The sequence below is a fragment of the Rhodamnia argentea genome, chromosome 11, assembly GCF_020921035.1.
Source record: "Rhodamnia argentea isolate NSW1041297 chromosome 11, ASM2092103v1, whole genome shotgun sequence".
Lineage (NCBI taxonomy): Eukaryota > Viridiplantae > Streptophyta > Magnoliopsida > Myrtales > Myrtaceae > Rhodamnia > Rhodamnia argentea.
In genome coordinates, this window is record NC_063160.1 from 3,589,907 (window position 1) to 3,661,774 (window position 71,868).

The window sequence follows — 71,868 nt, forward strand, 5'->3', positions numbered from 1 at the left end:
AAAGCCTCAACGAAGATGTTGAACCATCACCAATGCCGATTGTACATTCTACTTAGAATCAACAGTCCGGATTAAAGAAAAATCCAAAGAACAATGCGTAATTACTGGCTATACATGGAGAAGTGTCTGGGAGAAACTAGACAAGTGTCTATCAATCCTCACAATCAATCCAGTGATCACCAGCAACCGGCAAGGGTGGCCCTCGTCTGTGGTCGGCGAGGGTCGGATGGCTCTTGCCGGTCTAAGGAAAAAAAAAAGGAAAATCATAAAAAAAATCACACTTTTATACTTAAAAAATAAAAATATAGTTTATTAAAAAACATCAGTACTTTTTAAATTCTAAGAACTGTCCGCAATGCTTTTAAAAAATTATAAGAAACAAGTTTTCCTATATTGGATTAATCATGAACGTGTATTAGCAATATGGGTTGGGGTAGGATATGGGTCGGGGTGTGTATGGGTATAGAAATTTGCATTGCGCATCAATGGGTCAATTTAGGTCCGACAATTTAGAACCCGACCCAAACCCGACCCCACCCACATGTTTGATAGGCCTAGCTATGCATAATTTATTGACATAATGCCAAACTAACTTATGTGCAACTTACTATAATCATTTTTGTTTCTTCTTCATTTAGTTGATATAATAAACTCCCAAGTTAAAACTACGTGCCACGGTTAATTCATGCATAATTTAATTTGCTAAGTGGCATGCGTAATGAATGTCATCAATATGCTGCTATATGAATCCGAACTTCCCTCCTAAACTGCTACATGGCTAAAACTAGACTTGCATTTTTATGAAATATGTCATTTAGTAATGGATGTTGCACGTCATGTCCTTGAAATCTAATTTTGACTTTTGTCATTATTGTTGCGCGACGGTCGCGTTTAATTAATTACTGTATAGCACGTAAGATATTGATTTGGATGTTTATGCCAATCTATTATCGCATATTAGATTAAGCCGTCGCATATAGAATTTTGACTTGAATTACTAAATGACGAATATCATAAATCTCATAATACGAGAGTTTCACATGAGAAAATTGGATTTGGCCGACTTTATGGAGACAATTGCTAGGATTCAAAGGGCAACAGCAACTTTTCTTTAACAACTTGCATAGGAAAGAATAAACGAAAACGATAAACCGGTAAGTAGAGAGTTAAGCCGGCCCATCAGCAGAAGAAAAACTATGACCTAACATAGCCGCGAGAGTGTTAAAAAATGTCATCCGGCCTGTTCAAGGCACACAGCTCAAACGAGCAATGAGAAATTCAATGGTTTCAGCAGGAAACAAAGAAGAAGGAAAGGGGTGGGGGGATGTGCTATGCGTGCACAATTCCATCCATGAGCGATCTTCGCTGAACCGGAGGTAGACCAAGAAGAAATGGATCAATGCATATAAAATGACGTGGATGACATCGCATGAGCCGTAGGGATTGATTCTCTTGTTCAGTTTCCCGGCATTGTTCTTCACCGCTTGCTCGAGCTTTGATCAGAGTCGAATGCTGTCAAGACATCAAACAACTCTGGCGAGGAAACTACGAGCCTGTTTAAAATCTCCTACCAAGTAACTATCAATCGTACATGTCTAATAAGGATGGCTACTCCATGTGATCACATCAATGATTGATAACAGATGGCAATGGCATAATAGTGAGGCCCCTGCTTGTATGCTCTACAAATATCATTTGGATAGCCTCTTAGTTTATGCACGCTTAGTGTTTTCTCAAATTGAGACATCCGATTGGATTCTGATTCTGGTTCTGTTTTGCGGGTTTGATAGCCGGGGGCTTATGCTGGGGAGCGGTTGATCCCTGCGATGAATTCCGCTTGCGGATCGATCCGGTGGACCGTTACTTGGATCATGAGGTCGATGGTCTCCTCCGTGGGCAAGTCCACCTTTTAAGAAACGTAAGTTTTGATCAATCATCTCGTTTTCTCCCCCTTTAAAATCAAGGAATGTGCCTCTTTCGTTGGTAACTATTGGACTGCTAAATTGCCGCATGCGTTGAGATTAAAGTGCATGTCTTAGTACTATGATTGAATTTGCGATTTTTGACTACGGCCTTCACGGTTGTTTTGGAAAAACATGGTTCTGCGTAGGGGTGAGCATGGGCTGGGTGGGTCAGTCCGAGACTTAGACCCTAAAATCGACCATGTTATAACCGGTCCCAGTTTTTAGAACCGAGAACCGACCCTGTTTGTCTTGGAACTTATTTTGGAACCGACCTTTGTTTTTGGTCCGGTTCCAGGATCTACCTAAAAACCTGTTTTGTTTTTAATCAAAATAATATGAGTATCGATGAAATATGCAATAAAAATTACAATTCACCAAAAGCAACATTCCAAAATATAATAGATAATACGATAAGATGGGAAGAAACAAGAGGCTGAGAGGAGGTGAGGCAACCAAAGGGTAAGCGATGATGAACTAGACACTAGGGTCTCTTAAAAAAAAAAAAAAGTAAAAATCGGTTCTAAAATTGGTCCGAGTGGATCTTCACCTAGAACTAGAAATCGGACCGCTTTCAACCGGTTCCCAAGAATTGGAACCGATTCTCGGACCGGTTTAACCAAGAACCGATTCCCAACCCTATTTTTTGGGTGGGCCAATCCGGGTTTTGGGTAAACCCGGTTCGGATGCACACCCCTAGTTCTGCGATCTTCTTGTCTAAAAAACATATATTCCCTCCATTTAGGTTGACAACAACTTTGCTTCCATTTAGAAAATTAGAGACATTTTTGCTTGAGAAGAACATGTCTGGATCGGACAACATCTTAGCCAAGATCGCTAACTTTAGTGAGCCGATTCCTCCTCATGGACCGCCTAGAATTGGACCGGATCGTCCTAGAATCGATGGTCCCGAGGGAACCGGTCCGGTTCTCGGTTCCAAGTGTGGAATCATCCACCCCGTTCGAACCGGTAATATGTATATAATTTTTAAGAAAAATTAAAAACCCTAGATCCCTAATCTTGATTGTCAGTTGTCTTGTCTCGGTCTCTCTCTCTCTCTCTCACCTCTCTCAAGCTATTCCCTTAGTCTCTCACTCGCTTGACCCTCAACTCCTATCGAATCACGGTCTCACTTCCCTCTTTTTCTCTCGGTCACCTAATATTGTTTGTAAGTTTGAAATCCCAATTGCTACCATTTGCCCAGTTTTAGTTTCTTTAATCTACTCACTGTTCTAAGTACTAAGAAGAAAGTAAAGCATTCTTTGCGTGTCTTTGAAGGGCTTTTACAAACAATCGTGCAATTAAAGAACATGGCATTCTTTTTTGCTGGAACCAAAAAAAAAAAAAAGAAGCTTGACGGGACCGTTCATAGCTTGCTGCAAAACAAGCCACTAATCATGTGAAGCTTGGTGGGACCTGTTTCATGGACCCACTCGGGAATCGAGCCAATGATCCAGTCCGATTCTCGGGTGGGTCCATGAAATCAATTGACGGTTCCCAATTTCAACTTTTCAGAACCAATCCTTAGTGAGTGGTTTCCAATTATATGATGGGTACTTTCCACCCTAGAATCAATCACCTCTAATCGCCATCCTCGAATTCGCTGAATACCCACTTGATCCAAAGCCAAGAGAAGACTTCTATGCAGCTATGCTCATACACATGCAGTTGCTCTTGGTCTCCGAGCAACATCGGCGCTCCACCTCATCCATGGCACTAGACACAGCGGTGCCCACATCTCTAGGTGTCCTTATCGAGCTTCTCGTCTATCTTGAGTGTCCTGAAACTATTCTCAAACCATTCACGAATATTAAAAGGATAGTAAATACTCGATTCAGTATTTTATGCAACAAAAATGACATTTAATAACTCATACTATAATTTATCCATTTCACTTTCGAAATATGAGCTTACAAACTCGAAGAAGATGCATCATCACTCACTTGGAAAAGCCTAAATAAAAATACGAAAGTTAGTCAAACTGTCGAATTCATAATCCTATCAAATAAGCGATAAGCAACGTCAAAATCGAATAAAACGCTACCTCAACTATAAATCAGCTAAATTAAGCTAACTCGCCAATAAAACGATTCCCATGCGTCAACAAATTGCTCGTCCAAACGGGTTATTCGAAGCTATCCGTAACAAGGAGCTTAAGAGAGAATCTTTAAAATTTAGCTCAGACTAAACCGTTTCTCCAAATCAATTTTCGTGAAACCCCACGGCTTACCAACATCCTAATTTATCATTTTCATGAAATCTCTCAGCTTAACAACTCAAATATCGGGCCACGCACTTTAAATTTTACATACATCGAATTTGTTCCATAATTCCGGAAAACTACTCTGATTAGACGAGTAAATGGCTTAAATCCTTATTGGACATTGCGACTCTAAATAAATATGTTAGATAATGTCCATGATAGGGTGCAATTGAGAGAGAGCCCACGAAAAGATGCATTTCGAACTGGTGCCCCCTTATCTATAAAATAAAAAAGATAACTTACAGGGGCTATATGATGCGATGAATGTAGTTTATTTCTCCTCTTTCTCTCAAACTCATACAGAAAGGCACAAAGGCAAATCATCGATGCTTTGAGTAACGGTCGGCATCTATGTTATGCAGCAAGAATGCTTTTCACTCGTGATTGTATTCAGACTATTGTGGGTTTGAAGATACGTGGACGCGTCGGTGATTCAACGACATTCTTGGGCAATTCCACAAATCGAATGTCGATAGAGGCTAGCCGTACATCTCGATATTAAGATCTAGCATTCGTATCGGAGCCAAGTTAAGATCACTGCCATGTTTTTTGATCGAGTTTTGACTTGTTGTTTTGGGATTTCTGCATAGATGTTTAAAATCGAACCGGGTGCGAAAGTCTCGTCTAAAGGTCAAAGGCAACTGTACTGTTTGATTATTTTCTCAGATGTTTAGATCGGTGAAAATTACTTTTGATCGCACCGTGAGATAGATCTTGTTGAGGCTTGAAAAACGACTGGGCCTCCGGGGGATGCCGTACCAACTTTGGAGAATTTTGTCTACTGGATCGGCGAACAGTGGAGAAATAAAAAAAAAAAAAAGGAAGGCGAACGTAAATTTCAGTTTTGCCCTTGCACGCACTTGAACTTTTTTTTCTTGTATGAAATTAAATGTCAAATGATATATATGTTGAATAATTTCAGTTCAAAGCGAACTCGTACAATGGCATGAGATCATTTTCATTTTTTTTTGTCTTGTATTTTGCTTTTGATTATAATTCAAGTTGTATACTAGTTCACATCATGCTATGCATTTGTGATTACACATGAGCGTGATTATTTTTTCTAGTGGGAGTTCATAGGTTGATAAAGTTTGATGGAATTCTCACCTAAAACTTAAATTTTGCACGAATTAAACTAAATTCATAATAGAGAGACAATCGTAATATGAAAGTTGATTGGGAACATATTGAACTTTTGTTTAAGTGCTTTTTTTGGGTCAAATTATCATTTATTTATGTTGCTTTTTGCTGCAAAATAAATATATGTATTAACGTGAAATATGTGCTAGTATTAATTATGCGCTTATTCTGTCAATAGAGAGAATTGTCTTTGACTATGACTTCTGCATCTAAGATCATTGTGTCTGACCTCAATAAGGGTGAAAAAATGAACGGTAACAATTATGATATTTGGCATCGAGGAAGAAGTAACCCCAAAATTCCTTAACGAAATTGTCCCACGTGTTGATGGGATCGGTACATTGTTTGGTCTCGTCGCACCAATTGCACCACCAAAGCATTGCATTATTTGTTAGGAACATAGCAGCACATCTTACCTTGGCCATCTCGTATTCGATGTCCACGACACTAGAATATTGCTCCATGCTCCAAAAGAAGTTGTCCGCCACTTTATCGGACCGGTTGCCCATGAACTCCATAGACTACGGCACCTCCGGCTTTGGCGCCATCTGAACGTGGGCGACACCGTTGACGATACTAGTCCTGCACAAGACAAGCCCGGTCTTGACGTCTTGGACCTCCATGCTCAAGGCTTCTACCTTGGCTTTGCGGGGATTGTCCTCTTCGAGCTCTTGGAGTTTCATCTTCAAAGCTTCTTATCGAGGCTTCGAGGGCTTCGACCGTCATGTGCTAGGGGGCTGGGGTTCGATTCACGGCGGCATTAAACTCACGGCGGAGCATTTCTTCAACATCAGTGATTCACCCTTTCAACTCATCGAGTGTTCCTCATTCTAGTGAGCTTTTCATCGAGAGGGGACATTGCGTCCAACGAAACTTCACTCTTCTTGAATCTCCCTCGGGTCTTCTCTTGGACGACCTTTTCTTGAGGAGTCTTACCATCCATGACAACTGGAGCAGTTTCTTGGTTCGACATTCTCTCGCCCGGTTGATGTGCTCCTCGATCTTTTTGAACAACTCTCCTCGACTTGCTTTGATACCACTGATCACAAGTCGATTATTTGGGATCGAACCGTGCGGCGACTTAGGCTTCCTTAGATTGTTAGAGCACCTGAGTTAAACCTTTTCCTAGGATTGAATGCTCATTTACCCGGATCGTAGAAGCAGAAAGTGTTTAGAGTGGGAAGCCTAGGAGAAAATATTTTGTAGTACTTAAGTTTTTTTTTTTTTTTTTGTTCGAAGTATTGTTGAAGTTTTTTCCTTTTTTCTTTTTTTTGGGTCCAAAGAAGTATTGCTTAAGTTTGGATGGTTACAAATGAGGGAGAGAGCTCCCCTATTTATACAATAGGGCTTTTTATTATAACCATTGATTCGATCTAAATCTAATCGTTGAGATTACATCTCTCAATCTATCAACTACCGATATTTAAGACGAGAATTCTTTAAAACATGACACATTTATTGTGTTGCTCGTCCCTAAGAATATAAACCCCAAGGTCAAGACACTTGAAGTCTTGTGATTCATCCAAGCTATGTCGTTAATCGGTTGGCTCATACGATCTACGGTATGTGACACATGTCTATCAAAAGTGAGACGGTTGATCCTAATACCATGTTTGGGATAAAAAAAAAATTGAGGATAGAAAGAATACAAGGTGATCGAAATAGAACATTGAAAATTGGGAATATTCAAGAATAAGATTTGTCAATTTCAAATTGATTAGATTTGGAGCTGAAGAGACGTGATTAGAAAAGTCATACAAGTTCAATTGATTAGAGCAAAATAATGCTCAAATTTAGGGACCAAAAGCAGTTTTATCCAAATATATTATTGGGATAATTTCAATTAAGGGTTCGTAGTGCTTGCCGAGGCGCCGACGACCCCATTGGCAATGCCCAACACCCCATCAGCAGTGGGGCGACCCCTATGTGTTCTTTTTCTTCCTTCTTCCTATGCCCGTCTTCTTCTTCTCTTCTTCTTCTTCTTCTTCTTTTTTTTTTTTTTTTAACTTTTTCTGTTTAAGTTCAGTTGTTTAAAGTAAATGATGAAAATGCCAAAAAAAATAAGTAAATAACAAAATGCCCTTAATCGGTTGGTGAGTCAGGCCCTTTTTTGAGATTGATATAAACACTTCAAGTTCTTATTTGAAACGATATCCACTTTAGGTTCTTCTTTAAAATAAAGTCAATATTTCATGCTCTTATTTAAAATAAAATTTATTTTAATTTTTTATTTGAGAAAATGATGACACTTTATATTTTCATTTGAAAATTTTCCATTATTATTGGCTCGTTGAATAAAATTTAATTTGACTTATAAACTTGGAGCCTCGCCGTGCGCGGGAGAAGGAGAGAGAGAGAGAGAGAGAGAGAGAGAGAATGGAAGTAGGCAGGCTGCCAATATCCGCAGCGCTCAAGGGAAAGCTGGTGTCCGCTGGCTACACGTCGCTCTCTCTCCTCTCTTCCCTCTCCCCGTCTCATCTCGCTCGTGGTACGCTTTCCCATCGATTAATCGTTTCAATTCGCGTTAATTGCAATAGTGCATTACTACTGTGTAGAGGTTGTCTGCTTTATTGTGGGAATCTGCGATTTTCTGTTTCTTGGGAAGGTCTGGTGACTGCTACTTGTGTTGCTTTCTTTACGAGAGAGAGAGAGAGAGAGAGAGACTTCGTGATCTCTCCGATGCCTCTAAGCTTTTGGGTATTCCTGCAATTAGTGTTCTGCCTCCGGTGCAGTCTTGTTCAATCTTATTCTCTGTTGAAATGTCCGAATTCTGTTGCCCACTGCAGAAACATGATGGCATATTGTGCATGATGACTGAAGAGAAGTTGCTGCAGAATCTTAAATGTGTGTGGAGGTTGTGCTTGAGAAACTGAGCCTTTTTTCTTCTTTTAAAAGGGTTTCTTCTTGTGCCTCCAAATTCGACATTTGAACTTGTGAAAAATTTTGCTGCTGCTCCATCACTTGAATTGGGTGACTTAGTTTAACTATGAAAAGCGCCTGCCGTCACTGATAGAGCAATATTCGCCCTTTCCATTGAAATAGCATTGAAATTGGGCAGGGTATTCTAGATAAAATTTACCTTGATGTTCTGAGGTAGTGTCATGTTCTATTCTCCTATAAACTGTTTGAAGCCGGTAGCTTTTTAGCGTTAACTGGTAAAGGTTCTGATGATGCTGCATTCCGTCTTTTGACAGATCTAAATATATCAGAAAATGAAGCCCTTGACATTCTTAAACATGCCCCACATGATGGTCAGGTTGATACTTCCAGTGTACATCATATCATCAATGGTATGTATACTTGATTCGTAGCTTTTGCTGTAAAATATATTCATTCAAATGCTCCATGTACAAGAATCATGGATAGCATCATGATAAAGGACTCTAGTTTTCTTGGGCTGTTTCTTTTTCAATCTTCATAGTGTTTTGATATCATAAAATGAATCTTAGTAACCCACAGAATGCAATGTCATTTCAAAGGGAAACATTCTCTGCTAATTTCCGTGAAAAGCTGGGAAGCTGCATTGGGGGAAAAGTCCTCATCTTGGTAGTTTTCAGAGTAGGAAATAGCTATGTATCGATCTGAGAGGATGCATACTGACCTTACTAGCTATTCTGATTAAATTCCGACTCTATTGGCTGTTTGAACCATTTAGTGGCTCCGTGCTGTCCCTCTTTCTGGAGAAGGGGTTAATTGTGGGAACTGCTACATGACTGACATAGAATGCTTTGGATCACTTTGCTAGTCGAACACGAGAATCTGTTGGTTGGGGCTTGGGAGGTTTGGAGGGAAGTTTCAGTAGACCTACAATTGAGGATTCCTTTATTTCGTTTCTCTCCTTGTCTGGCATTGCAATCCCTCTTTCTGTTATCTCGGTGTATTTAGACAGTGGAGGATGGAGTCTTCTCTGGTTCTTGTCATAGCCGGATGCTTGTCTACGGTAAAATTTTGCAAGAGGGAATATTTTACTTTTCATGTTCAGTATTATCTGGACTTCCAGAAGCTTTTCATAGTTGGAAGTTGTAGAGGGGTTAGAACCAGATCTTTGTCTTTCAAATTCAAATATAATTTCCTTTCTGTTTGTGTTTGGTGATCCAAAATATTTAATTAAAACTTTTGCAACTTTTTGAAGTCTAATTACATTGACTTGGAGATCTTTTGTATTTGGTCCTTTGAGTTTTCAATCAGTCTGCTCATTCCATTGGCTTCCCTTCTTCCTTTCCAAAATGCTTCATTGATGACTGATATGGGACACTTGTAAAAATGCAATTGATTGAAGAGGAGCTGCACCCTATTTGCAGACTGTGAAAAAACTTTGGCTTTCCGTTGATAGAGTTCTGATTACATTCAATTGCATAGCTTGTGGGCTTCTTTTTGTCCTGCTTTTCTCAGAAGAGAATCATGTCATGCCATTTGACTGTATAGGTGCTCAGACTGCCTGGGATATGCTCCACGAGGAAGAATTGTTAACAAGAATCACTACATCGAGTGTGGACATTGATAACATCCTGGGAGGAGGGATAAGTTGCAGGGATGTCACTGAAATAGGTGAGTGGATTTTTCTATGTTAAGTTCAACGAATGCAATTTTTTTTCTCAGCTTTTCAGTGAGCAAAGATATGTTGAAGATTCTTTTTTAATAAATTTTATCTTTGTAGGTGGAGTGCCAGGAATTGGTAAGACGCAGCTGGGGTAAGTGTGATTTGTTGCAAATCTACTTTTCTTCTGTGTTTTTTTTTTCCCAATGTGCTTCCTTCGGCAGGATTCAGCTTGCAGTAAATGTCCAGCTTCCTATCCATTGTGGTGGCCTCGGGGGAAAAGCTATCTACATCGGTTAGTATCGATCCAGCCTGGTTTGGTTTTAGTGTTTGACCTGATCAGTGTTGTGATATTTCTACTGCTTCTAATGTCCAGATACAGAGGGTAGCTTTATGGTGGAACGTGTGCTGCAAATAGCTGAAGCATGCAGCAATGATATGTCAGCAACTAATACCGTATCCCAAGATGTTCATGCCGGGAAAGTAGGAATGCAGCCTAGGGATTTCCTGGAAAACATTCTCTACTTCCGTGTCTGCAGTTATACTGAGCAGATTGCATTGATCAATTACTTGGACAAATTCATCTCCGAGCATAGAGATGTAGGTATATGTTTGCCGGTTCGCCAATTATGTTTGTCCTTTTCCTCTTGATTCCTTTCTGTCTGCATATTTGGATGTTGTGCCCTTCTAAGAGATTGTTGACATTTCCAAGTGCAAAGAGTATGGACATGTGGAATTTATCATGGTTGGGATATTGTGGCATATGGCCAGAGGTTTTTTTTTTTTGGTTGGAATCATGAGGCCCGAGGTTATACGTGTCGCTTTCCTTCTAGTTATTGTGGTTTAGTCAGGCTCTTCATGTCCTTTTCTTACGAAGGAGCACACGATGAACGTATCTTCTGCTTCTCGGGTGTGCATTTTATAGCTTGACATGTGATGCTTGTCAAAGGTTTGTACAGGTTAAAATTGTCATCATAGATAGTATCACTTTCCACTTCCGGCAAGATTTTGACATGGCCCTCCGGACCCGACTGCTTGGTGGAATGGCCTTGAAGTTGATGAAACTTGCCAAGAAGTTCTGCCTGGCTGTAAGACACATTATTTGTACAAACTCTTTAGTTGAGATCGTGTAGAATTTCTGCTGAAGTCCGACTTTTAGCCCATGAAAAAGCTCATTTATTGTGTACAGTGAACTGAAAACCAATCAGCTGATATTGAAGATTTTAGACTTGTGAAATTGGCAGGCTGACGAACTGGGATGGTTGATAAGCAAGTCGTGATGAGACGTGATGTTTACTTTCAATGTTTACAATGTTGGATCACTTTGATATGCATGCTTGTGCGTGGAATATGTGCACAAGTGTGTGCATGTGTGTACACACTTCTTGTGCCAGCAATCAAATTTTTGGTTTATCGTAGTGCATTCTTTGTTACATTTGTGGTAGTAATTTCCGGTAGCTTTCTCCCGTGACTTATAATGAGTATTTCACTGTTTTTCACTGTCTTTAACTTGTATATTTCTGCCTTTTCAGGTCGTTCTTCTGAATCAAGTGACAACCAAGTATGCAGAAGGCTCTTTCCAATTGACTCTGGCATTAGGTAATTGTCATTCATAAGGCTGATCTCTATCAAATTCCTTCTTGTTCCCATAGCAGTCAACTCAAGCTTCTGCTAATTCGGTGTCTTTGGGTGCATGACTGTTCTGAGCAGGGGATAGCTGGTCTCATGCTTGCACGAACCGGATCATCTTGTACTGGAACGGCAATGAGCGATACGCATACATTGACAAGTCACCTTCTCTTCGATCTGCTTCAGCTCCATATGCTGTTACCGCTAAAGGGATCAGGAACTCTGTTTCAAACTGCAAGAGAATCAAGTTGATGTAGATGCAGGATTTTAGTCTCCTTCTCACCTTTCATAGATTGAACTTTCTGGAGTGATGGCAATCATCTCAAGTTTGTGTCGACCCATGCTTTTGAAATCCGTCCTTAAATATTTCTCCGTCCCGTAGAATAATGGATTCTACGTGAGACATCCATGTCATGTACACATGCATTTTAAAGGAGGGTAGATTTGGGTAAGAGATATCAGTTTGTAATTTTTTTGATATATGCGGAAATTAGTTTGACATAAATATGTTATGGGATACCAAATTTTGCATTTTTATTTTTTGCGAGAAGAAAATTAGTTTGAAGTAAACATGTCATAGGGGCATCGATTTGATACTTTTTTATGAGACGAAAATTAGTTTAAGATAAATTTATAACGATGTACTACCTTGGAGCCTTTTTGTCGACACCACAAGAATTTCAATTTTGAAGATCTCACTCATCAATGATGGCCCTGATAATGTGAAAGAAACTAGGGAGGAGATTGAGAGACACATGCCGAGGTTGCAAATCGGAATTTCATGATCGGCACGAACTAATTCGCGAACGCTTTTCAGCTTCGCGGAAAGAGTCAAATCGGGACCAATGTCATCTGATGTGCGAGTGATTTCATGTAAAGTCCCCAGAAATGAAGTTGAACAAGTTTAAGATTACTATACGTTGAGGGCGCGACGAATTGCCGAGATGCGGGATTGAGCCATGTTAAAACGTTTTGCGTGTTGGTTCGGTATTCCCAAATGACTTCGGCCTTCAAAGGACTTTGGTTCAACAATTTAAGAGGGCTCTGAGCCAAATTTGGTCATAGAACGATGCTGTACTTCGTAAAATAGTTCTAGACTTTTTACTCTACTTTTTCGAGCTAATTACTTAAAAATCGTAACTTTAAGTCCGATCTCAATTTTTCCGGGAATTTTTTTTTTGTTTAAAAAACATCTCATCTTTCACTCAAGTCCCAAATTTGCTCATGTATCCGAATATCGCAACTGGTTTCTTCAAGATTATCAACATCAAGAGATTGATGTTGTTCCATGTCAAGGTAAAGGTAATAATGAAGACACAGGTTTTGATCATGAACCTCTAACTGACCTTGATGTTGATAATTTGAAAAAACTTGTGGCGATTTTTTGGTCATGTGGGCAAATATGAGATTGGAGTGAAAGTTGGGGAATTTTTTTTAAGCAAATAAAAAAAGTTCAAGCAAAATTGAGAGGCTCCGTTTGTTTCTTGGAAAATATTTTCCTCGTTTATTGCCATTTAGATTCCTTAAGAAAATGAGTTAAAGGAAATTGTTTTCCTAATCAACATAAAATATATACTTATATTCAGGAAAATAATTTCCTCTTCAAAAATAGAAAATTATTTTCCAAAATATAACTAGATGTCAGAGGTTGAATAAGAAACTCTACATCTAAGCACAAGAACCCCAACTCTTGCTCCTGGGCTATGCCGGGTCCGCCAAGGTCCATTAGGGCCAAGACCTCAATCCAAAGAGGCCAAGCCTGGACACCGAGTCCATAGAGGTTAGTCTTGGGACATCAGTCCTAGGACTTTGTACCATTGCTCGACTCCCTGGCGCCCTCAGCTTTAGTCCACAGAGGTTGGGCTCGAGACCCTAGTGCTCATACCTAGATCCAACACTCGAGCCCCGTTCCATTGAGGCCAGGCTCGAGTCCACAACGTTCGAGCTCCAAACCCCATGCTCGAGATCGGGGCCATCAAGGCCAAGATAATGACCTCAATGTGTGTGGGGCACCTGTCGCCCAAGACTAGGTCTATGGAGGCTAGGCCTTGGCACCGGTGCTCGTGTCCTTCTACGGGCCCAAAGACCTCGGTGCCCTTGCCCACTACTTGGGCCCGAGATGACATTCCTATCCAGCACTCGGGTCCATTGAGACGAGGTTTGGGACGCCGGTGCCTGCCTAGGTCAATTAGGACCGAAGCACGACCCCGAAGCTCGTGCTTCGATCCCCAATGCCTGGGTCCATCGAGGCCGGATCGGGGTCATCGGCGCTTGGGTTGAGGTCCATTAGGTCGAAACCCTAGTGCCCATACTTCGTTACCCGACTGTCTATGCACAAGATACTATAACACCCGATAATATATCTCTTTTTGGGAAAGTTTTCTTCTCAAACAACGATAAATTTTTTTTTTATTTTTATGTTTCATCCAAAATCGGAATATATCGTTCTTTTCTTGAAGAATAATTTTATTAGAAACATCTTTTATAAATAGCTTATTTTCGCGAAATAAGTAGAGGATATAATTTGAGGTTTTTTTTTTGGTAGGGATCCAGCCCTACTTTTTCGGTATAAAATCAATGGCTTTTCCTCGTTTGTGAAGATGCTCGTACATATATAATGAGATGCCCACGTACAGCCAAGAAATAAGGCATATGTGTCGAAACAAAATAGCGGATTGTTTGCGTTTGTTCATGTGCCGCTTTTCCATTTCCTAACGTTTTCCAAAACGAAAACCTTGTCGCTTCGTGGCGACACCAGCGAACTCGATGGAAGCAATGAAGATGCATCGCCGAAAGCTATATCTCTCGGGAAGCTCGATCGTGCTCGGCATCCGATGCGTTCTTCTGTCCCGTCACACCTTCACATCAGCTTCGCAACAACCACAACACCAACTTACATTGCCAAAGTCTCCATTTTTATTCCGTTGTTCCATTCCTCAATCTCTTCCTCTTGACGCTCTCCTCTTCTTTAAATACCCATCGAAGGACTCCTGTCTGATGATCCCAAAGCTTCGATTTTCTCGCGACCCACCAAGCCAAGAACGCACCCGTATCCCTCCACTTCGCATTCTGCAATGCACGATCAATATTTCTGCTTCAAGAGCTTGATCAAGTCTGAACGCTCGATCTCTTTCGTCCCTGGCGGCTTGTTTCTTGATGACGCCCTCCCTCCATGTTTCCTTGCTCTTGTTCCCCGGAAAAGCGACCCCTTTGAGAATTTGGCGGTGAGTCATAGTAGGAGAGCGAATTACTGTGGAGTAAACGCCAGAGTAGGATTTCGTAATGGTGTGTTTCTCTCTGTGAGCCTGTCGGTGAAGGAAAATGATGGGTATGCGTTGGACTCTGCAAAGCTTTTGGGGAACAATAATGGAGAGAAAGTTGAAGGAAGCGAAGTGGAGGAGAAGGAGAAGGGGAAGGTGAAGGAATCAGGTGCTTTCAATACCACGAAGCATCTCTGGGCTGGAGCTGTTGCTGCAATGGTTTCAAGGTCTCTTTATTTCTCTCTTTTGGTTTTCATTGTCTTGTTCTGTTTTATTTTGGGGTTGACCAACTATTGCCTTCATTTGACATATAAGATAATGCTTCTAAGGTTCTTGGTTCTTTTGCTGGTTGCATTGCTTGTGTAGAATTGTGTGAATGAAAGAGGCTAGTTTCATGTTTTATGGATTGTGCCGCAAGCAAGGGGAAAAGAAGGTGAAGCGTAAGTGGCCTTGAGATTAGAGAAGTAGGGAAGGAAGAGGTTAGGCACTTGAACCCAAAACCTTTTGCTACTTGCAAAAGGATGGTCACCAGTGGACCAAGCTGTTGCCTTTCAGGCTTACTGCTTTTTGCAATTCGAGATGATGTAGCTTTTAATTTTACCGTAGCTAGATGTGGCTTGATTACTGGATTACTGCAGAGTATAGTGGGTCTAATACTAACAACATTAACTTGCATATTAGGTTATTCCAGATAAAACCTAGGTCATCCTATACACTAAATGGAGATAGTATACTGGAAGACCAATTTGTCCACCTTGATTTTGCTATGGAAGAGAGGAAGGAAGGAGAAGGAGGAGGGGGGGAGGGGGGGTGTTGGGTTATGTGTAAATACAGTTTAGCTGAAGAGTGTACTATTAGCATTCTTGTATTTTAAGTTGTTATATTCTTTTCTATGTTTCTAGTAGTTAGATTAGGATGGTCAGTTTTGATTATTGCAATCAGGATCTGTCAGCAGTTTCTCTGCCTGTGCTTGCAATGTCAAGCTAAAAACACCATCTGAACAGCCACCCTTTAATTTGTTCTGATAACTTGACTGGCCATTTTTTGTTGATCTGATCTTCCATGGTATTTAGCTAACTAGATTTATCGATTTCTTGCCACTTAGTTGTACTTACTATAAGGTTTCTTTTGTCATATTTGGTATGATCACATCTTGGATTTTATTCTTGTAGTTCATCATCTTAGTTGTTAATGTCTATCATGCTTCAATGTCTGTTCTGCTTTGCACTTTCCTTGCAATTAATACAGATCAAGTGTCACTTCTGTACATTGTAACCTTGGAAGTGGCTCGAGAGAAAAGCAAAATGTGGCTAAGAGACTTTAACTTCTAAACCGACGCTTGTCTAAACTGCATTCGAATGGAATCCAACATTGTTTTGAGTTGTGTGGTCAGTGTTTAAAATTCACTGTGTTTTCTTTTAGTGTTAGGAGTTTACTGTAATCTACATACCTGTTTGGATCAACTTTTAAGGGAATTTTACTGTGGAAGATTGTGGGATTGGGCATTACACAGAATGTGTCCGGTCTGTCTAGAAGTGATTATGGATTAAAAGATAAACATGTATTAATTTAATTGGTTTAGTGTACGTTCGAATTTGTGCTATGGGAGTACTTAGAACCACTTCGTGCTTAGCTTGTTTTTCAAACTGTTTCCCTATAACTACTGAGAAAAAACCTGCTTCATTTGCATATAAAATGCTATTCTTTTCACCAGAACTGTTGTTGCCCCTCTTGAGAGACTGAAGCTGGAGTATGTAGTACGTGGTGAGCAGAAGAATCTTTTTGATCTTATCAAGACAATTTCAGCTGCCCAAGGTCTGAAAGGTTTTTGGAAAGGAAATTTTGTCAATATACTTCGTACGGCTCCATTTAAGGCCATCAACTTCTATGCCTATGATACATACAGAAATAAATTGCTGAAATGGTCTGGAAATGAGGAAGCTACGAATTTTGATAGATTTGTCGCTGGTGCTGCTGCTGGGATTACTGCTACTTTGCTGTGCTTGCCGATGGACACAGTATGTGCAATTTAGTCCTGTTTTCTCTTATCATGCCACCTAAGGAGCTTTACCTCCGTGGTGTATATTATCATATAACCCACATTTTGTTGTACAGCTGTATCATTAGCTGCAAAACTACATAACTGCATAGACAGAATATGTCAGCATAATGTGTACGGCAATGAGACTCTAGCAAAGTTGCTATTGTAGTCACTTGATTGTTTAACTTCTGAAAGCAAATTAAGAGCCTTAAAAGGACATGATCTGCAATTAAATCACGGTCCAAATTTTCGGACTCCACATAAATCAAGATTGTGAATATAACATTCGCTATATGTAAAAGTAAAAGAATAGTCTCCATAGCTCATGAGCCTAAGCATGGTCTTCATCTAGTGTTTGTCGTGTTAACTGTCCCCATCCACAGAATTGAAGCCTTGCATGTTCTTTTGGTGTTCTGCTTATATTCGTTTCTGGACTTGAAATACATCAAACTGGTTCACATCATCCCTGGATAATGGACCAAATAGTGAGATTTTCCTCTTTTTTCCTGTCAGATAAGGACAAAGATGGTGGCACCAGGAGGGGAGGCCTTGGGTGGTATAATTGGTGCTTTCAGACACATGGTTCAAACTGAAGGAGTCTTCTCTCTCTACAAGGGTCTGGTGCCCGCAATCGTAGCCATGGCACCTTCAGGCGCTGTTTTCTATGGTGTTTACGATATACTGAAATCAGCCTATTTGCATACACCTGAGGGGAGGAAGAGACTCGAACATATGAAGCAGGAAGGCCGGGAACTGAATGCCATGGAACAACTGGAACTTGGTCCCATTAGGACCTTGCTTTATGGAGCAATAGCTGGTGCATGCTCCGAAGCATCTACTTACCCATTTGAAGTAGTGCGGAGACAACTTCAAATGCAACTACGGACAACAAGATTAAGTCCACTTGCGACTTGTGTCAAGATCGTTGAGCAAGGTGGTGTTCCTGCCCTTTATGCTGGCTTAATTCCCAGTTTACTGCAGGTATGAATAGACTCTTAATACATCAAATTCATTGACAACGTGCTTGTGCGGAAATTCCTTATGCATATTGTGTCTAATATAGCCAAAACGACTAAAAAATGAATAGGCAAAAGAAAGCAGAGAGAGTGAGGTCTGCAATAGGCATTGAACCTCTACATGCGTCTGTCATCTACTGAAGTCTATGCGAGATAATGGGGATTGTGAGAGAGGAGAGTGACGTCCATTTTCATTGCCTTCAAAGAAGCATCTGAGTCTGACATCACCAATTTCTTTGCAACTTTTAAACTCTGTTGCTGTTTGAGGTTCTTGCTTCGTCTTAGACCGGTATTTTAGTCTTTACCAGCAATTAAAGAAGAGAATCGCAGTATAATGCCATCTTTCTGCATAGTTTCAGTTACTTTCGTGTCAATATGTAAATTATATTGGAACTTTTGTGGAAATTAGTGGTCCTTCTTCTATTACCCTTGTCCAACTTTGGTCCTCGTATTTTATCTCGTGACAAAATTGATCCTAAACTAATCTTTAGTCACAATTTTCGGACATATTTTATATATTCCGTCCAAAAATCATTGGAAAATACTGACTAAGTACTGGAGATGCACACGTGACGCAGATGTAGAATAAAAAAATTATTAGTGGAGAGGAATTACAATAATGGTCCATGTACTAACCCTGTTGAATTTTTGGTACCTATATCTTTTTTTTTTTTTCACAGAGTTAGTCGATCTTCGATCCCGATTTTTTGGACAAATGCCATATTATTCCTTGCAAATGTAAAGAAAATATGCTGATTAAATGCTAAAGACTACATGCTGGGTCAAACATGTTATAACTAGTACAAAATTGGTGACCTTGTAGCAGTTTTCCATGAATGATCAACACTTGAGCATTGCTTTTGAGGAGTTTGGCCCATCAGGAATGGACGAGATCATTATAACTCCAGGGTAAGGTTGTTTTGTAATTTTTTCATAGTTTTTTCCACCTTCGACACCACAGTGTGTTTTGACACTTAATTAACTAGTTTTTTTTTTTTTTTGCATTCATGGAAATAGAAATTTACCTTGCAATCAAGCTAAAAAATTATTAGGAGCCAAATATATCACTAAATAAAGTACTAGGACCAAAATGGCACATGGACCCGTCTTTGCAATTTCTCATCCAACTTTTTTATTTCTTTTCATCCCACGTCAGCTCCATGTGTTCGTCCAATGCTTATTTAGCATTTTCTGTCAACGTCTTGATGGAAACATGAACTTTGTCTTGCAATCATGATCAGTTTAGGGATCAAATCTGCTGCGAGATAAAGTACGAGGACCAATTTTTGTATAGAGGCAATAATATAGTGACCAAGAAAATGTTGACTTGGTGTGCTGGTATTCAGTTTGTTAATGTGGGGCTTTTTTTTATTTTTTTATTTTTGGCATTCTTCGCCTTTTCAGGTTTTGCCATCGGCTGCTATAAGTTACTTTGTTTATGAGTTCATGAAGATAGTTCTCAAAGTGGAGTCAACATAAAGAGTTAATGAGCTTATCATTGAGGACATCCTGGGAAAGTGTTGAGGATGACATTTAGACCCGTTTCATTGAAAGGTGCTTTCTAATGTTTCCCCTTTTTAGAAATTTTCAGTATCTTCAGAAAGGAAACTGTTTCTTCTTTTGCACTGTTAAAATTCGTCGAGATTTCTGTGATTGTCCTCAATTGCTTCTGTTTTCAAATGGTAAAATGACTGCAATGAACTTGAAGCTAAGCGAGGAAAATGTTAATATCATGCATCTGTCCTTCCTTATCCTATCCTACCTTAATTTCTAACATTAGGTGAAACACAAAAGCAATTTCCGATTGAACCGTTAGTCAATCTAGTGTTTGTTGATGTGTTGACGTTTATGATGATTAAGACGCGCCTTTCCTATTGCATTAGATCGTTCATGGCTTTTACATTAGCAAAGCAAGATCTATCAGATTGGACATATTTTAATAGTTGCGTTTCTGCGCATTTAGCCGGAAATTATAACTTAGAAGTTTATCAAAATGTCTTGAACATGGAAGTGTGCTACTCCGTTCGTTATGTGCCTGACCGCTACGGAATTTATTTACCTCAGCTCATTAAGTTTTTTACTCCTAGCGCAAAAACTCTTTCACCTGCTGTTGACATGGTAAAAATCCATTTGACAGCTGATTATTCACCTAAAAAGGAAAAGTTAATTTAGGAGGAAGTGTCTCGGTTAATTCAATTTGCTTCTCTACTCATAATGCATCTAGTTAGTGAGCTTGATTCAATTTGACATTGTCCATTCTGGAAAGTCGACTTTAAGGGTCCGTTTGGTTCCCAGAATTGTTTTCAGTTTTCACTTTCAGTGAAATTGAAAATAAAAACTATCCTCTGTTTTCTCGAGAATGCGTTTGGTTCTTGCAAATAAATCTCAGCATGAACAAGTGTCTTTAAAACATACCAGTTTGTATTGATTATAATGTTAAGAAGTGTCTTACCATCTTATAAGTAAACTGCATGATCATGTTCCGGTCCAAATCACAAATTCGAAAACTACTTTTTAAGCTTTCAATTTTGTAGTTATAAGACTGAAAATAGTTTCCCTTGTTGTCATTCGGAACCGGTTTTCTGTTTGTAACCATACGTATCTTCAGTATAATGCAGAAAACTGGACCATTTCTCTTAAACCAAGCATGCCCTAAAGCAAACTGATAATCGAACCGCTCCAATCTCAAGAGCTTCACCGTCATGGAATTCACGGTTCATACCTGCCATGCACATTTGATGCACATGAATTTTAATTTCAGTTAGGCTCTTGAACTATGAAACCATAGCTTAGGTAACCAAAGATACAGGATATGGTGACAACCTCAAAAATTTCCCTCAGCACAAAATTTGAACATCATTCCAACCACAAATTAGGGTCCAAAGAGTTGACTGTACTTAGACATTTACTCATTGTTGCCAACCGTATTGTTGATTTCTATTGTTACCCAATTGGTTTAAGCTTCTGTTGGACGTAGAACCTCCATACTGGTTACTTTGAGGGTAATTCACGGGGCCAACGCCAAAGCCCCCAGTGGCTCCTGGACCCCCAGCGGGACCAGGAGGCATACTGCCTCCACCATAAGTCGGATGCCGTCCTTGGGTCGGATACGGTCCACCAGCATAACCCCGGACTTGGTTGGCCCCACCCCCACGGTTGGGATTATGGCTTGTGCCCTGGGTCCCAGCAGGGGGATACCTGTTTGGGCCACCTGGCGGACCCCGAGGCTTTCCATAGTGGTGATGGCCCGGTCCAGAAGACAAAGTGGGCTGATGGTGGTTCACCGGATGGTTGGGCGCAGACCACTGCGAAGGATGTGATTGGTCTGGGTTCTGGATTGGCGGTAGGCGAGAATGCGGCAGAGGATGTGCCAGTTTCTGTCTCTTCACTGCCTCTTCATTTTGCCGCTGTTGCTGCCTCTTCTTCTTGGTCTGGAACTCATGTGATGATTCATATTTCGGCAAGCTGTGATTAGAACACGTGCCACATATTATTGGATCCCGGGTTATGCAAATCATAACATCAGTCGAATCTCTCATTCTTATAGGAAATATCCAAGCATTACTTAAACATACCCACCTTCTAGGATCACATGGTAGGGGATCTGTCCAGAAATACTCTGCGTCGAGTGCATCCTTGGCAGTTATTCTCTAAAATCGAATAGAAAAGAAAGTGAGGACTATTAATGGTATAGTGGAAGTGTCTACTCATGCCGCAGCCAGTCAGCCTACTCTATTAAATCAAAGCTTACGGAACAATCACCAATTTTACATCAGGTATTAAGAGGCATAAACAGGAAAAGAGAAGTCACTGACACCCACAAAAGTGAAGAGACCCACAAATCTGCCAATTATTGACTACTACTCCGAGGCAGAAATTCCAAGAAACCATTGCATTGCCAACAAAACTTCCCAAAACTTATTGGTAAAAAAATGTAAGTTTCAATTCATCGCACTATTCGACCAAAAAAAAAAAAAAAATTGTTGCACAGCTCGCAGTTCCTGAGATGTTCTCGGATAGACAAATCAACAATTTTCAAAATACATCATAGTAGTCTGCAATTGCTCTAGTTAACCTAAGCTGATGGACAAAAATGATTAACAAACAAAATTACTGAAACTTGAGAATAAACCATCTAAATCATGGAGTAGTGAACAACACTTTCCACTGATAAGAGTCACCTCCAAGATGTAAACGTTGGTTACAGATTAACATCCAAAGAGCGAGTATTCAAAGATATCTTTAAAGCTAGTCACAGCTGACATATTACAATCAGATGAACAATTCATGCTGTAAATAAGAGAGCAACCAGTCAATGTGAGCATCTCATGAGCTGATAATTGTAGATAAAAAGAAAAGGTTACCAGATACAAGCACTACCTGAGCTGGATCAAGAGTCAGCATTCTATCCAACAAATCTAAGGCATGCCAGTCAAATCTGTAAATATGGAGGGAGAAAACAAAGATTAGAAATTAATTATGTTCGCAACAGCAACAACTAAATAATAGTAGATCCTGTTTACATACTGTCTGAAAACCTCCCTAACGCGTCTTTTCATGGGCCTTGTTGGCTTGAAATTGTTATACCAGGGTATCTTGGAAACCCCAGGCCAGTTGGCTTCATCAGGTGATCCACAAAGCTCAAAGATCTTGTTTAGTTGCTCAGGCTGCAGCACATTCAGGAAAATATCTGAATTACTGTCAACTTGTTGCTATTCATATTTCCCCAATGGAATGCTTTCAGGCATGTGGCAAGTCACCTTAGCTAGCTAGTTCTTAATGCTATGCCCAGTTTCCTACAATTGTTTTCCATCTTTCTTCAGCATTACTTACAAGGACAAAGGGGCAAAATAGGATTACCTATTCATAGAAGGTTTATACCTTAGCAAAACTAGAGAAAGCATGGCCTGTATTCACATACCTAAAGCCAGTTGAAGAACTGAAGGAGCAGGGTTTCTCATAGGAAAATTCTCTTCCTATAAAACAACGTCATTACTAAAGCCAGTTAAAGAACTGAAGGAGCAGGGTTTCTCCTTGGAACTCTGCTTTACCTGTAATTTTGAACACCAAGTGCCATTTTCAAATGGAACTCAGTGCTCTTTTCACTATCTCTCATCTCTCATAACGCTGCCCCAAGTGAAATTCAGGATTTATAAATGTGTAATCATGCAGTCTTCGCATATAGTTTTCTACAGGACATCAAATACTTAGTTCTGCCAGGCTGACAATTCATTTATTAGATTAAAATACCTACAAAAGGATATAACCATTTCTGCTCTTTCTTAAGTGTTATGCTAGTTGACCAGAACAATCTGTAGTGGCAACAACTTTTAAAGTAAATTATACACATAATCTATATTGACATTTGAGCAAGTAGTGCCAAATTACTCATTGTCCCTGAAATATCTAATGTCATGGAACTAATTTACTTGTTCTCGATGTCATGGAAGCTAGCATTAAGCTAAACTTCAACCTTTGGTCCTCTCTCATGATATCTTTCGTCAACCAAAAAATGAAAATTCAAAATTATTAAAAAGGAAATACAATGGGCATGATCAATTTAGGGAAGAGATTAATCCTGAATCTTATGAGAATTGGCGTGCAGAGGGTTCTGAAATGACGGACAGAGTATAAAATTTGAGGAGAGACAAATGTATTTTAAGGAGGGTTGTATATTTATCGAATGCCACAGAAAGGATCTCGGATGGTTGTCACATGCCACGTGATTGACAGAGGTGGTGAATGTGTACAACAACCAGCAAAAACAGGACAGGTGAAGGAGTAACTACTGACCGAAATAAAAAAAAGTAAAAACCAGTGACTTTCTCTGCTTTGAACTCTTGTAGGTCCATATTCACAGACGTGAGGCTTTCGGTGATTATTGCACACCATGCCAATCATGTTATTAAACCCAATACTAAAACACTGACATCATCCATAATGTACGAATAATTTGTCTTTTATATAATAAAGATTTGTCTTTCACACAATTTATCCAAGTTTCATTCAACCAGAATTGGGTTTCAACCCCCGCATATACACCGCACTTTTAACTTCTCTAACAATCAACTTCCAATGACAGTGAGATTTCTCGAAGGAAAATTTTACGATTAATGTGAAAATATCCCTCCAAGAAAAAGAAAATCTGCTCCAAGGATCATATGCTTATTCTGGCAAGAATACAAACAAGGACATGGGAGTCCATCCAACTACTTCCTCATTCTCTATCCCATTTACCAACTGCCCTTACATTAGTAGCTCCTCTCACCCACCATAAGGTCAACTATCCTAAATATATTTTTTCATCAATATTAAGATGACATTTACTAACAAAATTCTCTTCTCAGGACCATTTTCCCAACTTCTAGCAAGTTTCACACTCTTTATGCTCAAAAGATTAAATGATTTATCTTGTCATAATTCACCTAAAGTCCAGATGAACACCAGTGGTAGAAGAACAAGCACATAATTCACATCATCAAAGACAAGATTCAGGTAGCATGCCTTACCTCGTTTTTTCCAGGCAAAATGGGTTTCCCATATAGAAGTTCCCCAAAGATGCAACCCACTGACCACATGTCAACAGCTGGGCCATATTTTGTGGCTCCAAGGAGCAACTCTGGAGGCCTGTAGTCAATATCAGATAAAAATTAAAGCAGAAAAGAATCCCTACTCCGTCCAAAGTCATCCCTTTGTTTTTCAAAATCAAAATCCAATTACCCAGTACATTCCGGACAAGTTCCACACAAAAGAATTCATGTTATCTAGCCCCTTCTAAAGAAGACTTTATAACTGAAAGATATATCAATTAGAGATAAACCATTCAAGGATAAAAAATAATTTTCATCAATCATCCAATTAACATTGCCTAGAAGCATGAACCTAATCATCCTTCGCCTGCGTCCATGTATAGCAAGGTTTTCCATAGATTCCAACCAGGCATTTCCTTGTGATTTTGGACAGACAAAGAAGCATCCGGTGTCACCACTGAAATTATAAAACTAACCTATTTTCCCTCCATAAGATAAATAATGTTGTAGTGCAAAAGAGAGGAACTATGATAGACTGGTGCAGATGGAAAGGGAATTCGACTCACAGGTCATGCAGCGAAGCAGACCACATTTATTACTTAAGATGATGTATGAATGAACAAAATGATGAGCAACCTATAGATTGTGTTCTACTGAGAGATCTAGCTCAGTTGGCAGAGCTCAAGGGTCTTAGCCTTGTGGTCATGGGTTTGAACCACTAAATACTACTCGAAGTTCATGCAGCAAAGTGCGCTGTTTCTTGACTTTAATTATGTTCATCAGAAAAACAAGAAGGATTATTGTCCCGGTTGTTCAGCAAGATGAACCAGCATAATAACAGTGACAACAGGAATGATCCTGTTACTGAGCCCTATGAGACTGTAATGCCCAGATTTTATTACAGACAGTTCACTGCAATTTTCATGTAATTTTTGCCTGAATGCAATTCGTGGAGATTGACAGATGATAAAGGTGCCACAAACATGGTTCATAAGCAAACCTCCTAGAAAGTTTATGAAGAATGGAGATATGTAAAAAGTGGGATATGCACATGAAGAAAGCTCATTGAACAAATGATATCACATATTGCTATGGCGTTACTTGCAAAAAAGTGCTCAGAATTTTCAGGTTCAGTGTAATTTCCTCTTTCTCATCATGAAGATAATCATTTGTGCCTTTGATGAATGAATAACATATTTAACAGTAGGGCTCAAAAGGGCAACAACAGAGGTATGATCAGCCTGAAGGAACATAGAAGATGGATACCAGAAAGAAGTGAAAGTTCAATAATTGATGTGGAGACATCTCAAATATTCATGAATCAAGTATAAAACTCTTCTAGATATCATATTTACTCTTTCTGAGATATGAAACTTCGGCTAAAAGTCTTGTTAAGTTGATAGGGACCTACGGTGCATGCGTAACCATCAGCCAGTCAAATTTACCACTCAACATAAACTGAAAATGTTACCTGTACCACAAAGTGATAACACGATTAGTAAGATTTCCAACGTGGTCATTGGAAAAAGATCGTGCAAGTCCAAAATCTGCTAGCTTTAACTTTCCCTCATTATCTATTAGAAGATTGGAACCTGCAAGAAGAGATGTGACTCACAATCCAGCCACAAAAGAATTTTCAACCATAAGAGAAAATGCAATTAGAAACTCATGATGACCTTTTATATCCCGATGAAGCACTTGGTTGACATGACAATAGTGTAAGCCAGTTAGCAACTGCTTCATATAACACTGAAATAAAAAATTAATCAGAAACTTGGGATATTATTTAACTAGTAATTTTCCTTCAATCAAAAGTCATGACACCTTAATCTGTGGAATTGTAAATCTGAGTCCAGGACGATCAGCAAGGCCTGTCAAGTCATGGTCCATGTACTCAAAAACCATGTAGATGCTGCCTTTATACTTGTTGCCCTCTACATTCCCAAAAGCAGTAGTTAGATATCAAAATATTCTCTTTGTCTTGTGATAATCCAGCTAGCCAAGATACTCAGGAACAAAATAGCATCAAGTTTAAAACAAGTTAGCACAAAATGTCTTAAAGTAGGAAAGCATAGCATGTAGCTCTACCAACCTGCCTTTCTCGGTTCAACGGTCTCAGGACCTGGAAAGAAGTAAGGTCAACTCAATCCTGTCACAATCGACTATGGAATAGAAAAGATCAATGACTTTGGAAGCTGGTCATACCAGGAGATGTTACAATTTCTTTAAGCTTGATAACATTCTCATGTTGAAGCTTCTTCAATATTTTAATTTCTCGAATTGCTGTTATAGGAAACTGCAAAGAAATGACAGAATAAATCTGACAAGTTACTGGTAGATACTCGACATACAGTCAATAGACTAACACCTAACAACAGATAATCTTCCTTTTCTATTTAACAATAAGTTATTGAAGAAGGGGAAAAGGCGGAAGCATACACATACCCCTTCTTTTTCACTATCCATACGTATCTTCTTCAGAGCAACAATTTCACTGGATTTTATTTCTCTGGCCATGAACACTTGGCTGCAGATAATATGTGTGGACTAATGTGAATGATAAAAGAAATAAACGAATCCAGCAAGCAAGTAGGATAGGCTGTCAGCCCAATTTTCCCACTTTGGAATTCAAAGCAGAAGAATTATAAAAGGAAAAAAAAAAAGAGAGAATTTTTGCTGCAAAGCAATGTCAACATAACAGCATAGGCAATAACTTGTCAGATAACTAATTGCTTTACATCAGGCCACTAAATAGTAAGATAAGGATACACTCCTTGCTGTGGTCCTTTCAATGAAAGATGCACAAACTTGAAAGTGCATTTTTCTTCTTACACAGAACAAAAACTTCCAAAGAAGAAATCCTCTTGTATATGGGAAGCATACACAGAGTGAAGATCCAAGAATATATTAATTAGTTTCATGCAAGCTGGTTGTTAATCAAACTTCCCATTCTACCACCATTCATGGGTATATGAATGCGTGGTTGGCTTCATTCTTCTTTATTTTTTATTCACCAGATGTATTAGGATTCCATTACTTTCACGAATGAAATTATTGATGTTACCAATGTACTTTCTGTTCATTGCTCCACGAAAATATCACCTAACACTTTTGCAATTTTTCTGGTGAGACCTGCATCAAATAAGAGACCAAACAAACTGTGAAACAAGAGACATGTTATTTACTTTCTCTTTTCCTCCCTTTTTGCCTATTGATGGTGGAATGCTGCGGGACACAGTACCTCTAGTTCAACCAACATAGCCTATAAGCATGGAGACCACCTAGTTCCCACAGAATTAAATATTCTAACCATGTTTCTACTCCAACTAAGAAAGTTGCGTGACCATGAGCAGGCAACCTAGCTTCCCAATCATAGGAAATTGAGCAACAAGGTCAACATTAAACCCCCTTTATCCTCACATCATCACTCTAAAACCAACAAATTGGTCAAAACACGGCCAATCAAATAACGAGTTTCATATAATATCAGAATTTTACAATTTAGATTCATGTCAGGTCCTATCCTCTGCTATTGGTCGAGACCCATCTGCAATTATGCATCATATCAGTTTCCAAAGAAACTGCACACATGCATAACGCAACCAAAAGGGTCAAAAGAAAAGAAGATATCAACACGACTACAACTTACTCTCAGGGCCAAAAAGAAATCATGGGTCGTCGCATATTCTCCAACTCAGCGCATATATACCAGTTCTTAAGCAATATATCCCTAGAAAAAAAAACACAACAAGGAAGCAATCGGTAGAGAAAAGGAGAGTGGGCATGGGTTTCACGAACAAACCCGTAAGTTCCTTCGCCAATCTGTTCCAATTTCTCGAAGCAGTCGACGCTCCGAGAGCCCCACGAAGGCGGCGACTCCTCTATATTCAGCTGGCCCGGCGCTGCCACCGCCATAGCGCCTCTCTCTTTCTCTCTGTCTCTCTCTCGAACAAGAAGAGTGTTTCGAAAGGAGGGAGCGCCGTCGCTCGCCGAGTTACGTTCAGAGCAGGGTGTTGGCGTGAGAGCTTTCTGGGATCAGCCGAGGCGAGTCCTACTCCGAGTCCTGTTCGTCCTTCGGAGGACGGGAACGGATCGAGGTCAATCGGGTCCAGGACCCGCCCGAATCCCTATTCCCTGGAGCAGTCCGACCGCATGGGCCCGAAATCCAAAACGAGGCCGTCGGAACAAATGCCGATGACAGAGTCACGACTCTCTCTAGTCCGAATCGGCATTCCGAACGACGTGGACTTGCCAGCCACGTCCTTGCCGTTTCGCGTCCCGGTTGGTGAGATGAAAAATTTTAGACTATTCCGCGTAAAAACAAATTCATAATGGCTCAATCACTATAATTTGTCGTGGCCTAGTGGATGACGTTGCTACAAAAAAAAAAAAAAAAAAAGCGATGGAACAAGTAAATCGACAAAACAATGAAATAAATGGAATACCAGATTTATAGGGAAAAGTACACTAGAAGTGTTATAACTTTCAAAACGTTCGATTAAGTGGCATAATTTTCAAAAATCGTTCAATTGAGTGTTACGAGAACTTTTCCGACGTGTCATGTCATATTTCCCGCGAGCCACGTCGGCTTTTCCGGCGTCCACGTCAATATAACACTCAAGTGAACGATTTTTGAAAATTATGGCATTTAAATGAACGTTTTGAAACTTATGGCATTCAAGTGAACGCCGTACAAAAGTTATGACACTTCTAGTATACTTTTTCCCAGATTTATATAATTCGGTTGGTGTAGCCCACAAGCAATATAATATTCTATTATGGATCAAGCAATACAACGAAAATTACAAGTACATTCGAGTCATTCAAATGGTAGATTAATGTGACCTGCATCCGATCGGTGGATCTGGATAACTGTCTGACTCGTTAAATCGGTCCAACCAATGGTTGGTCTAATCGGTCAACGATTAACTGTTTGAATAGGTCGGGTTGAAATCCAGGTTGCGAATTGTTGATGTCGGCACGGTTACAAACGCTAGAGACGGGTCGCGTGCGGCGTGCATGGCCGTCACGCGCAAACACCATCCCGATGGCAGCATGTGAGGCTACATCCGGCGTCATACGAAGGCATGCGACCCCTTGCGTGAAGGTGCATTCGGCGTCCGTCAGAGGCGAATGACCACTTGAAATTCTTGTCTCGACGAAACGAGTTCGTCTATGTGGTCAAAATCAATTTTCATCAAACAAAAAAGAAAATATTATTACCAAACAGTGTGCTCATCTCAACCTATAGGCGAGTCTTTCGCACTCGGTTCGATTCCAAACAACCATATGATTGGGAAACAAGTATAATATGCTCTGATATCATTGTTGAAAATGGATTCCAAAATCAACACATGAGAAACAGGAAAAACATAACTTCTCGAATCACTCATCAGAAATGGGTATATTACGGTGGGGAGCATACTTTGATTTCCATAGATTAAATGCTTTCCTTTGTAGCCTTGAGAGAGTTCTACTTTCTTCTTCTTGGTTTTACGTTATGGGAGAGAAGAGGAAGTGACGTTTGTTTTTTCTCGTTCTGTTCTTCTCAGAAAGAACAACGTAAAAACGTGATGATAACCACTCATCCTTTATCACGTTCAAATAAGTAAGAACTACTTTGGCAGTTTACTCTTGTCGGTTCTGGGCTTAGTTAGCCCAACATGAGCGGCCCACCCATAAACCCCATCAAAGCTTATCGTAAAATGATTCTCGATTGGGCCATGCTATGTTGACCGTCCATTGTTATTTTGACGGTGGTGGACAGTCAAATGCCAACTACAAATTCTATTGTGGCTAGCTCATAACACTAAAAAAAAGAATGTTGAAATTTTTTGAGGATTGCATAACACGGTCACACTGTCATGCACAGTGTGACCGTCATGCAACCCTTTTCCTTCTCAATTACTTGATTCATAAAATGATTATCGATTACCCTTTTGTATAGAGGTAGAGTCATTGACCTTTTGCCCTGGAGGGCATCTTTCACAAGTTGTTGTCTCCATGCCATTTGGATCATGTACGCAAGAAAAGAAAAGAAAGAAGTGAATGATAAGAGGATTGATGGTCTGTTTGCCAAGAATTCTCTCACTAAAAGAAGATAGCTTAAAATAGCATTCAACTCTAGTTTAGAATCCAATTTTGGAACAAGAATTTGTTGTATTAGATATTTTGCTGCTTTTGATGGAGAAAGGTCAGAAACGTTCCACATGGAGGTATTGTGAGGGTCAGGAACAGGGAGACACCCACAAACCCTATCTTGAGGATAAGAGTTGCGGGTATAGAGAATCAAACTATCTCTGAATTCAAGCTAAAAGCTGCATGGCTAGCTTTGCTTTTTTTTTTTTTTGGAAAATGTCAATTTTATTTTTCAGTCGCTCATATCTGTTGTTTGGCTAGACCTAACACCTAGAGGGGGTGAATAGGTGTTTGTGATCAAATTTTAAAAAATAATGCGGAAATAAAATAATCAAGTTTGATAGGAGCAAAAGTAGTTAATAGAACCATGTAATGCTTATACTACGCAGTTAATAAAGACAAGTAAAGAGTAGAAAACAATGCACAAGAGATTATAGTGATTCGCCTTTTGGTAAGCCTATGTCCACTCTCCTACACTAATGGCCTACCGGCTAGATTCCACTAAGTAATCAAATGAGAGATTACAGAAAGACGTGATTGCCACAAGCACTTCTCGCGAGGCGAATGTTGCTTCTACTAAGGCTGTCTCACTATACACACTTGACTCTATATATCCCTCTCATAAGATTCACAAGTAAACGCTCGGGTAGACAATTCTGAATAAGTAAAGCTCTATTGAATAAGGATGAGGAACTCTTGATCTCTCTCACCATTCTTTGAACTTGGTGCTCTTTATACACTCCTCGTCTTCCAAGTTTCTCGTTGGACGGAACCACTCCGAGGATCAATTTCCAGAATTGGCCGTTGGTTGATTGTCGAATAAAGATCATGAGCCGTTGAGATGAGAAGGACCAGAAGTTTGAGAGGATTTGTTCTCCCATACAATCAAATCCTAACATCCTTAAATCAAGCTACTACCAAAGGAAATTATCTACGAATGATTGCCAATCAAGAATTTTCATAAGGAAAATTACGAGAATGTCTTTTTGATTGTCAATCAACCAATTCAACTTAGAAACGCAATCCTAACTAGATAATTGACCGTAAGTGAGGACAATTAACCTGCTAAACAAATAAGAATAAGATTGAATAAACAGTGCAGATTAATATTAAAAACGAAATGTATCTCCCATAGAATTTCGTATGAGACTGCCTCTACCAAGAATCCCGCTTCTATCGGAATAAAAGTGTATGGATATAGATATAAACAGATCATGACTCCACTGATGTTTCTCATTGCCAAATCAATTAGAGGCATTCCTCACGATGTGCTTGTTACATATTATTACTCAAAATTAAAAGAAAAGCTTAGTGTGTGCTTATTTACACACAAAAAGGCGTAGAGATATATTTATAGTAAATTCTCAAAATATAAATCAAAGTCTTTTTAACAAAGTATGAAGTTTTGTTTCCTTCAAAATCAAATATAAATTTCCAACAATATCTAGCGTTGGCACATTCAAGCAGTTCTTGCAAAGAAAAAAAAATACTTAGTACAAACTCTGCAACATAAAAGGACCTCATTTAATCATTTTATTCAGGATAATATGGCAAAAAAATCATCTGATATAGTTCATTGCCAAGCTGGGTTTCGGTCCATGAAATGCAATGCAATAAAGAATTTCACGAAGCACACTTATTACTTGAAATGCTAACTAAAGCCCAGGTACATTGACTTCAACCCAAGTTGCCGCAAGGAAAATGATACCAATGAGAGTGACAACTATTATTGCATGCTTTTCAAAAATAAAAGGGACAGTTTATAAAGAGAAGATTTGCATGAGGCAAATTGAGTCCAAGAGGTTCTACACCAATTGACATTCGAAATACCCCACTAAGAAAAGTCTGAATTGGCTTGGATCTGATCTTATATTCGGTTCCATTCCCTATAAATAGAGAAGCAACATTGGATTTGAGTAGGAGAAGAAGAAGAGAGGGTAACATGAAGAGAAGAGTCTCATTTGGTAGCCAAGAATGACTTGCCTGCTCCGAACTCGCTCCATTCGAGCTGAACCGAGTGTTCGAGTAGTTCGTGCCGGTATCGGGCAGTCTCCTTGGCTAGTCAGAAAGTCTCTTATCTTTCAAGTCAGGCTTCTTCTTCCTTCTAAAAAGCAACTACTCCTTGAAGACACAAATATTGTCTGTTATTTTTTCTTGGTCGCATCACACAACCGAGAGGTATCGGAATGTATTTGCGAGGAAGAGAGGCCTCACATGACATGACAAGTCGGGTTTGTTAGCCAAGGATGACTTGCCTACTGCGTGCAAGAGAGCTTCGATTATGATCGCCGTTCTCGTCCATCGATGCGCACAATTGCATGGTCGGCAGGCAGGTCATCCGGGCTTATCTAACGTGCTCTTCCCATTCATGTCAGGCCTTCTCTTCTTCTTTGAAAGCGCGGACCTTCCTTGAGCCGCAGCTGCATCGGAAGTCGGCACAAGAAGGTCTGCGAAAGTTGCGAACGACTCATTAGCTCACCTGTGAAGTATATGCTTTTGGTATTTTCCTTAGAAAGTTTGAAGAAAGAAAAAAAAAATGGCAAAGTGCGAGCGCGCGATTGTGTGTGCTCAAGAGTTTGTATCTTCATCGATCCTAATCTCATCGCTTTATTCTCTCGGGCGAACGGCACTTGGATGGACTCATTGTCATAGTTCACCGGATCATCCGGGCGATCCATGCCCAATTGACTTAACATTCCACATGAATATGATCTATTGATAGTGTAAACAAGAATTTTTCTATGAGAAATCAGTCGATAATTTTCATGGAAACACATCTGCAGTGAATTTGGAACTCTAAAAGTAACAAAAAAATTGGGTAACGCTAATGTCGCCATGTCCATGCATGGAATAGATGCTAAATTCGCTTTAAGAGCAAGTGTGTTAACACACTAAAAAAATATTGACTTTTCGATTATCTACAAGTGGTAAGTTATTTGATGAAAGTTTCCACCAAAAAAATAGTATAGATAAAAAATGGAGGACAATAATGAATGAAGCGAATAATAATTTGAAGGAAATTGATAACTCGCTTATAAAGCCATTGACAATTGACATCACATAAGTCATGGACTGAGGTCCTTCATTAGTCAACGAGGATCATCGACGGCCAACTATTTAGATTTCGCTAAGTGTTGGAGCTCGGACAAAAAAAAAAAAAAATGATGAATCGATGCAAGCGCATCATTGTTTGTTGGTTATTCCCATCATCTGTATAAATGTCCGCTCAATCAATCTTGTAGTAAGACTCAGATCTACAACTTTCATAAGCAGTGACACAGTTAGATCTTTTTACATTTTTCACGAAAATTCATGGAACTGGCCCTAACTCTCGGACCTAGAAAACGGAACCCAGTCAGTTCAAATAACGGTCTTAACCTCAATTTAGAGTGTCCCAAAAATTCTTAATTTAATATATATTTTAGCTTAGGATGTTAGCTCAATTTTTTTTTTTTTTTTTTGTCTTGGAATTGTACAAGCCCACAAGAAGAGATACAAAAATAATTTGCCTAGGGGGTTAGATCAGACTCAAAACAGAACATGCAGACCCAAGAGAGAGTAAAATAAAAAGTTAGGTCTCGTGTACTCCAAAAATTCTCGATTTAATGGATGTCATAGTTTAGGATGTTAGGAATGACTTTCATGTTTGGTATCAAGTCATTTAAAATTCAAAAAGGTTAGTACAAAAATAGTAAAATCGGAAGGTCAATGTGGTCTCAGTTCAGGCATAGTTTAAAATCATGGAAAGATGAGGGCTTTTGGCGGACTATATGAACCCCAAAAATTCTCAAAATAATATATGTTATAGTTTAATATGTTGAATTCAACTTTTGTGTTAAGTCTCAAAACATTTGGAGTCCACAAAAATTCGTATAAAAATAAAAAAAACCAGTAGTTCAGAATAGTTCCAAAACAGGACAGCTTGCAAATATTCAACCTTTTCATCAATTTCTCCCATGTGAGCACGAAATATACCATGCGCACACACATATAGGCATATTATACTTTACATAAATTAGGCCTAGCAATTTTAAATCACAAAATATAACAAGTAGATGTTAAACTTGCCTTGATCTTCAAGAACACGTCAAGAACAATCCTTTCTCCTTGCAACTTCTTGAGAGTGTTTTTGTGTGAGATTGTAAGTGAAATTTTTTTTTGAGAGAAAAATTGAGTGAGAGAGAGAAAAAGAGTGTAATTTTCGGCCAAAGGTGGTAGATGAGAGAGAAGAAGGAATCGTGGTTGAGTGCAAGTCATTTTTTGTCATAAAATCTCATTAGTTTAGATGGGTGGCATGAATAGTGTTCATGAATAGTATTATAAGGTGAATAGTGTTCATGAATAGTGAAAATTGGGCACAATTTTTATGAAATTTTTGGCCATAAGTGGGGTGAAATGTCTATTTTTCCCTCATAAGTTTAATTATGTACATTAAATTTTAGTTTAGACTATAGTTTTTATTAGCAATTTAATTAGCATAATATTAGTAACTTTATTGTCATATAATTAGTCACGTGACATGTTCAAATTATTAGAATACTCAATTGGCTCTAATGTCCTATATTAAGCTCTTGTTAATTTTCTTAGAGACTAATGTACAATGACAGCTTGCGAACTTATTCAATGATTTCTAACCAAGATAGGACTGAATATGATAGGACAAGATATAGAATTTAGGGATTTTGCTATATCATATTCATTGTTGGTGAATCGAAGTGGGGTGAAGTGTCTATTTTTCCCTCATAAGCTTAATTATGTACATTAAACTTTAGTTTAGACTATAGTTTTTATTAACAATGTAATTAGCATAATATTAGTAACTTTATTATCATATAATTAGTCACGTGACATGTTCAAATTATTAGAATACTCAATTGGCTCTAATGTCATATATTAAGCTCTTGTTAATTTTCTTAGAGACTAATGTACAATGATAGCTTGCAAACTTATTCAATGATTTCTAACCAAGATAGGACTGAATATGATAGGACAAGATATAGAATTTAAGGATTTTGCTATATCTTATTCATTGTTTGGTGAATCGTAGTAATAAAGCCAATATTTTTACATCCCATCTTGTTCATTGTTTGGTGTGAATGGCATATCAATGTAAATGATCATAAATTGTACAAATGGAGATGGTAAGAATCTCTCATGACACTCTTGCCTACTTCATTATTTTTTTATTTCTTTTTTCCACTTCCATTATTCTCTAATAAAAATTTATTGAATAGTAAATTATATTAATATTACTAAAATACTAAAATGCCTAAAACATGTAATAAATATAAGTAGAAATACTAAATATATATGTATTGAATTTACATTATAATATAGAAAGAAATGCGAATATATAAATAAAAATAGATTAAATAAAATGAAATTGTTAATTTTTTTTATTTTGAACTTTTTATATTACTAATATATATTATTTTAGTTTAAGTAATATATTATTAGAGAAAAATAACTTTTCTTTATGGATATTAGAAATCCTATCCACTTTTATCTCATCTCTCTCATGGGATAATTTATTCAGGCTATGACTCTCTTTTATCCTACTTTATCATGTCCTAGGCAGGCACCATATACAAGATATGATAAATTTTATATTATCTTGAATTTTTTCAAGATTACCAAACATAGCCTGAGAGGTTCTAAAAAAGGATGATACTTTTGCTAGGGTTTTGCCATTAAAACTAGGTTTAAATTGAGGATAAAACTTTCTCTTGCTCTACCTTAGTATGTGGTTAGGGCGTACATGATGACCACTTTGTTCTTAGTTTTTCTATTTTTCTGTTGCTAAGAACAGATTTGAAATAGAAATCGGTTTGGTAACACAAATTCACATTTCCATTTCTGCGCTAAATTTTTAGCCAAAAAATAGGTTTGGAGTAGAAATGAGAAATATGCATTTTCTACTTCTCTATTTACGGAACATAAATAGAAATGAGAATTTTTTTCATCGCTCACTCCCTCTCTCTCGCGTCCCTTTCGTCGTATGTCATCGCCAATCGCCTATCATCGACCACAGATTGCCGACCTAGGCTCGTTGGCCTGCCGAGAAAAAAGGAAATTCATTGACCATAAAAAGAAGAAAAGAAATAATAAAAAAGAAATAAATAAGTATAAGATACAGTTCTTTTTAAGAAAAAAATGTAGAAGTGGTTTAGCAATATGAGTCGAGTAGAGTATATGTCGTTAGATTTACATTGGCTTAAAATGGGTTAAATTGGTCAATATTGATTGGACTATTTTCTACCCCACCCGCCCGTTTGACACCTCTACTTGCCACCACTGTCGAACGTTTGTCGCCACAACCTAACTCCATCTCAACCCTAGCCTCCATCATAACCGTAGAAATTTCATGTTGTTATCAAATGAATTTCTGTTTCGAAAATAAAAATTTTGTGTCGTTATCAAACACGTTTCTCTGCTTAGAAACTTGCCTAGGGATTTCTAGCCAGAATTATTTTTGGGGAACAAAATAGTTATCATTCGCATCTTAGTAACTAAGAAGGGATTTTGTATAATGATTTAGTGAAATTTCGAGAGGGAAAAAGCATGTTGGGCCACATGGGAGAAAAAATTGATCAAAATGATTTAAGCAATTAAAGATTAATAGCCTAAGGACACAATTGGTTAAGATTATGCATGACATTATAACGTTTAATTCATGTACAATGCAATGTTGCCGGGGGAAATGTAGATAAGTTCTTTGAATGACAAGTGGTTGGTCAAGGTGAGCCTGAGGGTAAAATAGTATTTTTCAAAATATATTTTAAGTTTTGGTAAAAAATTAGAGAAATCAGTGTCTTTTCGAAGTACTGATAAACCAAGAAAAGAATATATTTATTGATAAATATTATATCGATAATGTTTTTTCCCTTGATCATCGAAAATGCTTTTTGATTTATCAACGAAAGTTAAGCGTAGTGAAACCATTTTGCTAATTGATTTTCCTTACTTACATCGTACTTGGACATTGCAATTCTAATAGGATAAATGCTCTATGGATATTCAATACTTATAAACAGCTGAAGCTTTTCATGATTTTAAACTTTGCATAGCCCTACTTGACACATTTATAACTTATAACCCTTTATGAAGTCAGGTTTAGGGCTTTATTTGCCTGAATTTTCCGAACTTCTCAAATTCATTGGTGGATTTGTAACTTCATTGAAGCTATCCAAACCCATGCAGACTGTTCATTATCTTAATATCCTTAGTAACATCAAGAAATGAAGAAATATTAGGATGTCACAGCTCTTCCCTACCAAAACAAATGTTATCCTCAAAATTGTTCAACACCTTGCTCCTCAAAAATTGGAAACACTACTTTTGTAGCCTTGAAACTTACTTTCATCCCATCCAAAGCATAGGCTTTACCAGTTCTGCATTCCTATACTCAAATAAATTCTCAAAGGTTCGATCGTTATAATTTGTCATGCCCTGAAATGGAAGTACTATAGCAATCAATCATTCATGAAAAAAATTATCAAAAAAGTCCTAAACCTATTGCAATTATACTAATTCAATCATAAACATTTTGAATTTGTACCAATTCAATCTATTTGATCAGTTTTGGTGTTGATGCACAGTCTCAAAACACATCCCTGAACTAACCTACTTCAAGCATTTATCTTTCTCTCCCTGTTTAGAAGCTATCTACATATCTACGGCAACCCAATTCAAAATCTTTCCAGAAACGAAAGTTTCGAGAGTCACAACTGGAGAAAGCATCTGATTCTTTTCCATTTGTTGATATTCTCACTCTGATTGATGATGTCATTATCAGTCCACAACTTGTAGTTTAATCGGTCCTTATCAGGGTATTTTTTGGAGGGATTGCAGCAAATGGAATATCAATTCCAAGGAAAAGATGCAAGACGTAAGCCAAGTGAAAAAAGTCAATCACCAAACATTTTTAAAAAAAGTCAATGTTTGGTGGCAGAGTCATTGACTTTTCCTCTGGAGGGCGTCTTTCACAAGTTGATGTCTCCATGCGTTCTAGATCTGTACGTACCCACAACAAGAACTGAAGTATAAGAGGATTGATCAGTCTGCTTGCCAAGAATTCTCTCAGTAAAAGAAGGAAGCATAAAATAAAATTCAACTCTGGTCAAGAATCCAAATTAAAAACAACCTTTTGGTATCAGATACTGTGCTGCTTCTGACAGAGAAAGGTCAGAAACATTCCAAGTGGAGGTATTTTAAAGGTCCGGAACAAAGACACCCATTCCCATTCTTAAGGATGAGATTTGTGGGTATGGAGAATCAAATTATCTCTGAATTCAAGCTAAAACCTGCATGGCTAGTTTGACCTTTTGGACACAAATAGTACCATTAATTTGCGAGATTTGTCAATAGTACGTTTTATCAACACTCATATTTAGCATCGGCACATTCAAGGGGCTTTTTTTCAAATTGCATACAAAAAAAAATTTATTTACCATTTTAGGGGAGAGAAAAGATATATGCCGTTTAGGGGTCCGCTCGGTAGTCTTCTTGCCGAGCGGAACCCGCTCGGCGGTCATAACGCCGAGCGGGCATCCGCTCGGCAGTTTAATTGCCGAGCCGAGTGGCCGCTCGGCACTATGAGTGCCGAGCAAGACAGCAAACAGAGAGAGCAAAACTGCTCTCTCTGCACCGTGTCTTATTTTTTTTTTTTTTTCTGCACGCTTTAGTGCAGAGCAGAAATTCAACTCTGCACTAAAGCGTGCGGTGCAGAGCAAAATTCTGCTCTGCATTAGTGCATAGCAGAATTCTGCTTTCTGCTCTCTCTCTCTCCACTAAAGCGTGCAGAGCACTTGGAGAGAGAGAGAGAGAGCAGAGTGCGGAGGATCGTGGAGAGAGAGAGAGCAGAATTTCTGCTCTCTCTCTCCACGATGGGTCTTGCTCGGCACTCACGGTGCCGAGCAAGAAAAAAGCATGCAGAGAGAGCAGAATCTGTTCTCTGCGCATGCCGGACCCTACCCGCTCGGCACTAATACTGCCGAGCGGGTAGAGGCCCCTACGGCACCAGCGCCTTTAATCGGGCGCTGGCGGATGACGTGACCTTTCACGAGTGCTACTGAGCCTTCGGCTCTGCTTTAAGCAAAGCCGAAGGCTCTCCGTTGATAAGCTCATCTACACGAAGCTCATCCACACGAAGCTTCATTCTCTCGCATTTCGCTCCTCCAAGGAAGTTCATCGCTCCTTTGCATTTTTGCGTTTCGCCTCTCAGAAACTCATCTCTTTCTACAAATCGCCTCCTCTCAGAAGCTCATCTCTCCTCTGCATTTCGCCTCTCCATAGAAGCTCAACTTTGCACCGCATTTCACCTCTCCACAAAACCTCATCCCTCTTTTTGTGAAGCCTCCTTCACTGGAATCTCGATTTTAAGTGATCCGGATATTAAGTGAACAGAGTGTGGAGTCCCGGGAGCCCTTCCTCGCTTTGATTAACTTCGGCGAGATTTGTTCTTAATATCCCGACCAAGTTTTAATCGATTCTCTAAGACGTCATTTCTTGTTTTCTTCTATATAGCTCACGAAGATTTTCTCATATCCCCTCTCCTCGGGTGCCTTTATTGATATTAGGGTTTTATTTTATTGCAAATATTTTTGTCATGTTTAAATTAAATTGGGACTTTTTTATTTTTGTTTTGGAAGGCGAGAGAAAAGCAAAGCCGACCTTCTTACTAGTTTGAGGTAAACCTTGTTATAGTTATTTTTTGCGGTTTCGTAAGTATTGTTTTATTTATTTAATTATTATTTGTAGACTCGAATAGTTGTAATGTTTACGATTTGTGGTAAATAAAAAACATGACCATAATCTCATAAGAACAAATTTTGAGGACTCATTTTTGCAACTACGTCCACATATTTATTTTGACGATTTTCAAATTTTAAAAAAGAAAATTAGGAGTGTGAAATGATTTTTTGGACAGATTACATAGTTAGAGATTGGCTTCTTTTTGGGGCTTTTTCAAGATTGCATAAAAAAATATTTTATTTACCAAATAAAGGGAAAAAAAACTTAATTACCTTTTAGGGGTATGCTCGGTAGTCTAGGTGCCGATCCGAAAATTTTTTTTTCGAACCGAGAAGCGGGGGCGGGATTTGACCCGGTCCCAAAAATATTTTTTTAATAATTTCAAAATTCGGATAATAGAAAATTACAAAATACAAAATGGATTAAAAATAAAGAAAAATCATAAAGACTTTAAAAAAAATGAAGGAAAAAAATATTAAGAAATTTGAGAAAATGGGAAAATAGCCACAATGAAGTGGCCATAGATTATTTTGGCCGGTGATTTAAAAAAATGACGATTTTGCCCTTCCGGCAAATTGTCTCCCAAAAAATTTAAAAAAAATCTCAAAAATTAGGAAATGGCCACAATCAATCGGCCATGGACGATTGACGGCATTTTGGCCGACGAATTTTGAAAAATGACGATTTTGCCCTTCCGGCAAATTGTCTCTCAAAAAATTCAAAAAAAATCTCAAAAATTAGGAAATGGCCACAATCAACTGGCCATGGACGATTGACGGCATTTTGGCCGACGAATTTTGAAAAATGATGATTTTGCCCTTCCGGCAAATTGTCTCCCCAAAAAATTCAAAAAAATCTCAAAAATTAGGAAATGGCCACAATCAACTAGCCATGGACGATTGACGGCATTTTGGCCTACGAATTTTGAAAAATGACGATTTTGCCCTTCCGGCAAATTGTCTCCCAAAAAATTCAAAAAAAATCTCAAAAATTAGGAAATGGCCACAATCAACTGGCCATGGACGATTGACGGCATTTTGGCCGACGAATTTTGAAAAATGACGATTTTGCCCTTCCGGCAAATTGTCTCTCAAAAAATTCAAAAAAAATCTCAAAAATTAGGAAATGGCCACAATCAATCGGCCATGGACGATTGACGGCATTTTGGCCTACGAATTTTGAAAAATGACGATTTTGCCCTTCCGGCAAATTGTCTCCCAAAAAATTCAAAAAAAATCTCAAAAATTAGGAAATGGCCACAATCAATCGGCCATGGACGATTGACGGCATTTTGGCCGATGAATTTTGAAAAATGACGATTTTGCCCTTCCGGCAAATTATCTCCCAAAAAATTCAAAAAAAATCTCAAAAATTAGAAAATGGCCACAATCAATCGGCCATGGACGATTGACGGCATTTTGGCCGACGAATTTTTGAAAAATGACGATTTTGCCCTTCTGGCAAATTGTCTCCCAAATTGTCTCCCAAAATGACGATTTCGCCCTTCTAGCAAATGGCCCTTAGGCCTATTCTAAGACATTTATTTCATTTGATATATTGATAGTGGGTATGTTAATTTGATAACGTATATGGGACAATATTTAGGAAATTGTAGTTTAGAAATAATTTCTAATTTATTTAAATCTCGGAATGTCGTCTACATCTTTTGTGATTGTCTATTTGGGAGGCACAATAGTACGAACCGAATATGGAATTGATTACGAAGGCGGACAATCTACCATGTTCGGGATGGCAAATATATCGACATTTGATGAGTTACGTGTGTCGATTGAGAGCGCTTTGAATATAACAGGAAACCGGTATATTCAAACAGTGGTGTATAGATATCCGTATGTAACAGGCAATTGTGTTACATATGACATTACGGAGGTCCATGATGATGCCACATTTACGATGATTCAGCAATTTGCACTTCAGGCTGGTGGTACGGGGTTCTTGCAGTTCTATGCAACCGTAGCAGAACATCAATTGAGAGATGATTTCGCGGAGGAAGCTTCGAATGTTGGTGAAGATGATGATGGTCTACATAATCGATGCGTGCGGGCCGATGATAATGCTGATAATGCTGCTGATGATGATGATGATGATAATGCCGATACTGCTGCTGCCGATTATGATAATAATGCTGATAATGCTGCTGATGATGATAATAATGCTGCTGCTGGTGATGATGATGATGGTGATGAAGAAGATGATCCTTGGATCGACTCCGATGACAATGACGAAGAAGATGTCGGATGTGAGAATATGGAGGCTTACTATAATACGCAGTATAGCAATCCCATTTTGCCGTTGGTACATCCACCGCCTTATTCGGAGATCGACTTTGACATGATGCAAGACGACACAAGAGCCAAGTCGGGCCGTATGCTATTTGATCCATCAAAAGAATTTGATGTTGGCATGTTGTTTCCATCACGGGACGCGGTGCGGTTGGCTGCGAAAGAGTACTCCCTTAGGAGAAATCAAAATTTTCGCAGTTATTTGACAAAGAAAGACGAATATGTGATAAAGTGTGGCAATTCAAATGGACCGTGTGGTTGGAGGCTCCGCGCGATTGCTAAATCGGGTGGCATGTTTTGGAAAATAAGTAAATATAATGGACCACATACATGCGGTTCTCCGCAAATGTCACGGGATCATCGGCACCTTGACCAAAAGTACCTCTGCAGCCAAATAGAAGCAATGGTCGCTGCCCAACCAGATATCAAAATCAAGCCACCGATGGCGGAGATTCAAGATAAGCTGCAATTCGAACCTACTTACCGTAAAACCCGGAAGGCCAAACAAATGGCGATCGCCCGGACAATTTGGAGATTGGGATGAATCATACGGTAGGTTGAGGACGTGGATGATCGAAATGAAGAGTCGGAATCCAGGTTCACATTTTGTGATCGATGATCATATCAACCTAGATCGGGACCGCACGATTTTGAACCGGATGTTTTGGACTTTCAAGCGGACGATTGAAGGCTTCAAAAGTTGTCGTCCTGTGATTTTTGTTGATGGTACATTTTTGTACGGAAAATACGAAGGAACCCTCCTTTGTGCGGCCTCCCTTGATGGAAATAATCATATTTTCCCGCTGGCATTTGCTGTAGTCCATCGGGAAAATGTTGATAATTGGACTTGGTTTATGAATCTGTTGTGGAGATATGTCACTAGGAGAGATGATATTTGTGTAATATCGCACGGACATATCGGTATTCAACGAGCAATGGAGACAGAACGGTGGCGTCCTCCACATGCCCACCATAGATATTGCATTCGGCACATTGCCAGCAACTACAACAAACACTTCAAAAATGCCGAAGGGAAAAAACTTATTCGGACGGCAGGTAAATTCTCGAATTTGTAAATTTTAAGAAAATACGTATGGAAAAATTTGAGTACAAAGTACTAATTAATGTTGTCTTGTACAGCTTACGCGAACCAACGTCGAAAGTTCGACCAATTCATGAGCCAAATTAGAGAGTTTGATCCAGCCACGCCTACATGGTGCGATCGGATTCCAAGAGAAAAATGGACAAAGGCTTATGATGAAGGGAGGAGATATGGATCGATGACGACAAATTTAGTCGAATCGGTCAACGGGATCTTGAAGGGTTTCCGTGGTCTACCAATAGCAGCCATGGTCGACAAGATATTCTATCGGTTGGTGCACTATTTTGATACGAGAAGAACAATGTATAGGATGCAGAAAGACAACCAGTGGAAATATACGGAATTTGCCGGTGTCACGCTCCGGAAGAATAGTCAAAAAGCAAATAGGCATGTCGTCACGTGTTTCGACTACGATAGAGGCGTTTTCGAAGTGACAACCGGACGTGATGCATCCGAGAGGTTCAGGGGGCCACAAACACATAGTGCGCCTACACTTGAGAACGTGCACATGTGGGAAATTTGAAGGATTGAAAATCCCATGTTCACACGTCATGGCAGCATGTCAAGCGTATGGCATTGATTACGAACCATACGTAGATGAATTCTATACTTTAGAGAAAACCCTTCAGTGTTATCGGTATATGTTTAATCCGTTGGGGCATCTTCATTACGAGCTTGAACTTGAAGAACCGCCATTAGTGCCGGACCCGAGTCGTATTCGGAAGAAAGGAAGGCCCCGTACATCACGGATCCGGAATGAGATGGATCGGAGAAGCGCGAGCGATAGCTCTTCGCGAAATCATTGCACACACTGTGGAAAATCAGGGCACAATAGGAAAACTTGTGCACATAGATCGGCCGGAGAGTAGATCATACTTGCTCGATCCTTATGTATTTCATTCCTATGCGTTGTAAGGATGATCGTATTTCTATGTTATAAAATCTCTTTGTCTTCTGAAGTCATCAAATGAATATCTTCATATGGGAAAAAAATTGTATCATGAAATAATTTCTATGTTATAAAATAATTTCTATCGTTGTATCGATCCTGGGAAATCAACGAATAATGGATGTTGGCGCGTAAAAAAGACACGGGGCGTGACAAGTATCATGAATTTTTGTAATGTTATAATATCACAATTGCACGATATTTATTCAGTTTATGTGTTTCATGTTATATATACATATGGGAATTTGTTGTAATGTTATAATATCACAATTGTGTAGATATGGCACAGAGTACTTACATTCAGCCCGGGCCCAAAGGATGATTCCCTACTTATCGGGCGGGCCGGACATAGATCTCGAGGCTATATGGGACGCTAAGGTAATTGAAGATTTTTCGGTTGATCTCGTACTTTGTAACAATATCATCAAAATTGCCACTAACCTGTTCATGTTACATGTCACGGATACCTCCGACAGAAGCCCTTCGATGTCGGCGAGCGATGCTACACGTAGGTGATCTTGATCCGCGGATAGTCCCGTATCTGCAAGCTTCAGGATTTTTTGGCGTTTATATGATGGGATTCGTGCAGCTGGATTGGCACTTAATTACCGCATTGGTCGAGCGGTGGAGGCCCGAGACCCACACCTTCCATATGCCGGAAGGTGAATGCACTATCACGCTGCAGGATATTGCAGTGCTGACGTGCCTTCCTATATATGGACATGCATTCATCGGCCCTAGTGTTTCGCATTGGCCCCTTGTATGTGACGATCTACTCGGTGCTCATCAGCCCGGTTGCGGGGCACACGGATCGGTTTGAGCTGGTTGAGACAGCGCTTTGAAGAGCTTCCGCCGCACGCCGATGACGTCGCTATAGTGCAGCATTCCCGGGCTTTCATTCTCCGTCTGCTAGGAGGATCTATTTTCTCGGACAAATCAGGTGCTCGAGTTAGTTTGCTGTTTCTTCCATTATTGGCGAACCTTAACGTCCCTACGCAGTATAGTTGGGGTTCAGAAGCACTTGCATGGTTGTACCGAGAGTTATGTCGTGCAACCGACCCAGAGACGAAGCAAATGGGCGGTGCCTTACATATCTTGCAGCTTTGGGCGTGGGAGCGCTTCAGATGTGTCTCCCCATCCTTGACGGTTGAGGTTCCTTTAGGACTTGCACCTTTCGGTAGTCGGTATGTGATCTATTATATTTTTAGTTCGTGCGTTATTAATTCCTTCCAGTGCGTATAATATAAGAAAATTTAATGTTTTTTGTTTATGCGGTTGGAGTCACGGTCGAAGTACGACGGAGATCCCCACGCATACGTTGGTACATCTGCGCTACCAACTTGATAGATTGGCATCCGAAGATGTAAGTAATGATAGCAACGAATGAGTTTAATATAATGTTAGCTTTTAAATTAATTCTTCATTTAATTTCATATGTTTTATTATGATAACAGATTATTTGGGAGCCCTATGGTGGCGACATTCTGGAGAATGTACCGGCTAACTGCTTGCGGGGACAGGATATTTGGAGGGCTCGTATGCCACTCATCTGTTTTTGGATAGTTGAGTGGCATTATCCAGATCGGGTACTTCGCCGGTTTGGTATGCAAGAGGCGATACCTACTCCTCCCCGCGATCACACGGGGTTGCATGATATTGGCAATAGGCCACCCGGGAAGGATTGGGCAGCTAAACACGGACAATTGATCGCTATATGGGACGGGCGTACCGAATATGTAGTCCATGCCGATCCCGCCACGGAGGAACTCCACTTTCACTCGGGATATATGGAGTGGTTCCGGAGACATACACGGAAGTGGATTTCTATTACCGGAGCTGCAATGGGTTCAATGGTTAGTGCAAATACTTTCAATTTAATTCATTAACTATATTTTTACTAACATAAGTTATTGTAATTTTATAACATTTGTTGCTTGCCATATTATTACCGGGGTGATGGCGTGGAACAAATCTTACGTATATTAAATTCACGTCCATCTCGTCGGACTTTGGGAGATGTGGGGAGGATAGCTAAGGCAATGCTATACGCCCGGCATGAGGAGAGACGTCTCACGATGATGCCACCACCCCAACCAGCAACTACGGCGGCAACCGTTGGCCCTCACGATGATGATCCGCCCGAGCCTGTTCGGTCGACCCGGAGGACTCCTCGAGGTCATGTAGTTGGCGATGCCGTCCCTTACACTTTCGAGTATCATACGACGGATTTCGCTCCGGGTTTCGCTCCGAGATTAGACCGGACAGGTTTCAATGTTGGATTCACCCCTTTTGCCGCCCCATTTCCCGAGGGATCTACTTTTGCATTTCCCGATCCTGAGACTCCAGCTCCTTCTCCTACTTCGTATGTACCCGATTTCCCTCCTTTTTATTCAAGCTTCTCTACGAAGGATATGTACCGTCCGGGCGGGGGCATATTTTCACAAGATATGCCTTCATCATCTACACATCCTCCTCGGTCGGATCCTCCTCCTCGGCCTCCTCCTCGTCCGTACAATACTAGAGCCGTCGAGCACCGAAGAGAGCCACGTTGCGGAACAGGAGGTCATGTAGGAAGATGACATCGTTAGTACATGTAATTGTGATGATCCGATTATTATCTATTATGAAAATAGCATGTTTTTCATATATCTCAGTACTTTCATTTTATAAATATTCTGAATTAATTACACTAATAAAATAAGCTTCAAAAGAAACAATTTATAAATAAAATAATAATTATTAAAAACTTAACAAAAATAATGATTTCCTTTTTAAAAAACGCCGAGTAGAACAAAACGCCCGAATCGTCCATGGCCGGTTGATTGTGGCAATTTTCTTTTTACAATTTTTTTGGGAGACAATTTTTTGGAAGGGCAAAATCGTCATTTTCTAAAAGTCGTCGGCCAAAATACCCTCAATCGTCCATGGCCGATCGATTATGGTCATTTACTAATTTTTGAGATTTTTTACAATTTTTTTGAAAGACAAATTGCCGGAAGGGCAAAACCGTCATTTTCTAAAAGTCGTCGACCAAAATAACCCGAATCGTCCATGGCCGGTCGATTATGATCATTTACTAATTTTTGAGATTTTTTATAATTTTTTTGAAAGACAAATTGCCAGAAGGGCAAAACCGTCATTTTCTAAAAGTCGTCGGCCAAAATACCCTCAATCGTCCATGGCCCGTTGATTATGGTCATTTACTAATTTTTGAGATTTTTTATAATTTTTTTAAAAGACAAATTGCCGGAAGGGCAAAACCGTCATTTTCTAAAAGTCGTCGGCCAAAATAACCTGAATCGTCCATGACCGATCGATTATGGTCATTTACTAATTTTTGAGATTTTTTATAATTTTTTTAAAAGACAATTTGCCGGAAGGGCAAAATCGTCATTTTCAAAAGTCATCGGCCAAAATACCCCCAATCGTCCATGCCAGTTGATTATGGTCATTTACTAATTTTTGATATTTTTTATAATTTTTTTAAAAGACAATTTGCCAGAAGGGCAAAACCGTCATTTTCTAAAAGTCGTCGGCCAAAATACCCACAATCGTCCATGGTCGGTTGATTATGGTCATTTACTAATTTTCGAGATTTTTTATAATTTTTTTAAAAGACAATTTGCCGGAAGGGCAAAATCGTCATTTTCAAAAGTCGTCTACCAAAATACCCCCAATCGTCCACGGCCAGTTGATTATGGTCATTTAATAATTTTTGAGATTTTTTATAATTTTTTTAAAAGACAATTTGCCAAAAGGGCAAAACCGTCATTTTCAAAAGTCGTCGGCCAAAATACCCCCAATCGTCCATGCCGATCGATTATGGTCATTTACTAATTTTTGAGATTTTTTATTATTTTTTTAAAAGACAATTTGCCAGAAGGGAAAAATCGTCATTTTCAAAAGTCGTCGGCCAAAATACCATAAATCGTCTATGGCCGGTTGATTGTGGCAATTTACTAATTTTTAAGATTTTTTACAATTTTTTTGGAGGACAATTTGCCACAAGGGCAAAATCGTCATTTTCTAAAAGTCATCGGCCAAAATACCCCGCATCATCTATGGCCAGTTGATTGTGGCTATTTATTAATTTTTGAGATTTTTTACAATTTTTTTGTAGACAATTTTCCGGAATGGTAAAACTATTATTTTTTAAAAGTCATTGGTCAAAATACCCCGAATCGTGCATGACATGTTCATTATGGCGATTTTTGACATTTTTTTCAATTTTTTTCGAATACAATTTGCCATAAGGGCAAAATCGTCATTTTCAAAATTCGTCGGCGAAAATACCCCGAATTATCTATGGCTAGTTCAATGTTGCCATTTACTAATTTTTCCGAGCTTTTATAATTTTTTTAGAAAATAATTTCTTACGAGGACGAAATCGCCGGGCTGGGATCGGGGCCGGGGGTGGGGAGGGGCGGCAGGGGGCGGGGAAGGGGGGGGGGGAGGGGCGGCCGGCGGCGGGGCTTGCCCCTCCTCTCTCTTTTTTCTTGCTCGGCACTGTGAGTGCCGAGCAAGAGACCTTGTGGAGAGAGAGAGCAGAAATTCTGCTCTCTCTCTCTCCACGATCCTCTGCACTCTGCTCTCTCTCTCTCTCTCCAAGTGCTCTGCACGCTTTAGTGGAGAGAGAGAGAGAGCAGAAAGCAGAATTCTGCTATGCACTAATGCAAAGCAGAATTCTGCTCTGCACCGCACGCTTTAGTGCAGAGTTGAATTTCTGCTCTGCACTAAAGCGTGCAGAAAAAAAAATAAAAATAAATAAGACACGGTGCGTAGAGAGCAGCTTTGCTCTCTCTGTTTCTTGTGTTGCTCGGCACTATGAGTGCCGAGCAAGACAGGTGCTCGGCACTTGTAGTGCCGAGCGGATGCCCGCTCGGCGTTATGACCGCCGAGCGGGTTCCGCTCGGCAATAACACTACCGAGCGGACCCCTAAACGGCAAATAACTTTTCTCTCCCCTAAAATGGTAAATAAATTTTTTTTTGTATGCAATTTGAAAAAAAGCCCCACATTCAAGTGGTTCTGGCAAAGAAATAATTGCTCAGTGCAAACTCTGGTCATAAATGACCTCATTTAATCATTTTATTCTGATTTTATGCCAAGAAATCGTCTGGCATAGTTCATTGCCAAGCTGGGTTTTGGTCCACGAAATGCATTGCAATTCAAAGGTTGCACCAGGCAGCACACTTTTTTTTCTGAAATGCAACTAAAGCCCAGGAATGTTGACTTCAACCCAAGTTGCCTCAAGGAAAAATGAGGCAGCTGATAAATACCAGATTAAGAGCCATCTATCACCATCTGCTCTATGTTTTCGACAGGTTTTTTTTGCTCAGTTCAGTGAACCCCTTAAGCCCTGCGCCTATAAAAAACATGCAAATTAAAAAGAGAATATTTGTACGAAGCAAATTAACTTAAGGAGGTCCTCCTAAAATGTAGGTCGGCTTTGGAATCTGATGTCATATTCACTTGCGTTCACTATAAAAAGAGACATGAATGCAAGCGAAAAAATTGAAGCATTGGAGGAGAAGAAGAAGAGAGCCTAACATGAAGACAAGAGTCTCATTGGTAGCCAAGGATGACTTGCCTGCTCCAAACTCGGTCTATTGGACCTGAACTGAGTGTTCGAGTAGTTCGTGCTGGTTTCAGGCAGTCTCCTTGGCTAGTCAGAAAGTCTCTTATCCTTCATGTTAGGTTTCTTCTTCCTTCTATAAGCAACTACTCCTAGAAGATGCAAAACTTCTTTCTATTTATCACATCAGACACTGAGAGGGCATCGAAATGTTTTGCGAGGAAGAGAGGCCTTACATGACATGACGAGTTTTGTTTGTTAGCCAAGGATGACTTGCCTGCTTCCTGCAAGAGAGTTTCGATGGGAGTCGCTGATGTTGTAGATTGATACCTACTGTTGCAGGGTGACGAGGCAGGTCATCCTGGCTTGTCTCACGTGCTCTTCATGTTCATGTTAGGCCTTCTCTTCTTTGAGGCACCTACCTCTCTTGGGCCACAGGTGCATTGCAAGTCAGCACAAGAAGGTTTGTCAAAGTTGTGAATGGCTTATATTAACATGAAACTCCGAAAAGGAGGCTGCGGCAGACCGTTTTAGAGGTATTCGCTCAAAAAGAAGATCTGATTCATTCGTGGAGAAGGTGAAGCCAGTTGATTTTGAAGAGATCTATCGTAAACCGATTCAGAACGATTACATAGATGATAGAAGAAAAATAGACGACGCGCGTTTTACCAAAGTTCACCCCAGAATAGGGCTATGTCCTGCAAAGAGATTTCACTATGATTTTTGATTTACAGCTGTACAACTCGTTACATTGATCGGCAAAAAAACAAGCAAATATATATATGCTGTAAACGGATCAAAAACTTAATCTATCTGAAATCTCTTTAATCCTTCAACAAATGGGCTAACTTAAACAAAAGCCCAAACCCGCTGACCGGGCAGCGGGACACCCGTGTTGGGGGTGCTGCCCTCGAACCCCCACATCTCGTGTGTAGGGGTCATATGTCGTCGGATCATACTTCAGTTTTCCTAAGCTTACGTGAGCATGCCCAATGTGAGAAATAAGGGTCCTTGAAGTATTCGCCAACTCCAACAGATTTGGAGGGACAGTTTGGTTGTAGAGAGAATTTAAGTGTTTTGTGTGTGAGCTTCAAACTACGAACGGCTTAAATAATCGCTTTAGGTGTGCATTTTGTTGACACGTAGGAGTTGTATCGTTAGCGTTCAAGCGTTGTTTAGCCGATTTTTTTGTTGTTGTAGTGTGTGTGTATATATATATATTATAATGAGTTATTGTAGTATTTTACTTGGTTTTGATGTCGATTCTAGTTTAAATGTTAGGACTTCAAGATCATTGGCTCGTTTAGCTGCGTGTTATTTTGTTCTGGGCATTTCCAAGTATGTGGTGCCGATCCTTTTTCAAGACGTGTTTTACAAAACCCAAAAAAGGATCAGCACCATATATGTCGAACTAAGAAAAGCATCTTTGTCGCTGTTGACACCTAAATTTTAATTTTAATTTATCATTTCACAAAAATGAGAATTAGTAATGGTTCTCACAAAAATAATTTTATCATGCATAGCACATTTATTTTCTGTCGGTCAAAAGCATGTTATGGCATTTAGGGTCGGATGTCGGGTCAATTGAGCTTAATTTGATAGGCGGCTGGACCGGACTAATTTGAAAATTTCGAATGAGGCCCAGAGGGGATGCCGAATTTTTCATCATAATTTTGGACTTAAAACAGCCCATTTGAACCCTTAAAATTGCAAAAAGGCCTAAATTAATTATCCATTTGATTAGTTAAGGTCCAATTGGGTCCGGAATGACAAAATGAGCCCACAAAAGCCTAGGATTTTGGTCCAACTTGTGGGAGTCCTCATTTGGACGAAAATTCTAGCTATTTTTAATAAATAAGATTCCTCAAAAGTCAGAATTTTCAATCCGACGATCGATATCTAATAAGAGCTTCTGAATCGAACGGTCGTCGGTAAACCCTACGCTTGCGTGCGACCCTTTGTTCTATAAGTACACAATTATGCCTAGGGTTAAGTGGGGGGGCAATCTTATTCAGAAAATTTGAGGGAATTCACGTGAAAAAGGGGAGAGCAAGAGAGTGGCTATTTGGTGTTTTTACGGTGGAGGAAAAGGACAAAAGCAGTCCAAGCTTCGCTCGTTTGTGAGTTCGCATCTCCTACCGTGCCCGAAGTCGACCACCGCCGCTGCAGAACCTTCGCGCCTCTGTTCAGCTCCACAATTTAGCTGTTCAGTGCTGTTCGAAGACCAAATCGACCGCTGTTCGTGCTGATTTTCACCACTGTCAGGGTAGTTTATCTAGCTACTGTTTTGTGTCTTTTTCTCTGCTGTTTGGGCAATGTTCAGGGACCGATTTGTCACTGCTTTGTTGCTGGAGTTTGCTGCTATTCTGGGCTTATTTGGCTGCTGTTTTGATACTGAAATTTCTGCTGTTTCGGCGCTCAAATACTCACTGTTTTGCTGCTGACATATACCCGAAACAGCTCTGTTTTGGGCGATTACCTACCTTTTCGGTACAGAATTTTTGCTACAAGTTGCGGGATTAGTGCGCTGCTGTGGAGAGTTCAATTTGCTGCCGTTTGTGACCAAAAACAGCATTGTTTTTGGACAATTTCACTAACTATTCAGTGCAGATTTTGCCTCGTTGTCCGTGATCAATTTCACTGCTGTTTATGCATGGTTTCTTCACTGTTTTGTGCTGATTTTTAGGTGGATTCATTGTCAAAATTACTGCTGCAAATTGAGCCTGGACAATGCAAATACACCACCTTTGATCCGTGCACAAATCCCCTTAGCCCATCGGTTCAGTTTTCAAGCTTGAATCACGAGATTGGTTTGAAGTTCGAATTCGGAAAGTTATCCACGAATTAGGTAACAATTGTAATCTGAATAAATTTTAGATATATTGTTGCCTATTTCAAATTATTCTTATCTAATCATATCTTGGGGATGTCATGCATATCTGAAACATTATACTTGATTCCGTGAGCATATTTTTGAATATTTGATTTGAATCTAAGATAATCAAAATCCCGATCATATCTTTGTGTATATCTTTTGAAATATTCAAGATTATTTTATGGTCCGAATTGAAATCTTCTAAAATTTTGATCATATCTTTTAAAATTTGGATAGCTATCTGAAAATTCTTTTCAAATCTCAAGAGATAATTTTCCAATTTTAAAAGATATGAATATCCTTTGCGGATAGGGCCATATGCCCTTGAAAATTCCGGAATCCCCTAAGGATTTTCGAAAATTCAATAAATATTTGCACATCTTTAAACAAAACTGCCTATAATGTATGCTCCCTAGTGCCCGGTCCCGTCGGAATATTAAATTGCAAGCCTTAACCATGATCTTATGGGATGGGACGGCAATTTAGTATAAGATTTCGTATTCTGCCCTTTGGCGATAGGGGATGATGACATCTTATACCACTATCCGCATACTAGCTCGAATCCCCGAGAATGTAGCGGATAAAATCTCGCTCTAGCCCGGATTCTCGGGAATGAGAAGATTTATCGAAAAAATCGGATTTAAAGGTATATTATGGGCATTTTTGTTTAATTTTGCTCAAATTCATCTGTTTCGATTAAAAAATTCGAAAAAATAAAAAAGGAGGGGAAAATCCGAAAATAAAAAAAGGGAAATCAAAATCACAAATCATCAATCGGGAAAAGGCATTTTCATGAAATTTGGTACCGAAAGGGTGTTAATTAAACATTAACATAATCAAGTCCCCGAACCCTAAACTTCTGGTTAGCAGAAAATAAAGTATTCTCCCGTACTTTATTTAGGTATCTAATCTACCTACCAAAAAAGATTAGTGGCGGCTCCTAAATTAAAAATCAAACATAAGTTGCGAATTGGTAGGGCTTGGGAGAGTCCGTATTAGGTTAGTTAATTCACATAATTAACCTAATAATCCATTAACCTAAAAATTTATTTTTAGGTCGCGACAACTTGGCGACTCCATCGGGGAATTAAAATTTTAATTCTTTTTGAAAATTAAAAGGTGAACTGAACTTCTCATGAATTTTCGAAAATTAACATTAATTTTCGGATTTTTTTTTAAGTCACCTGTAATTTTCAGAAAATTAAAATTTTTGTGGACTTAAGCCGTTAATTTTCATGATCTATGCCTTGATTGATTAAACGTCAATTTTCTCTTGATTCTTCAATTCACGGATTGTGTTTGTCCTTAACTTCCCTTAGGTGTTAAATGTTTTTGCAGGTTATGTAAATGTAATTTTCTAACCTTTTCTTTGCAGGGTCATTAGTTTAATTATTTTTGCAAATTCCATAATTGAGTGGATTAAACTTGTTACGCATGATTCATGACATTGCATTGGACCTAAAATGCTAGATGAACCTAGGATGGTGTCCGGGTAAGAATTTGCCTGGCCTCCGGATGGAGGAATGGACGATCTTACCTTCGACCCCGATTATGTTAAGATTCCCCGTTCAGGCCTGAATCTGCGGGCACGAGGGGTTTTTCTTAACATTCCCTAAGCTTAAAAGGGCGAAAACACGGCTTACATCTTTAAGTCAAGCTCGCTTTTGAAAGCTGTAAAAATCTTGCTAATAAAGCATGCATACGTCATTCTGCTTGTCTTTGAACTCACCTTAGCGTGTCTTTTTCCTATCCATTTTTTGAGTCGGTCCATGGCAAATTAGGTTTATCTTTTTATTCATTTGAGTCGTGTCTTGTTTTCCTAGGCCTCATGTTATGAGTTGTTATCGGGTTTTGAGTTTCATTATACTGTCATTCGACTTTTCAACACTGTTTTAGTCTGACCCGTAAGAGGTGTTCGAATTTTTACACCTGGTTATGAATTGATTTAGACTCCGAGTCTGAAATGAATGATGTTCACAGGATTCTGATCTATCACTTTGGAAAATTTTGTGGCGATCCGATGCATTTCCTATTTAATATCGAATTAATGGTCGGGATGGAGCAGGCTGGAATTTCACATGCTTTCAGACTCCATAACCATTTCGCAATTTACCCTCAATGAACGGTTTCTTCTATTAAACCACCAAACATGAAAGTTGTAGCTTGATGTCTTGACTAATAGCCTGCAAAATTTCGGAATTAAATTCTCATTTTAAGGGACCCCTTCGTTCTTTTAACAGCAGGTGGACAAAACAGTTTTCTGAACATAATTTTTCGTAAAGATGCATTAAACCGATTTGATCCACTCAGATCTAGCTCGATCATCCAACACGAAAGTTGTTCATAATCCTCTTGGCTATAAGCTGGTAAATTTTCACACCTTTTTGACCATTAGATGATTTTTCACGAATTTGTTTCTAAAACCCGACGAGGCTGGAATCTTCAGGTCAGGGTCACGGGTCAAGTGCTCATGTGTCTAGTATAGCCATGGATCAACTCGACGTCTCTTATGCATTATACTCATCATATGACCCTCCCTTGTAGGTAATTTAGTACGGATACCCCACGTGCACCAATTGTTACTCGATCCAGAGCAAGAAAGATGGCTGATGATGCTGAAATCGCGGCTCGTGTCGAAGCACAAGTAAAAATGCAGATCAAAGAAGAGATGAAGGATATGAAAGACCAGATGGCTATGTTGACTCAGATGATGACTAATTTCATGATGGCTCAAAGACAAACCCCAGTGGCATCCATGATTCAACCCCCAGCAATTGTCGATCCTCAAGCGAGCGTACAAAGTGATGGAGCATTGAATGGCATGCCACCTCTTGAAGATGTTTTACTTGGAGCTCAAGGTGACAATCCACCTCTTGCAAATGTTCCTCCATCTAGCGTTCAAGGTGTTACTCAGCCTCCCGGAAATGTCATTTTACCCGCGCCTCAAATCGCCACACCAACTGTACCCAGTGTTACAACCGGCATGTTAAATGATGAGAGTGCCAAACTTTTGGCAAAATTCGATCAACGATTGCGTGAAATAGAAGGAACGCATCATGTTTCCCCAATCGACCTGTCTATGTATGCCAAGGTTCAAGTCCCAGACAAATTCAAGTTGCCGGAATTTGAAAAGTATGACGGCACGTCTAACCCGGTAGAACATGTCCAGATGTACCAGGCCCGGATGACTAAGTATGTCACCAATGATCTTCTTATGGTCCAAACTTTCCAAGCAAGTCCGAAAGGGCCAGCCATGAGATGGTACACCAACCATCATATCAACCGCATTGAGACTTGGGAAAAAACGGCTGCAGCGTTCATCAAACATTTCGGATTTAACCTAGACATCACCATCTCTAGGGAAGATCCGGAACAAGCCGAGATGAAGAAAGGAGAGACCGTCAAACAGTATGCGACTAGGTGGAGGAATTTGTCAGCCCGACTTATGCCGGAGCCATCAGAACGGGAATTGATGAAGTTATTTGTGTCTACGCTTCCACAAAACATGCGCTCTCATATACTAGGTGCATCTGCTCGGTCGTTTAGCCGGTTGATCTCGATGGCTGAAGAAGTAGAGAGCGGATTAAAGAAAGGTTGGTATGGCGATTTCGGTTCTTCGGGGAAGCGATTCTTCGGAAAAAAAGACAAGGAAGCGGCCGCTGAGGTGAATGTGACCTATGCCCAAAAGGTTCCCGTTCAAGCCCCTAAAGCAACAATGGCAACCCAACAAACATTTAACTATGGCCATTAGAATCAACGTCAGCAATTCCGCCCCAAGCGTCAATTTACACCTCTCCCGGGAACTCCTTCGCGGGTCTTGGCTATCTTGCGAAAGAAGAACTTGCTAACTTCGGATCCTCAACGACCTAATTACGCCTCATTCCCTAAATATGATCCGACTAAGAAGTGTGATTATCATTCGGGCGAACCGGGTCATTCAACTGATGATTGTATGGTGCTTAAGAATCGAATTCAAGATTTGCTCGAAACAGGGGCATTTGCATTCCGGTCGGCCGGCCAACCTAATGTGCAGAGTAACCCGCTGCCAAGTCATGTGAGCAATTGAAGGATCTTTTGAGGAAGTGGGTGTAGACCCAAATTAGTATCATTTTTATTTTTATGCAATCCCTCGCGTGGGTATTTCCCGCATTCTAAGTGTCTAGGTCGCATTTTCATTTCCTAGGTTGATTAGAGTCAAAATTCCTCACCGTTGAGGAATTGTTTGCATTTTGAATTTAATAAGATGTAATTGAATTGATTCATGATCAATAAAATTACAGAAGTTTTCATTATTTTGAATCTTGTTGAGGCATACCAAACTAACCCAATGACGATAACCAACGATCGAACAATCTGTTATCAATGGTAAGTACTGAGGGTTGGGCTTCTCAAGAATTATTGTCCCGAGGTTTTCAAAAGCAAAAGGTTTTTCAAGAAAAATCTTCTTAAAATGGCTTACATGATGTTTAACCCTACTTATTCTATTGATCCATCGGCTACATGTTTGAGAACCGGTTCGGGGGCAAGATACATCTTTTGCGAGCTGGGGCACTACGACTTTCAAGGGATCAAGTGTGGAAAAGTAGCTTGCCAAAGCTCATAATTCGGTCCTCGGTGCTGGCCATGTTTGGGGCAATCTCGCATTTTGGTAAAAGCTATACCCATCCCGATTGAAAATGGAGAGAGCAGACCTCAACTTGAAAGAGGGAGTATGTTTCTCTGTCTCACATTACTTTCAAGGTAACACTTACTTTCTTCCAGGAGCATATGACCAACTTGATGGTAATTGTCGTGACACAAGTCGGAGCATCTCTCTACTCGTTCATGCATGCTTTTCTTGCTGCGGGGCAAAGATAGGAATGACCCAATTCTCAACGCGAGGATGTAGACTTCCCGACTTGGTTGATCTACTCACATGATCCGGGGCAACGTAGATTTTCTCGTTCCTGATAATTTTCTCGCATTCTTGCATGGTCATTTTTTTTAGCAAAAGGCATGAGATTTTCATGAAATGTGGCTAATGCTTGAAATTGCCATGTTCATGTCTTGCACGGTTTACTCGTGATTGTTCTTCATGTTTAATTTACCAACTCTGATTAGGGAGTATAAACATATATGATGCGTCGAATGTACAGAATGGGGCATGAAAGAATGATGAAAGGCAATCCATTTCCATATATGTCCCACATTTTAACCCCGAGTGAGCTGAGCGGGAGTTATGTTCCGCATTCACAAGGCAAAGGGTTTTCTCGCGAAAGGTACGATAGCCGAAATGACAGAGGCATTCATTTCCTCTATCCAAATACTATATGTTACCGTTTGCTTAACCCCTTCGAACGGTGGTTTCGTTTCAAACCCCCTGCCAGGAATATCCCTACATTGGGGCAATTTCAGAAATACAAAGAATGAGTGGAATTTTCTTGCTTTCACTTGCATCAATCTATTGAGTGTATTTGTTGCATGAGAATTCTATGTTAGCTCAAGGGCCTTAGACATGACGAAGAGCATTTCATTTCTACATCATATACATTTATCCCTTGCTTAACCCAATTTGAGCGGCGAATTCGTTTCTTGAAACCCAATTGGTGATCATCCCGAAAGGAAATCATTTTAGACCATTTGATAGACGAGCCAAGTGCCTTGGGGCAAGCTGAAACTTGGAAGATCCGACAGCATAATATGCAAAAGATTTAGACGAGACTCTTCTTTTCTCTTTACAAAAGAGCTCAACAAGAAAGATGGGAGTAGGGAGTAAAAAAAGCAAAGCTCGCCATGCAAAAATTCGAAATTCAAGCATTCAAAAAAAAGGAGGGAAAGAGGCGGTCTAAAGAGCGAAAGGGCCCACTCCCATCGGGAAAAAGAAAAAGAGCTATCTCAAAAGAAATTTCCGGAAGGAAGAGAGATCTCACCTGAATTGGTTCATAAAATGTTCCTCAAAGAAAGACAATTTCTGAAGTACATTAATGAAGATTACCGATGGCACTCTTGCTGAAGTATCGAGGATGGATGATCACCAATCTTATCATCATACACCCCTTTGTTCCGAATAGGCCTATCATTTCCAAGCCTACCTTGAACCTACATTACAACCCTTACCAAAAGTCTCTTCGGATTATGGCACTAGGGCTAACGTAGGATTTCAAATGCTCATGAATATCGCTCGAAGAAGTGTGGGCAAGATCATTTTTATCTCATTTCGCAAGGTTCTTGGCTTGTAAACCCGAAACAGATAATGAAGAATTTCATTTCATAAGCTTTGACTCATTGGAGTCCCCTTTGATTAAACCTTTGACCTAGCCCTCCTTACGGTCCAAATCAAGACCTCAAGATCGGCTTCATCGTACCAATTGCGAGATCACTCGGATCCTTGTTGAATGCGGTGATGGTAAGATTGAGTGATTTCTCTTAAATCCTCTGATCGGGATAAATATCTTTTCTCGAGAGTGAGAGAAAGCCCTTTGAGGATCCGAAGTTCCTATTCATATTACATTCGGGGTATTCATGATGTGATAACCTTCCCGAACAAATTTGGTAATGCAAACTTGACAGAATAGTTATGCATAAACCACATTGTGAACAATTATGGCATGTGAGCAAAATGTATATTTTTGTTTTTAATCATGCTTGACAAGAACTAGAGAAATTGATGATCGACAGAGAGTTGTACACGATCGTATTGTTGAATTTTGTCATGTATGCTTGCATGTGTTACCTCGACACTATCGACGGGTAACACATTTTTGATGTTCGAATTTCTTTTTCGAATCTCGAAGTTCATCCAAGGATTGTTCAATGAACAAAGCCATGCTAGCAACTACCTATAAGATAATCCTTCAAATCCTCGGATAAGTATGTCCTTAACTTGCCCGATATTTTCATTCTTATACTTGAATCAGATATGTTTCTTTATCATTGCTCGACACTTGAATTGAGCATGACAATCCCGACATTTGAATTGGGCATGGTGGCACAATGCTTGGTTGAAGTCCACGAGGGTGATTTCCCAATAGCCAACTTGTTTGTCCCTAGTTGAAGTCCATGAGGGTGACTTCCTAGTTTATCGTCTCATGTTGAGATCCACGATGGTGATCTCTTGAGAGACAATTTCATGGTTGAAGTCCATGAGGGTGACTTCCCGATTTATAGTCTCATGTTGAGATCCACGAGGGTGATCTCCTGAGAGACAATTTACTGAACCATGGTGATAGTCCACGAGGGTGACTTCCCACGATAACGGTTTACTAACTCATAGTCGAAGTCCACGAGGGTGACTTCCTAAGAGACAACTTACCGACTCATAGTTGAAGTCCACGAGGGCGACTTCCTAAGAGACAATTTACCGACTCATGGTCAAAGTCCACGAGGGTGACTTCCCAAGAGACAATTTACCGACTCACGGTTGATAGTGCACGAGAGCCACTTCCCGAGAGACAAAAATAGTCAGCTTGAACCGTAACTCAAGCATATTTCTTCACAACACATATCTTGCGCTATCTCGTGTCAGAAGGAAACTACTGGTAACAGATGGGCTTAGTACCTTAGTATTCTGGCATCCACTGGAGGTCTAGAAATTAAGGGAATTATCAGCGTATGAGGTATTTGCTAAAACATGTATTTTCGTATGCGATCCATGTGCAAGTTTCTCTAACACAAAAAAAGGGGAAATCTTTGACACATGTTATTTACAGCATTGTATTTCATGCATCATTTCACCTGCATCGGAAAATGGGATTCAGTCCCACCAAAAATTACTATGATTTGCATTTTCAAAATTTAGGTTTCAATTTTGGTCTTTGAGCGAAACCTCTGCGAGTCTCCACTCAAAGAGGGGCAGCTGTTGACACCTAAATTTTAATTTTAATTTATCATTTCACAAAAATGAGAATTAGTAATGGTTCTCACAAAAATAATTTTATCATGCATAGCACATTTATTTTCTGTCGGTCAAAAGCATGTTATGGCATTTAGGGTCGGATGTCGGGTCAATTGAGCTTAATTTGATAGGCGGCTGGACCGGACTAATTTGAAAATTTCGAATGAGGCCCGGAGGGGATGCCGAATTTTTCATCATAATTTTGGACTTAAAACAGCCCATTTGAACCCTTAAAATTGCAAAAAGGCCTAAATTAATTATCCATTTGATTAGTTAAGGTCCAATTGGGTCCGGAATGACAAAATGAGCCCACAAAAGCCTAGGATTTTGGTCCAACTTGTGGGAGTCCTCATTTGGACGAAAATTCTAGCTATTTTTAATAAATAAGATTCCTCAAAAGTCAGAATTTTCAATCCGACGATCGATATCTAATAAGAGCTTCTGAATCGAACGGTCGTCGGTAAACCCTACGCTTGCGTGCGACCCTTTGTTCTATAAGTACACAATTATGCCTAGGGTTAAGTGGGGGGGCAATCTTATTCAGAAAATTTGAGGGAATTCACGTGAAAAGGGGAGAGCAAGAGAGTGGCTATTTGGTGTTTTTACGGTGGAGGAAAAGGACAAAAGCAGTCCAAGCTTCGCTCGTTTGTGAGTTCGCATCTCCTACCGTGCCCGAAGTCGACCACCGCCGCTGCAGAACCTTCGCGCCTCTGTTCAGCTCCACAATTTAGCTGTTCAGTGCTGTTCGAAGACCAAATCGACCGCTGTTCGTGCTGATTTTCACCACTGTCAGGGTAGTTTATCTAGCTACTGTTTTGTGTCTTTTTCTCTGCTGTTTGGGCAATGTTCAGGGACCGATTTGTCACTGCTTTGTTGCTGGAGTTTGCTGCTATTCTGGGCTTATTTGGCTGCTGTTTTGATACTGAAATTTCTGCTGTTTCGGCGCTCAAATACTCACTGTTTTGCTGCTGACATATACCCGAAACAGCTCTGTTTTGGGCGATTACCTACCTTTTCGGTACAGAATTTTTGCTACAAGTTGCGGGATTAGTGCGCTGCTGTGGAGAGTTCAATTTGCTGCCGTTTGTGACCAAAAACAGCATTGTTTTTGGACAATTTCACTAACTATTCAGTGCAGATTTTGCCTCGTTGTCCGTGATCAATTTCACTGCTGTTTATGCATGGTTTCTTCACTGTTTTGTGCTGATTTTTAGGTGGATTCATTGTCAAAATTACTGCTGCAAATTGAGCCTGGACAATGCAAATACACCACCTTTGATCCGTGCACAAATCCCCTTAGCCCATCGGTTCAGTTTTCAAGCTTGAATCACGAGATTGGTTTGAAGTTCGAATTCGGAAAGTTATCCACGAATTAGGTAACAATTGTAATCTGAATAAATTTTAGATATATTGTTGCCTATTTCAAATTATTCTTATCTAATCATATCTTGGGGATGTCATGCATATCTGAAACATTATACTTGATTCCGTGAGCATATTTTTGAATATTTGATTTGAATCTAAGATAATCAAAATCCCGATCATATCTTTGTGTATATCTTTTGAAATATTCAAGATTATTTTATGGTCCGAATTGAAATCTTCTAAAATTTTGATCATATCTTTTAAAATTTGGATAGCTATCTGAAAATTCTTTTCAAATCTCAAGAGATAATTTTCCAATTTTAAAAGATATGAATATCCTTTGCGGATAGGGCCATATGCCCTTGAAAATTCCGGAATCCCCTAAGGATTTTCGAAAATTCAATAAATATTTGCACATCTTTAAACAAAACTGCCTATAATGTATGCTCCCTGGTGCCCAGTCCCGTCGAATATTAAATTGCAAGCCTTAACCATGATCTTATGGGATGGGACGGCAATTTAGTATAAGATTTCGTATTCTGCCCTTTGGCGATAGGGGATGATGACATCTTATACCACTATCCGCATACTAGCTCGAATCCCCGAGAATGTAGCGGATAAAATCTCGCTCTAGCCCGGATTCTCGGGAATGAGAAGATTTATCGAAAAAATCGGATTTAAAGGTATATTATGGGCATTTTTGTTTAATTTTGCTCAAATTCATCTGTTTCGATTAAAAAATTCGAAAAAAATAAAAAAGGAGGGGAAAATCCGAAAATAAAAAAAGGGAAATCAAAATCACAAATCATCAATCGGGAAAAGACATTTTCATGAAATTTGGTACCGAAAGGGTGTTAATTAAACATTAACATAATCAAGTCCCCGAACCCTAAACTTCTGGTTAGCAGAAAATAAAGTATTCTCCCGTACTTTATTTAGGTATCTAATCTACCTACCAAAAAAGATTAGTGGCGGCTCCTAAATTAAAAATCAAACATAAGTTGCGAATTGGTAGGGCTTGGGAGAGTCCGTATTAGGTTAGTTAATTCACATAATTAACCTAATAATTCATTAACCTAAAAATTTATTTTTAGGTCGCGACGATCGCATAAAGCGGGATCGGGCATTTACTAGTTTTCATTTATTTATGAATTGTTTGAGAAATGTTTTATGAAAGGTGTTTCGAAATATTACTTGTTTATGTAATGAATTCCAAAATGGTGAGAGATATGTTTGGTGGAATATATAGTACGTTTTATGAACGAAGTTGAGAAATATTACATATTTTGGGTTTGCGAAACCATTTTGTAAAAGAATTACGAAAATCTCTTGACTTTGAGTATGGTTTGTGAAAGGTTATATGTATCGATTTGTAGAATGCTTTATGAAATGCATTCTATTTGATAAATTTAGTTGTGGAAGGTGATTTGATTCCATTTGTGAAACTAATTTATGAGATGAGTCCTAAATTGATTTGAGAAATGTTTTACAAAAAGTATTTTTGGCGGATGAGTTGAATTGTGAAAGGCTATATGTTTTGATTTATGAAACCAAATTGTGATACTAACGGGTGAAAAACTAAGTGCTACACGGTGATGCAAGTTTCGTGGGAGCCACATCTAGGGCCTTCTACGACTGATTTGTGTTAGTCAAGGGCTAAGTATTATACTGTGATGCAAGTCTCGTGGGAGCTACCTTTAGAGCATTGTACTAGTGATATGCATATTCAAGGGCTAAGTGCTATATAGAGAGGCGACTCTGGAGGGAGCCACCTCTAGAGCCTTACACTAGTGATATATGTAGTCAAGGGCTAAGTGTTACCATAGACACCAGTCTCGTGGGAGACACCTCTAGAACCTTATACTAGTGGTATGTGTAGTCAAGGGCTAAGTGCTACACGGAGACACAAATCTCATTCGAGTCGCCTCTAGGGCCTTGTACTATTAACATGTAAATCTAAGTTTTGCGGAAGCCATCTCTAGATCCTTGAGTTGGGTATTGATCATGGAATAGAACTTTGACATGTGATTTGATGAGATTGAGTATTGGACTTCACCACTAATAATTGTTTCGATATAATTGATGAAATGAGTATTTCTGCTATGAATATAGTTATGTTGAAGAAAGATATCACTCGTTTTAAATATGTACTGTGGATATTGTGTCTACTTAGAATAGATATGCACTAGTCATTGAGCTGCAGTTGCTCACCCTCCTTTCCTTCCTAGCCTTTTCAGGTTTTTAGGCTAGCGACGAGTGATACGAGAGCGATATCAACGGGGAAGTTTTTATATCTAAATTGTGGATATGAATATAGATAGTTGGCCATGTTTAAAATGATTTTTGTTTTGGGTTTAGTTTCTTAGCTTGGGTATATATATTGCTAATGGATTTTAGAACTCTGATCTTGTAATCAGTTTCCTATTCTTTCAAGTACATAAATGGATATATATTTTTTTGGTCCACCTGTTAAATGCTGATTATGTTTAAGGCTGCGTCCTTTGGGAGAAAGTACGGTCGTGTCATCCCAATTTTTGATGGATTCGGGTGTGATAGGAATTGGGCTTGAAGCTTAAAGATATTGTGATTTAGATCACGTACTTCATTCTCTTCTTTAGGCATTGACGAGGTATGGATATCCAATGTAAATGATAGTTAACACAATCTTTTTGGGTAATTCTCTGCCGGACGGTTCTAGTGTTCAATTTAAAAAACGAATTTTTCCTATACCAGTAGATTTTTCTAATGTGAGATTTTGTAGAACTATTCTCAAAATGCTCATCAAACTAAGGAAGGGCTAGACTAGCGTGGAACAATTTGAGTAGAGTATTCTACTCTGTGATTGTTTACAAAATCCATTATGGTGTAAAATTTGTCAATCAGGCGATGTTTTTGAATACATTGGTCATGAACTTTCCTAGGTGAAAAAATTAAGTCGATCAGACGTCGTGTGAAAAAACAATTGTTTATATTCAAAATTGTGTTAATCTAGCGTCGACTTTAGAAACCTTCATACAAGATAATATGTTTCTGTGGAAACTATCGCATGATATCATCTCCCGCTTGTATTTTCCTGATAGGCGTATGCTGAAAGATAATCAAGAGTGAACGAAAAAACAAAAAAGAACTCCATAGTCAAGCAATTGCTTTGCATGTGTAAAAGGTCAACTAGTTGATAATGCGTACAATGATGCACGCTAGTATAAAAACAAGGAAAATGACATCAATGGTCTCTCAGCTTTGATTTAATGTGTAATTTTGTCCTTGAACTTTTAATTTGTTCAGTGTGGTCACTGAACTTTAGTCCAATGTGCAATATCATCCCTAAATTTTTAATTTGTTCAATGTGGTTTTTAAAATTTTGGTACATATTCAATTTAGTCCTTAAACTATATGAAAATATCCAATGTTGTCTCTGAACTTGAATTAATAGAAGAATAACATTGCATATTTTTATATCGTTTAGGGACTAGATTGAATATTTACCAAAGAATCAAGGAGCACATTGAACAAATTACAGGTTTAAGACCACATTGCACATTGAGTCAAAGACTCAAAGTTCAAGAACAATTTGTGTAATTTTTCCCGAAAACAACTACCATCTCATTCCTAGCCAAGTAAGCTTCAAGATCATTTTATTCAAGCCAAAATACCATTGAAGGACTTGAGCTTGAGACTTCAAACATGATTTTAGGCCTATTCAAGCAACGCCGAGCTATGCCATCAGTCTCTGGAGCTTTGTCTTGATCCAAGGAGCATGCCGAACCCTTCCGTCTTTGTTGACAACCTTTGAAAAGGTAAACGCCATTGTCAACCCCGAGCTCGAGCTTTCGTGGCACATTTTGATCCAGTCGGTCGTTCTTCGTGATTTTTAGCTCATGTTACTTCTAAGCTCTCACCGATCTCGAAACTCTGCTCATTTTGCATTATTGTTGCATATTTACCCCTGAGTCGACTTCTAAATCCCAAACCTGTCACGAGCTCATATGCTTGTTTTCAACGATGAATGGAGCGATCGGGACCTCAGGTGAGTCTCACTGAACTCTATAGATGTTCTCTGATGTGTTCGATTGCTAGTTTAGCGCTAGAAATGGCTAGGCCTATTTCGTCGTCAGAGATAGGTTCGGTCGGCGCTAGGTTAGGAGTTTTTTCGGCTAGTTTCTGGTATGAAACTCATGTATGTTGATGGTGAGAGGGTGAAGAGAGGTTTAGGATAGAAATCGAGGCAGAATGGGCATGGTATGGGTGAGTTTTTGGATTCACCATGTCCAGTCATCTTCTTCGGTAGGTCGGGCGGACTGGTCAACCTTCGTTGACTAGTCGATACTGACGTAGCCATGTCAGCCCAAAGTTGTTATTCCGTTTTTCAAAAAATAAAATATTGATCGGACGGATACGATTTGGCCATGTGTTGCGATCTGGTAATTTTGGAAATAAAAAAATATTTTTTTGAATTATAAAATTGATTTTTAGAATAAAAAATAAAATCCAGATCCAATAGTGGAAATTGTGCCATGTGTCGAGATTTGAAATTTTCGGAGTAAAAATCATTTTTGAAAATAAAATTTGATTCTTTTGAAAAATATAAAATATTTTCTAATCGTGTGGCGTAGGTTTAGCAATGTGTCGGCTTCTTAGGCTTTTAGAATTTAATTTTCTGATAATCCAAAAAAAATAAAATAAAGAGTGATAGAAATTGATCGGAAAGCTGTGGATTAGCCATGTGTGCTAATCTTGGCCATTAAAAAAAAAATAAAAAGCTAGAAAATAGAAAATGGCTTAAAAATTCATAAAATACTCAAAAATACCAAAACCACATTGTTTAGGTTAACTTAGGACCCTCAAGGTCCGAACCAGGCACCCGTGAGGCACTAGCCGGGCTAACCCGGTCCTGATAACCTTTTTTAATAGTAAAAAAAATCAGAAAAAAATAAAAAAAAATCTGAAAATTTTGGAAAATTCATAAAAAAAAAATATATCTGAAATTTTGGGAAAAAAAAATCCCAAAAAAATCCAAAATATTTTGAAGAATCTAAAAAATTAGTAAGTGGGTCCATTCAACTGACTAATCATATTTTTAACGATTTTGCCCTCTCATTATTCCAAAAATGATGATTTTGCCCCTTATAGGCAAATTGTCTTGGAAAATTGCAAACATTCTCAAAAAAAAAATTTTTTTTTACAAGAAATACGAAATGGTCAAACTTGGCTCGCCATGCCTATATTATGTGATTTTAACTTCTAATTCTTCTTAGAATGACAATTTTGCCCCTCATGGGCAAATCGTTCCAAAAAATTTAGAAAAGTCTTGAAAAATCTCAGAAATTACAAAATGGGCACATTCAACTGACCAATCCTATTTTCGACAATTTTTTTTCCAAATATTTTCTAAAATGACAAATTTTCCCTCTAGGCAAATTGTCTCAAAATCTTCCTAAACTATTTCCAAACTCCTAAACACCTCTTCTCCAAACGAATAGGGCTATACTAGGGATGTCATGAATTGATTTCACGTATTTTATTTGCATGTCCTGGATCCCTAGTTGCACTCTAGTTTTATTGGTTGTAATTGATAGGCTAGATACTCCTATCTGCATGAAACTCAAGATTTTAGAACTTTCCTCACTCAAAATTGAGCCTACATGAAATCAAGTTAGGAAAATCAATCAACTTAGATACCGAAAGGGCGACAATGGTAACATTGGCATAACCAAGTCCCCGATCTCCAATCTCTAGTTTCGTTTGAATTGTACGGCTTCTCTCATCGTCCGACGAGGTTTTCGATCTACCTTCTTCGAAAATCGATGGCGATTCCAAAGCATGTACACTTATGCACATGTCACCCGAGCACACTAAGGTCGAAATCGCTTCAAATCCCGCTATCGCGCGAGGTGAGGACTTAGGAGAGTCCAAACCGACCTATGGATCACTGTAGATCCTTAGACACCCCTAAGCACCTCGTTTCGCTCTCGCGAGGGTCGCGACACCTGGTCATTGTCTAGAGATTCTTTTTATTACAATTATGTCTAGAGCGAAATTTGCTATTGAAAAGTTTAACAGGAGCAACAACTTAGGGATATGGAGTGTCAAGATGGAGGCCCTATCAACGACTCAAGGTTTGACTGAAACATTGGAGGGACAAGATAAGCGGCCCAAAACAATGAAAAATGCTGAAAATAATGTGCTACTGAGGAATGCAAGGAGTATAATCCTGTTGAACTTATCGGATGAAGTGTTAATGTGACACCCTAAAACTTAGGGCCGATACAAGCTTAGAACTCGGACTATATACAGATAGTAGCCAAGGGTTGAGGTAGCCACCAAAGAAAGAAATCACCTTCGATATGGACCATGGCTTAGTATATCAATCGGCTATGCTATCGATTGAGGGTCGACTATGTGGTGACCTTAAATCAAGTATGGATCGATTATGATGATCTCATCTAGCTGCGAAACAACCATGGGATCACTCTATAGTTGACCAGGGATTGATTCGTGGAACGATTTGTAAGCTGGCATTGATCGACAACTAAACTATCCATGGATTCAATGAAGATCGATTCGTACTAGAATCCCATACCAACCACACACTAGTCAATGATTGATCACCCTGGATTGCGTGACGTGTTATTGGAGGACTACGGATTGAGACGAACCAATCCTACATCAATTTTAATTGATCATGAGAGGTGAACTCAATAGTGTTCGATTACACCATCGGTTTAGGAATGGATGATTCCAACCCTAAACTGAAACAAATTGGGTAGCTCTTGACCCGATCATCAACGAGACATGATCTTGAGCATACAAAGCTGCAAGCTTGGCCACGCCTCTTGATGTGCTCGGCCATGAGCCGACTTATTCGGCAAGAAAAGTTAGTCCGAGCTTTAGCTTGTTTAGGCGCTTAAAGTAGAGGATTCACCTAGATGTCCCAATAATTGATAAGCGACTTTTCCATTTACATAGAATGCCTAAATTGCCATTAGTGGTGACTTTAAGTTAACCAATGTCATTAGAGAATTTTAGTTGTGATATCTGGATTAGTTAAGCGCCAATAGAAGGGTGAGACATTATGGGGTGCGTGTGGCATGGATAGAAGGCTTCATTAGACAAATGTCCAACCTAGGACCATAGGCTCTCTAGATTAGCTAGGTGAGTAAAGATAAACAAGCCACATGGACCAATTGTTATTTGCCTCATTTTGCTTCATAAATTATTAGAAATCATGTGGCAAGTGAATCAAATAGAATGACGCCACTTGGAAAGCATATGATACAAAATTGGCTTAGAGAACAAGTCGGAAGAAGGAAATGACACGTGGAAAGTGAATAAGACGAATCCGGCTTGGGGAACAAGTTAGCACATGAGGACAAGTCTGACTTAAGGAACAAGTCAAGAAAAATAATAAAATAATAATAAAATAAAACTATATAGTTTTGGCTTGAGAAACAAGAAAATTAATTTAGGATAAATAAAAATAAAAATTGTCTAATTCTTGGCTTGGAGAGCAAGAAAAATAGCGTAGGATCTAGGGTTATCCTAGACTAACTATGTGGCAATTACAATAGCATTCTCTAGAATATTTCATGCCAATTATTTAGAAAAGACAAAAGAATTTATGTCTATGCAATTAGTAGACTTAAATAAGAAAAATAAAAATAAAAATAATGCAAAATGCCCTAGAATAGGCTTGTAAGAGGAGAAGGGCATCAAAGGAATTTATCTTGTCTTAAGTAGCATAAGAAAAATGTGACAATTAATAGAACTTGGGAAGCAAGCCAAGGCTTCTAGAAATATGCCTTGTAAGCACATCTAAAAGCCTAGCCTACCATAGAGAAATCATGGTGGAAAATAATACATAAGGACAAGTAGCAAGAAAAATTAAATAAATGAGGATTAATGATCATATTAGGCGCCTAGATCATAGAGGACACATAATCAATCCTAGTAACCTAGCTTATTATAGGGTAATCATAAGGAAAGATAATGAGTGAAATTAAGTAACAAAAATCAAATAAATAAAGAAGAAAATTCCCTCTTAGGAGTATAAGAAGGGGGGATGCCACATCACTAAGTAGTGTATTTATAAAATAAAATAAAATAATAATAATAATAATAATAATAATGATAATAATAATAATAATAATAATTTTTAATTAGTAGCAAAATAGGCATGACACCTAAGCAAACCTAGAAATATAGCTTCCCATGGTAGCTAAGTCGAATATTCAAATGCTTGACACTGGGACTAGATGATTAATGGTACAAATTAAATAGAAATATGGCAAGATAGAGAGAGGACAAGTGTTATATTAGACCCTAAAGCCTAAGAACTTAGGATGTCAATAAGGATTAGAGAGGCTAATAATTAAGAAGGTAAATGAAAAAAGCAAGACACCTCAACCTATAACGATTAATCTCTAATTATTAAATAACAAGAAAGGTGGAATATAAATAGCTTGAGGGCCAATTCACTTCCACCTTTTCTCCAAAACTTTGGACCACTCTCTCTCCTCTATCTCTCCCTCTTGTTGAGTCCATCTCTCTCTCTCTCTCCCTCTCATCTCTCTCTCAGTCCCTTGCACCGCCACCCTCACCGCTACAAGCCGCCATCGTCGTACCGCCTCCAGGACCACTACACACGCACAAGAGGACCGGCCATTTCTTTTATTTTGTACGTTCAACTACTTGAGTAAGCGATATCTAATCTTTATTTAGGACATGGCGCTTTTGCAGTTCTAATGCTTGTGTGAAAAGTATATGATTGCATGCTCTCCTTGATCTTGCTATCTTTGGTGGTGAGATAATACGATATGATATGCTATATGCCTAACCAAAATGGTGAGAGGGCCTTTAAATGTGCACAATATGAAAAGAAAAGTGGAGATGCTATGCAAGTTTAATATGGAACCGGAAACCGTTCATATATGTTTATAGTCGCTTGCATTATGAATTATGCCATTAGCTCATTTCCTATGTTTAGCTTAGATATACACTTACTGAGATTATTGCATCTCACTCTTTAATTTTCAGAATTGTGGGCAATGGCTAATCACCACCTCCTCTCTTTGGTATCGGTATGTCCGTTGAAGTGTCTTGGATTGATTTCGTAGATGTAGAGATTGGCATAATATATAGGTGATATACCACTACGGTATGGGTGAACGAGGGCTTGCCTAGGTATGTCCCTCACAAATACATAGCTTGTATCTAATAATTGACTAAGATCTCATAGGACCATTTCCTGACATCGATAGTCCCCCGGGTTTTCCGCATGCCGAATGGCCACATGTGGAATAGGCGGCGATAAGAAGATAGAGCTCTTTTTTTTTTTTTTTCTTGGGGGGGGGAGAATATAGCATGAAAATGGATGGCGCGCACCTTAGGGAACCGGTTTGCTTGGAGGACTTTTTTGAAGCCCAATAGCACCTTTTTGGGGCATTTTACTATCCCCGAGGTAGAGAACCTAGATGGAGCCATGTACATGAAAGTTTATGATGTGTGTGTGTGTGTGTGTGTATGTTGTAAATTGACGTAGTTTGATATAAATGATATAAAC

The 71,868-nt window shown here is 39.2% G+C and overlaps 4 protein-coding genes across 6 annotated transcripts; 3 read left to right on the plus strand and 1 right to left on the minus strand.

Annotated features, from left to right (window-relative positions):
• The first annotated feature begins 7,685 nt into the window (after positions 1-7,685).
• On the plus strand, positions 7,686-11,904 carry LOC115744131 (DNA repair protein RAD51 homolog 3). 2 transcript variants are annotated; one of them, XM_030679237.2, is made up of 9 exons: positions 7,690-7,852; positions 8,559-8,654; positions 9,790-9,912; positions 10,022-10,055; positions 10,126-10,196; positions 10,278-10,501; positions 10,861-10,989; positions 11,434-11,500; positions 11,612-11,904. In XM_030679237.2, exons 1-9 carry the CDS (start codon positions 7,741-7,743, stop codon positions 11,785-11,787), a joined length of 1,032 nt encoding a protein of 343 aa, XP_030535097.1. In that variant the 5' UTR covers positions 7,690-7,740; the 3' UTR covers positions 11,788-11,904. The 2 variants fall into 2 exon arrangements, with proteins under 2 accessions (XP_030535098.1, XP_030535097.1); XM_030679238.2 differs by lacking the exon at positions 8,559-8,654 and having other exon boundaries at positions 7,686-7,852.
• Positions 11,905-14,252: 2,348 nt separating this feature from the next.
• On the plus strand, positions 14,253-19,580 carry LOC115744087 (probable mitochondrial adenine nucleotide transporter BTL3). Its single transcript, XM_030679176.1, has 4 exons — positions 14,253-15,017; positions 16,505-16,808; positions 17,345-17,812; positions 19,252-19,580. Exons 1-4 carry the CDS (start codon positions 14,605-14,607, stop codon positions 19,324-19,326), a joined length of 1,260 nt encoding a protein of 419 aa, XP_030535036.1. The 5' UTR covers positions 14,253-14,604; the 3' UTR covers positions 19,327-19,580.
• Positions 19,581-20,547: 967 nt separating this feature from the next.
• On the minus strand, positions 20,548-28,567 carry LOC115744086 (cyclin-dependent kinase C-1-like). 2 transcript variants are annotated; one of them, XM_048272308.1, is made up of 12 exons: positions 28,180-28,567; positions 26,823-26,904; positions 26,583-26,673; positions 26,470-26,499; positions 26,202-26,311; positions 26,054-26,111; positions 25,849-25,969; positions 24,357-24,474; positions 22,375-22,514; positions 22,228-22,285; positions 21,427-21,497; positions 20,548-21,312 (listed from the first exon to the last, which is right to left on the minus strand). In XM_048272308.1, exons 1-12 carry the CDS (start codon positions 28,290-28,292, stop codon positions 20,757-20,759), a joined length of 1,548 nt encoding a protein of 515 aa, XP_048128265.1. In that variant the 5' UTR covers positions 28,293-28,567; the 3' UTR covers positions 20,548-20,756. The 2 variants fall into 2 exon arrangements, with proteins under 2 accessions (XP_048128265.1, XP_030535035.1); XM_030679175.2 differs by having other exon boundaries at positions 26,054-26,126.
• A 27,106-nt stretch (positions 28,568-55,673) lies between these two features.
• LOC115751371 lies at positions 55,674-56,822 on the plus strand. The gene has a single exon (XM_030689263.2). The coding sequence runs from the start codon at positions 55,674-55,676 to the stop codon at positions 56,820-56,822; it is 1,149 nt and encodes a 382-aa protein (XP_030545123.2).
• The last annotated feature ends 15,046 nt before the right edge of the window (positions 56,823-71,868 follow it).

What these genes read in the sequence shown, in the direction of transcription:
- LOC115744087 (XM_030679176.1), top strand. Translation starts at nt 14,605, where the DNA reads ATGCACGATCAATATTTCTGCTTCAAGAGCTTGATCAAGTCTGAACGC. An exon ending in GTTGCTGCAATGGTTTCAAG is followed by an intron (nt 15,018 to 16,504) that starts GTCTCTTTATTT and finishes TCTTTTCACCAG; the next exon opens with AACTGTTGTTGCCCCTCTTG. An exon ending in TGTGCTTGCCGATGGACACA is followed by an intron (nt 16,809 to 17,344) that starts GTATGTGCAATT and finishes TTTTCCTGTCAG; the next exon opens with ATAAGGACAAAGATGGTGGC.
- LOC115751371 (XM_030689263.2), top strand. Translation starts at nt 55,674, where the DNA reads ATGGCTGATGATGCTGAAATCGCGGCTCGTGTCGAAGCACAAGTAAAA.
- LOC115744131 (XM_030679237.2), top strand. Translation starts at nt 7,741, where the DNA reads ATGGAAGTAGGCAGGCTGCCAATATCCGCAGCGCTCAAGGGAAAGCTG. An exon ending in TGTACATCATATCATCAATG is followed by an intron (nt 8,655 to 9,789) that starts GTATGTATACTT and finishes TTGACTGTATAG; the next exon opens with GTGCTCAGACTGCCTGGGAT. An exon ending in CAGGGATGTCACTGAAATAG is followed by an intron (nt 9,913 to 10,021) that starts GTGAGTGGATTT and finishes TTATCTTTGTAG; the next exon opens with GTGGAGTGCCAGGAATTGGT.
- LOC115744086 (XM_030679175.2), bottom strand. Translation starts at nt 28,292, where the DNA reads ATGGCGGTGGCAGCGCCGGGCCAGCTGAATATAGAGGAGTCGCCGCCT. An exon ending in GTTATCACTTTGTGGTACAG is followed by an intron (nt 24,475 to 25,848) that starts GTAACATTTTCA and finishes TATTGACTACAG; the next exon opens with GCCTCCAGAGTTGCTCCTTG. An exon ending in TTTTGCCTGGAAAAAACGAG is followed by an intron (nt 22,515 to 24,356) that starts GTAAGGCATGCT and finishes AATGTGCTGCAG; the next exon opens with CCTGAGCAACTAAACAAGAT.